Genomic DNA, 71,821 nt, shown 5'->3' on the forward strand with positions numbered 1-71,821 from the left:
TTGCATAGTCAGATGCCATACCTATTCCTAAATGTGTTGATTTTTAATAAAATTCTAGTAATTTAGTCCACTTTTGCAGGGAAGTTTTCATTCTGATAAGAAGCCTTGTGTGTAAAAAGAACAGTTAGCCTCCAGCCTCAGAGGGGAGCTGCCATAATTGGACAAAAGAGTTAGTTGCTCTTAGCAAGCCTTATTTTAGCATTAAATTCAATGACCAGATCCTCAGCTTGCATAAATCCTTGTAGCTCTATTCAAGTAAATGGAACTATGACAATTTATACTGTGCTGAGACTCTGGCCCTATATATTTTAAAATATTTATGCATTTTTAATAAATGAAAGTCCTGATTTTAATTATACTTTGAAAAAGTGTATTTCATATTTTATATTTTGAACATGGGCTGTAAAGTTTGATGTTAAAGGCAATTTTGAATGGGTTTTCTTGAAGAAATATACACACACAATCAAGATGGCAACGAGAACAAGTTATGCAAATACATTCTGCTTTAAAATACAAAAGATTAGTAGTTTTCAGAGATTCTCACAATATTGTTGCACATTAAAATGTAACAGTGTAGATTATGGTGTTACTTTGTCTGTGCTGTTAGACATATCTAGAAATAGATGCAAAACTTAAGAATGTTATATATGCAAAATGGAAGCACTAGCTTCATGTTGCGTGTGAAATTATTGTAATGATTTTTATATGTAAAATATGACTGTTTTAGACACCCATCTTTATAGAGCAGTTCCCACTTGTATGCCTTACAGTGCTTGGAACTTTGGTTTAGTCATTTTCATTGTAAATGTGTGTGTTGTAGCATTATACTAGCCTGATGAAAAATACTTAAAAAAAATAAACTGCAACTGTTGCATGTTGTTGATTCACATTAGTGCATTAAAGGGAGGCTTGCTCACATAGCTTTGTAACATAATGCTTAGGAAATTCAAGAGGCATATCACTTGGAATGAGAGATTTTTTCCCCCATATTCTCCTACATCAGCTAGCCATTATCTAAATTTTTGCAGAAAACAGACATGACCACTATTATGAAATCCTATTTTAGTCACCCTAGAACTTTTGCATGACTACTCTGTAATTTGAGACACAACACAATGAGTGTGATGGGAAGAAGAAAGAAATTAAAATAACCATGTAATATAGGTTAAGTATTTATGGTGGCAAATGGTTCTAACAGTGAAATCCTGTTGATCTCAATGGGAATGAGGGCATTGATTTTACTGGGGCCAGGATTTCACCTATCTTTAATTTAATAATAATAATAATAATAAAAAAAATCCCTAAACGCTGGTATCATTGGTTGTCTGACTTTTTTTTCCAACCAGGATTTGGAGTGGAAATTTGAAGGGGCGGGTTGGCAATTTCACAGATTAATTCATAAGTAATTCATTTCTACACTCAGAGGCTGCATGGAGATGGCATGGGAGAAGTGGACAAAAAGAGGAATGATTGGGCATTAGTGGTGGAGTACACAACATGGTAAAAAACAACAGACAATTGGGAAAGGCTTTGAAGGTGAGATGAAGAAATTTGAACTAGCTGGCTCAAAACCAGAGGCAGGCAATGCAGGTTTTTAAAATAATCAAGGAGAGGAATTATGTGGTCAGAGCCACCAGCAAGAAAAAGAATGCTAGAAGCCATATTTTCAGTGGATGGGGCGAGAAGGTAGAAAGCAATGCTGGTTCGTGAGGCTGGAGATGAGGGTGCACTAGTCCAGATGGGCGATGAGGAGGGCCTGAACTAGGTTCAGTGGTGTCGAGAGACATGCACTCATGTCAGTTTGATAATGAGAAGGCAGGAGTTGGAGTCTGTGGGGGACAAAGCACAAGGAGTTGAAAAAATAACCCCCAATTACAAGGCTACATGACGAGGAAGAATGGTGCCTGCAGTGATTAGAGGCTTGGTCTTCAGTCAAGAGTTAACTTGGGCTCTAATTTGGCTGTTGCCTTTAACATTGCTGCTCTCCACAAAACCCTCTCAGCCAAGCATGATGTTGATTTACATCAGAGCAAGCTGGCTAGGCCTGGGATATAGGCTAAAGCCTTTGTGCTATTTACACATTGGTTAGTAACCTGCCAGTTTTGCAGGGAATATGCAGGCCACACCACTCAAGTGCTTATAGCCCTGTACTGCCTTCCCACAATTCACTGGGAAGGAATCATAGTGACTTGGCTTACTGCAGCACTAAGAACTATGAGCTATATCCCCAGGAGTTCTGGCACATTCCATGGGTGAGGTAGTACTAATGTGGACCCAGTAACTTGGGTGTGGCCACTCACACGTGGCTAGCCTGGGTGCTGATGACCTAGGTTGCCATGAAGACATAACCAGAGATGGGGTACATACAACAAAAGATAAGCAATTCAATTTTAAACTAAACGTTGCTAAGTTGCCAGCAGAAGAAAAAATGTCAGATCAACTCTAATTTAGATCTTCTCCAAGCAGAGCTTCAGGTTTTTTTGTTTAAGATACAAAGGATGTACACTGGAGGAAAATCCAATGAGGCATTTGTTTATTCAGCACTTATGAGGATGGAGCCCAGATACGTTTTTTTCTTTCTAGTAGCTGGCAGTATTTGTCGCCTTCATTTACTCAACTTTCATCAGCTGCTGCATGCACTGTAGTTTCCGCAGACACATACAGAGGGCTATATGATGCATCTTAACTTCTCTAACAAAGGACAAAAGCTATAAATTGTCTTGATCTTTAAAGGCAGGTCAGATGTGTCATTTACAAGGGCGATAAAGAGAGCTATGAAAGCCAATAATTTTGACCATTGATTAACACCATAGTACTAGCCACTCCTCAGCTGAAACTAGTTTCTGAAGGAAGCACGGGGAGTTGATGGTGTCAAGACTTAAGAGGGACAGAGTAATTCAGTACAGAGGGCTGGGCATGTTGGCTCTGAGTATTTATCCCAGTATCAGGCTGGCTTCCACATTCACTGGTTGTGTGGGAGAAGCTTCCCAGTGCCATTATCTGAGCACCAGCCACAGGGATACAAAACAGCCTGTCCAGCACTGACTATATTACAACTAATAGCAATTAAGAAACATGATAAATGGTTCCAATTTCACTAAGAGGTCCTGCAGTCAGAATACATGGTATCCACATGGTAGGTAAAGGACTAGCTGATTGATTATTTTAAAAAGCTTTATTTATAGAGTTTCACATATTACAATGTACACTAGTCAGTCCGGTACATATACACAACTACCTTAAACTTTCTCCCCCAAGGTTTATAGTCAGACTTACTTTTGAGCCTCAAGGGACATATTCCTAGGTCTTTAAAAGGAAACAATAATGAAGACTGGTAAGAAACGGTTGCTTGCCCTGACTGTTTCTAACCTGTTTTTGGCCAAGGTCCAAAATGGTACAGCTATAGGAGCATCTGAAGAGCAAAAAACCATGTGATTAATTCCAAACCTGTTTATAAAATGGTTATGCAACTGACCCAGCTAGTAACTTACAATCTGCTTATATGTAATAAAGTCTGTTGCTCATAGTGCTGGTGAAATTTGATAGTTATCAACCTCACTTTAGAATAAAAGAATGTGAAACAGATTGGGAAGTATATGGCAGATGTTAAAATGGCCCCTTTCAAGAGTGTGTAATCCCAGTGGGAGATCTTGTCAGCCAGCTATTGTTGTATACGAGACATTCCCAAAGGAACGTATTTGACTTCGCTGCTTTATACTGCAGGTGGAAGAAATCTTTTCAATATATGAAGTGCTATGACCCCTACACAGAGAATTCAGCTCTGCATGTCAGCTGTCAGTTGATCCAAAGGAGAAGGATAGAGATTTACATTAAATACAAAAAATGTTACTGCTGAGATGGAAGTTAATATAAGGTAATTACCATTAAACAGCAGTAAATAGAGAAATTAAATCAGTTACTGCAGTACAGACATAACCAACTAAAGTAGAGGAATACTGATGACAAATTGGGTCCTCTGTTCCTAATTTGCAAATTACTGAACTGAATATTTTCTGAATATCACCGTTTTTCACTTGGTGTAACACATCTGTATATACTTTGGCACAAAGTGTGAGGCTATGCAGTGCAGGCTGTCAACAGGCATTAGTCTGTCTGTCTTCTCTAATACTGTATTAAGCATTTCCTAAAGTTTCATTAGGCCTAGAACATGCAATATTATAGAAAACAGACTTTCCATAGGCCCAACAGCAGCCTTCATGTTCCAGCACTCTCAATGGGACAGCTATTTCAGAGTGGAGTTGCAGTAAATCTACTTAATGTACATGCACTATAAGGGAAGGTAAGAGGGAAATTGTGAGCTACTTATTGTTTTGAAAGCCACACCCACATACTTTCATTAATCAGTGTGTAGAACATACTCTGAGGGCTACAAAAGAACGTAATATTTGGTGCAGGTGCAAAAAATAAAATAAAATAAAATAAAGAAGTTTCAGGTCAGCCTGAAACAAAAATGTTTTGAAATTATCGGCGAACTAATATAAAAAAAAGTAGAGTGTCAATCTAAAACATTTAAGTTTAGATTGAGGGTTTTTAAAAATAAAATTGAGGGAAATTCAAAAATATTTTTCTTAAACAAAAGTTGAATCATTTAACTTTCAAAAATGCTGAAGTTAACTGTTTCAACATCTCTGATGGGTGCCCCTTTCCAATTGACCAATCCAAATTCACCAGTTGTTTTAGCTGATCCAAATCTGCATTTTTCAGCAAAAAAAAATAGAGGCAAAACTTCTCCCAGCTGTACATTTTAATGTTCAAATGTTTTTTTGAGGATTAAAATGTACAAGTCATCTTTAAGGGTAATGCTTTAATTGGTACAAGGAATATAATCATCATATAGTCTCTCATTTGCCTAGTACCTCTCATCCTGTAAGATCTCTATCTGGTTTACAAACTGAAACTATGCTCAGGGATCACTTTGCCCACCACCATATTAGCAGCTGTTTAAAACAGCACACCACAGTATAGAGCACAGAGAATAAGTTTTCCTAAATAAAACTGCCAGGTAACTATATGAATTTAAAAAGCACCCATCAATGTAATTTAGGTAAAAAGAATATTACCCCATTTGAAATTTGGACAGCATATATGGGTTAATATTCCTACACTTGTAAGAAGTGCTAATGGATCTTTACTGACTACAAAGAGTCAGATTTAAGTTTTACCTCAAGCTCAAAAAAACCCAGCATTTTCAGGAACACAGCGGCTATATTAACACAATGCTGGAAGCATTCAATTCAGTACTGACTTAAAGGTTTCCTACCAGTAGGTGTCACTCTAACCTCTAAGTACTGACCTTGTCTAACCCTGTTTAGCTTGTCGGATTTGACAGGATTAAGTAGTGTAGCTGCAGACTCAAGATCATGAAAAAAGTTCCCTTTTCAGAAAGTCTAATGCATTTCCACCCTGCTTCTCTTCACCTTTTCAGAAGAGATGTGGGGAAGAGAGAGAACAATATCAAGATTCCTGAAGAAAGTTACAACTATGATAGAAATAAAACAGAATTGCAGTAACTAACTCTATCCCAAAATTCAGGATATAGCAAATGTATCTATTTCTCTAGAATCTGTATTTTCACTTCATGACTCAATTCAGTGGCAAGACAGACTAGAACATTAAAAAAAAAAAAAAAAAAAACTTAGGGTTGCATTTTTCACCTGTAGAACTTTCTTTGTAATTTGCAGTTCATGCATATTAAATATATATCCCCTCCCCTAAAAGGAAGCGCACCTGACAAACAGGTCTAGTGATCAAAGGACAAAGATCTAGAAATCACCAGATAAGGGTTCCATTCATGGCCCTTACCATGACTCACTGCACAGCCACTGAAAAGTCAGTTTCCTTGTATATTAAATCCAGGTAACTACCACCTCACAAGGGAAGTGAGAATTAAATTAAAGCTTGTAAAGTGCTTTGAGTTCCTCAGATGAAAGACAATAAACACCACCAAAATTATGTAAAAAGGTGGCCTGATTTTTTTTTTATGTTGTGCAACAACAAATTCCTTTGGTTTTGCTTAAAATGAAAGATGATGTCTGGCTGAAAGCTCTGTAGCTAGTCACAGTGATGGGTGCCTTGTCACTTCAGAATGAAGAGTCAATTTGTACTCTTAGTATAATAGATAGTATATTTACAGACTGCTGGTATAATATTTTTCCAAAGCATCCGTTCCTTAAACTGATTCTACTTATTCAACAGGATGCAGGCAACGTTTAATTTGATATTATTTGAAATAAAAATAAACTGGTGTTGATTTTTGGCATCAAGGAAGGGAAGTCTGATATTTCACTGACAATTATAAAAAGCGTTACCAATCTCCTCCCCACAAAGTTCATCATCCTCAAGAGTCTTCATAAAGTAACCCAAGCAAATGTTTCAAATTCAAAATACAAAAGGTATGAATTATGTTTTATAAAATGTACAAAGCTAGCCAAAGTTACATGTTTAGATATTTAATCTCTAAAGAATGGCAGGATAGCAGCAGGAACTTAAATATGGTAAGGACTATCAACAATAAATACAAGAAATATTAGTGCAAAGATTGCAATAGAAGGATTTCTTGAATAAAATGAGAATATAAAGAGTCATTCTAATTTGTACAAAACAGTCCCAGCACTGTATACAATCTGTTCTATAAATACAACCATTTATGATGAAATGCTTATTTGCAAATAGGTGTTAGAAAATGTGCTTTGTTGGGTTTGTTCACTCTTCTCTTGGCAGGTCTAGTTCGCAGGAAAGTCTATGAAGACAAAAATTTCTATAATTAGACAGTTTAACCTCCTAAAAAGCTATTTTGCAGCTCCTTCCCTCCCTCCAGTTACAGATACGTATTTCAGGAAGTAGATGTTCTCCCCAACCCATACTTTTTGAAAATACCAACTATTTCCTTCCTTTGTATAGAAACAGACAAACAAGGAATTTTGACTTGAAATTGATCTACATCAAGAAATGTTATGGGAAATACTAATAATGTTAACATGACAATTTGCAGTTAGTAAATATAGAGTAAGTGCTATGAAGGTAATGCAAAGTATGTGGAAGTTTGCCTTCATGCAGCAGTTTACCTATAGTGGAGCATGAAATTGGCTGTGCATTGTTATTGCCTGTTGAAGTTTCTCCTCTTTGGCTCGTCTACAGTGGCAAATCTAAAACACAAACAAAATGGACCAATTAGCTCTGAAAAGAATAACCTACTATGTTTCATTTTTGTATTCTATACACCTAATCCCTATTTCTTTCTTTTTTAGTTCAAAAGTTGCCTATTTCATGGAATCTTAAGAGAGACTGACCTGTGGACCACTTCCCTACCAGCAATTCCACCAAAATTCACTCATATTTGCAAGAACACTCCTGAAGCAGTTGCTTATGTAGAAAAGTAATTAGGGAAATATTTACAGTATCATTAGATGACTTTACTATGATTTATCTGCAGGAAACAAGAACAGAGACCTGCATGTGCAGTGATCAGGAACCATATTTTAAGACTATCAATTTTAATTATTCTCTATTATTTCATCCTTAAAGAGTTAAGGAAATTTAAAAGTTATGAGGTTGAGACTCTTAACATAGCACATTATTCTACATATCCTGTCTCTTCCTTACCGCTCTTAAAACTGCCCAACTGGTTTTCTTCCTTATTTCTGTGCAAGAATGGGAGGACAATACTATATGTGGGAGAAATCACAGAAATGTAGTACTAGAAGGGACCTAAATAGATCATCTAGTCCAGTCCGCTGCACTGAGTCAGGACTAAGTATTACCTGGCTCACTCAAAGATACATCTCATTGCTTTTGCTCAAAAAATGGGATGGAAGGTTACATTTCATCATGCATACGCATTTCTGTCCACCTTGTAACAATGACATTATGTCTCATTGACCAAAAACAAAACAAAACAAAAAAACAAACAGTGCACCCTCCCCCTTTACAGTTTAGCACACACACACACACACAAAATATATATATATGTGCTAAACTGTAAAGGGGGAGGGTGCACTGTTTTTTTTTTTTTTTTTTGGTCAATGAGACATAATATATATATATACACACACAGAGAGCAAAGTAAGTTAAAGGGTCACTGCTATCGGAGTGTGGCAAAACCACAGGAGATGCAAGGCTCTGTCACAAAGCACCTTCTAAGATTAGGGGAACTGGGCATAATAAAAAGGAGTATATAGAAGGCACATACAAGAATAAGCTAGAGTTCAAGTACGTGAGAGTCAATTTACAAAACTACAAACCATTTCTAATGTTACTGACAAGCTATATAAGACATGTTGCCATCTTGGAAGAATCAGCATAATTAGTTAAGACTTTTAAGAAGTGTGCAGCAGGTCACAGAATCCAGCATTCTGAATAACAGAATTGCTCCACTCTTAAAAGTGATAAATACTGGTTTCATACACCCCACTTGTACAATTAATTTCAGCTCGAGAGTATACTACATACAGTTCTCTTTTCCATGAAGCTACTAAGAAAGTCATCTATTTCCATTTTTCCTTCCAAGAAATCTTCTGCAATAGTGTCAGACTCCTCTTCGGCTTCATGAGCAGCTACTTTCAGTCTGGCCTGCAAAGCACTGGAACTGCAACTCTGAGGAAAAAAAGTTTCCTGCTAATGTTAAATGATCATTGAAAACCATGTTTATTTTACACAAGATAGATAAAGGAATGCATGAAAACAGCTTATGGGTGTGGGAGAGAACATTACTGTAGTATCTTAAAATTAAGACTGCTAAGCAACTTAGAAATTTGCCACCTACAGGAATCAGTGAATGTTTAAATTGATAAAAAAAATCTAGACGGGAACACAGAATGAAGACGACATTTGGCAGAGTAACTGATTTGGGCTGACTTACCCTTACACCTGTGCAGAGCTCCACTGATTTCAGTGATACTGTGTGTGTTTGTTAAAGCCCACCCTCACAGATCTGACTGCAGGGTCCCCAAGGCCTTTGAAATCACTGTTTCTAGAAGTCATTATTAAAAGATGCTCTAAAGCAAAATATAAAAAGTAATCAATAGGCTTCACACTTGAAGTTCACGCCAGAAACTTAAGGACTGGTCATGAACACGAGTAAGTGGAGCCAGGTGAAAGTATAAAATCTTTATAATCATGGCTTTCAGCTACCTTTGGAATACAACTGACTGAATAATTTAGTTTACTTTTTCTAGGAGGAATCCTGTTCAAAAAATAGTTTATTCTTCTAGTCCCAGCAACATGCTTGTAGCTGTAAATTGGTATCTATGTGAAACAAAATAACTGAATGCATCAAGACAAAGGGAAATTTAAGCTGAACATACTGGTATTTTTCCTGACTAAACACCAATTTGACAAAGAAGAAAAGTTTTATGCCAGCTCAAAACCAACTTTTCAGCTAACCAACTCCTGTCACCTTTTCTTTATCCAGCTAGGCTCAAAGCCAATTCCGCTGGCCACATCTCTATTTTTGTAACACACTTTAGCTGCACTTGAAAATAGTCAAGTCTTGTTAAACTGTGATACTGATATTATTAAGTGAGAATGACTTACTTATAGTTGGTACTTTTATACATATTATGTGGAGATCTAAGCTGGACTTTAGCCCTGGTGTTCTTTCCCCTGAGGTAAGTTTATAGTGCCTGGTCTAGAACTCTTAGCTAGGTTTTAACTGTGTTCTTGATTTTATCATCTAGTCTGTTACAACTCCTCTCATCACAATGAAGAGTTTGATTAAATCATCTTGCTAACTGGCTTAGTTAATGAATTTTTTTTTTTGGTCAATCTCTCTCCCCAATACCTGCCATTGACCAAATTTGTCAGGAACAATTCTAATGGCACCATCACTCAGCATCTGACAGATTTTTTGCTACTGTACCACTGAATGTGAAATAGAATCTTGGTTGTACTACCACCTTCTGTTTTGTTTTTAAGCTAACTTTACACCTAAGAACCGACTGCAATAGAAATATTACATAGCTCCACTTTACTCAAATCATGGGAGCCATGCACACTAACATAAAAGCAGAATCTGGCCAGAAGAATATTCTTTAAAATTTTTATTATACTTTTGTCCATAATTTGTAGAATGTTATTCAAAAGACAACATGAAAATAAAGTTATACCTCACTAAGCTCATGCTGCCTTTGCATCTTCTTCTCAAAGGTGGCTTTCATCTGAGTAAGCTGTTCATACTGGGGGGGAAAAATATTTCTTAAAAACAACAAACATTTCAGCTATTTCTTTTCCAGAAAATTTATTTTTATTCACTTACTTTATCCAGCACTGTTTGCCTTTTCGCCTCTAGACTGGGTTCCAACAGTAAATTTTTTTCTGTAAAATAAATAAGCTGTTTAATTTTAAGAGATACGGTTCTGAAAACACACCCATAGTTATAAATATGTTGAAGTCTTACTTGCTAACTCTTCAATGCTTTTCACTAAGTCATCTTTATCCATTATGATTTGCTTCAGCTGGGGCAGATTCACAAACTGTTCCAGCAAAATATCCTCCTGCTCGTTCATATCTGTTAGCTGTGGTATACTGGATTGAAAAAAGAAAAGGATATACAGCAAAAGGCCAATCAAAAATGAAACCTAGCAACTTATTGGGGATTTTTTTTCCTCCAGCAAAGAAGCCATGTTGTTTTATATTTTCTTGCACTGGACGCTACCATCTGCAGTGGACAGGCTTTGAAAGGTGGTGTATTAGTGCCTTTAGTTTCAATCTTTACTTCCTTACTGTGCTCCTGAATGTGTTATCTAGTTCTGATGCAACACAATTTGAGAAATTAGACTAGAAACATAATATTGTTGGCAAATTCTGGAGCCCTATGGAAAAGTTTAGGAGATGATTCATTGAGTCCACATTTCTCTTTAGTCATCTTGGAAGGCTCAGATTTGCTGGTAATGTTTCTTAAAAATAAGAAAAAAACAAATGAACCCTCTTTGCTATATATAAACATATGCTACTAGTGCTTACAAGCCTCATATATAAACTGCTTGTTGACAGCCTGCATAACTTTTGACACACCCTTAAGAAGGAATTCTCTGTTTCCAGAGACCCTCAGAATCTGTTGTTCATCCTGCCAAACCTGGAAATGTATAGGAAAGGTCAACTGATTTGCATTCTACAAGAAAGAGTTTTTGGTTTAGTCAACTATTACAACAGGGGTTAAGAGTAGGACATCAGAAGGTGAGCAAATCCATTATCTGAGACTAATTTAATTGAGGAGTCCATTTCTTTCAGACAGATATATCTGGCTTGGGAGGCTGTTTTAAAAGCCTGAAGGAAATTCTCCAGTGAAGGCTAACTGTTAATGCCTTGCCACAGCTTAAAATAACAAACAGTCAGTCAAGTGGAAGTGTCTGTGAGTATCTATGCAGTATGGATAAATGTTTATTGTAACAGCAAGTATTTACAATTTAAGTTATAAATATTCACAAAAGTGGAAGTCTTTTCTATGGGGGACTGCTGTATGCTGCCTTAATACAGTATATGCCTTCCTGCCTTTTTTTGTGACTCTCTTTTTCCAGATGTTACACTTATTGGGTGCCTGGTGATGCACAGGAAAACAGTTTGAAGGACACAGCAAGAGACTCTTCTATAGTTTGTCAGAGTAATGTAAGACAGCATTTACCTATAGTTCCCAATATATTTTCCTATTAAAAAATCCTGAGCAAGAAAAAAAACTGAGTTAATAAAAGATATGTAGCAACCTACAGAAATTAAGGAAGTCATGGTAAATATGAGTACTGTTTTCTTCTAATGAAACTTTTTGGTGGTTATCTAGCAACAAGAAAAAAAAAAATCTTTTCCAGTTGAAGTAGTAATTGTCATATGCATTACCACAAAGTAACTACTTCTCTCTCCAAGATCTTACCTTAATTCTGAGAGCTCTGGAAATGCATCAGGAACATCAGGCATCTTGTAAGTGAAGCCATTCTGGCCCACCTGAACAGAAGTTTAAAAGCATTATTTAAACTTTGAATAGTAATGTCTTTCTTTTGCTTCTAATCCCATCTAAAAAGCCCTTGCCATAGCGAGAATGGTTGCCTCAGCACACATCTGCCCTGAGAAGGATTTATATTCAATGTCTGGACTAGCTCTGAGGGATGTAGGTGTTAACTGCTTAAATGTTAAATCTCACTACACATACAAACCTGTAATAGTGCTTCTGTTGTTGGAACAGGTAATGGTAGGTCTGTGATCAAGCCATAGGATGGAGCAGCGGGTTTGTCTGTAGTGTAACCTGAGTCAGCAACTGGCACAGAAGCTATAGATCTATTTGTTTCTTGTGAGGGGTATGGAGGAAGAAACGGAAAACCCTGAGGAGTATAAGGAGGCATTCCAGCTGGTTTACTGTAAAGACTAAACAAAAAATTTACCATCAGCAACTAATTGTTTACTGTTCATTTATGATATTTTAATAATACATCTGAAATTACTAGCACACATGCAAGGTACTCAGTTGTTGAGCTTTTGAAGTAGTACACAAGTATTTATTATCTCAAAAGTTATAATAAAAGTGAGAATAATAAAAATGATAATTCTGCGAGAGATACTTTACCGTATGTTGCTATTTATACAATAATACTTAGAAAGCTTTTCACAATGAAGTAAGTTCAATTCTCTCTCTATCCTGGTAAAGAGTTGAAAAACAAAGTTATATACTCTCAGATTTGATGTAGAGCCAATTGCAAATGTGAACTCAAGTTTTATGCTTCTCAGAAGTTTGCGAAAACATCAATTTAAACCTGGTTTCCACTAAGAAGCCCTTAAAAAAAACTGAGTTGAAATGTCTATTAGGGTTTGTTCACCCTACAAAACTTAAGCGCATCAGCAACAGATAAAGCTTTTAAGCAGTTTCTGAAGTGATTAACTTTTTAAAATTCAAAATTGCATATGACATTGCTTGTCAGTGTTCAATAGTTTCTGAAGTATGGACAAGGCTATAGTGTCTAGGGCCTGCTGTGCATATTTTAATCTAATTATCTATTTGACAGATTCTCAAATGAATTAAAGTTTGGGAGTTTCAGATCCTGAAGTCATCAGCAGGGCATCCAGGAACAAACAACTGCTTACAGGAATCATTGCCTGAAATGCTTGTTTTGCTATTGATACACATTCATTAATCTTCAGAAACATAAAAGCACTAAAGTCAAATTAACATGCTAATACAGGAAAGCCAACTATATTTATCATTTTCAAATTGACCCTAAGTGGACAGATCCATGCCTATCAATTGGCTGAATTATACATTTCCAGTCTGAAATAAAACCATTTTTTGAACTTTTTGCCTCTCCTCCAATTAATTTACATACTAATTATTTCCAGCTTGTTCCTTGACATACAGTTACATTCATACATTTCCTAAGAAAATCTAAAGATGAATCTGGAAATTACTTGTCCAGGTTTTGCATACACTTGAAAATGGTCTGATATCTCAATTTTACCTTTATGTATACTTACTATGGAAATGATGTTGAGCTAGGAGCCAAAACTGGAGGATTCTTCCAAAACTCATCCAGTAAGCTCTGAATAATTTTTCCAAGGTCAGAGTGCATTGTGAACTGGTAGAGAACAAAATCTATATTATATTTAGCACTCCCCTAAAGTACCAAAGAAGCTCAACAAAAAAGAAGTGCATGATTTCTTTTGAATGCAATTGTGATGTTACTGACATAAACTGTGACCGTATAGATAATTTTTGCAACCAAGGTCATATAGTGGCACCAAATCTTGTACAAAGGAGGTTAAATAAGGTTTCTATGACATGGTTATGATTTGCTGATTATGATTCTGCTATCTGTACTCGTGTATCATTTTTGTATTTAAAGTTATAAGTATTGGCTCTAAACTGTCTGTATTTCAAACTTGTGCTATGCTTCTGGGTGACACCCAGACAATTTGGCATCAGCACTGCCTAGCCTGCTTGATGGCCCATTAAGGACCATCAGCTATACAACTGACCCATTGAGAGAAGGCAGATACACCTTGTAACTCAGCAAGGCATGCAGGGACATGTCTATGGACAGAACTCTAAGGTTTTTCCATGCCATGCGCTGGGTAGTTTGTTTTTGGAACAAAGGAAGCACAGGCCACGTGGCAAGAGACTATAAAAGGCAGCTGCAAATCCTCCCTCTTGTCTTCAATCCTGCTTCTTACCTCTGGAGGAACTTTCCTACACTGAAGCTCTGAACAGAGAACTGAATGACCCATCCCAGCTGTGGATGTACTCCAGAGACTTGATTTGAACCTGCAGTTTATTCCATCACTGCTACAAGCCTGAACCAAGAACTTTGCCATTACTGTATGTAATTGATTCAATTTAACCAATTTTAACTCATCTATATTTCTTTCTTTTATGAATAAACCTTTAGATTTTAGATTCTAAAGAATTGGCAATAGTGTGATTTGTGGGTAAGAGCTGACTTATATATTGATCTGGGGCTTGGTCCTTTGGGAGCAGGAGAACCTTTTTTCTTTTACTGAGGTATTGGTTTTCATAACCATTCGTCCTCATAACGAGTGGCACTGGTGGTGATAATGGGAAACTGGAGTGTCTAAGGGAATTGCTTGTATGACTTATGGTTAGCCAGTGGAGTGAGACCAAAGTCCTCTCTGTTTGCCTGGTTTGGTGTGCCTTAATAGTAAAGGAAACCCCACCTTGGGCTGTAACTGCCCTGTTCTAAGCAATTTGTCCTGAATTGATACTCTCAGTTGTGTCCCGCCAGAGGCTGAATCGTTACAGCAATATCATATGAATATGCCTAAACATGAGTTATAACTCATGTATAATTGCATCCACATTGTGTAACAGTACAGAAACAGATAGCTAATGTGGTAACTCAAAATGTGTGTAAACAAGCCCTTAGGGTTTTTAATAAGTCATTTCTTTACGAGTTGAAGTCTCCTGAGCTGTGAGTGGGTGCTGGAAATCTACGTATATGTTCCATTATCAGATATGGGTTATCTATATATGAAATTGTTTGATAGAAAGATGACTAAACAGACCTAATGCTCATCTGAAAGCTCAATAAGTTAACACAATCTGAAATAAAAAGCCATTCAAAGAGTCAAAAGTACAAAATTGGCTCTGTTATTTCAAAGTATCCAAAAATGACAGTGCAAAATTCTTTCTAGGAAATTCCCAAAATGAACTGTAGTAAAACAACTCCGATATATACCTGGTCTGGCAGAGAAAACAAATGAAAGACATGTTATTTGGGATAGCTAACATCTTTAAGACCTGCTTAGTGTTGCATGCATCAGTAAATTGCAAAGTAATCTAATTTTAGATTACAACAATTTCACAACAAAGCAGGAAGACATCTTTGCAAATCAGAATTAAGTCACAACACATGGTACTATCCATATTTAAGAAACCCTACAGTAACCGTCCAAGTCACTGAAGCTTACAGTAGTGCAACAGAAGTTGTTCTGAATGATTAGTAAGGAATATTGTGTGTTTCTTTGTTTTTACACAAAGCACATATAGATTAAGTTTTGTATTCCTAGTAATTTGTTGTCAGATGTACTAGAGAAGTCAGATTGCTACATATATAAAATCTGTTATATAACCGTTAGGGAAATTATACATACATTGCTTATTAATGGACATGCCACATACACTCCTTGTTTGTCCATTAAGTGATGTCTTATTGGCGGGAAAACACTGATCACCGGTTTTTCTTGAGGAAACTGAGGAGGAAGCAAGCTGTAAACACAAAAATACTTTATTATTATTGGCATTTTTAACTGTCTGTGATAAACTTGTCTTATTAGAAATCTGTTGCATTAAGAAAAAATATCAGATACTTCTACTTCCTAACAAGAAAAACTATGCAGACAGAGAGAGGTGCATAAGAGGGATTTTACTTCAGATATATGTTATTAAATTTGTGGAAAAAAAAGAGTCAGCAATGAGTCAGTAATACGAATGGTGACCTCTTTGAATACTTCTTTTCTGGGATCAGATCACTTTAAATAGCAGGAAAAAAACCTGCATGATGTCTCTTCAATAAAAGGAACAGAATGTTAATCAGAATGTTAAATGGTACTGAGGAGGGCAATTGGACTCAGAAAAGGAGAGAGCAGATTGTATTCTCAAGTGCTGCTAAATAGGCTTAAATACCTCCATGGTGTTTTGCGATATACAAACTTCGGGCTTGCTTACAACAGGAGACACACTGCAGCAAGCCAGGGTGTGAATCTACAGCTTGCATTGTGGACCCTCCAATGCACTAAAAGTTTGGAAATGCACTTATACATACTCCTGTTTCAAACAGCAGCATGTGAAAGTACACTATGGAACTTTTAGTGCACTGGAACAGGGTCTACACAGGACATTACCATGTGGCAAGCTAGTGTGCCACAGATGCACACCCTGGCTTGCCACTAATGTCCCATGTAGACAAGCCCTTGGAGAGAAAAGGGCGATGCCCTGGGAACCACAGGAGAGTTAGCCTACGTGACCAGTAACCAGAGCAAATGCTCTAGATTAAAGCAGTAAAAATGTGCAACTAGAACAGCCTAGGGTGCCAGAGACCATAGCATGCAAATTCAGAGGAAACACTGTAAAAAACTCAATTTACAGTAGAAAATATGAATGAAATAATGATCTTGTATGACTGATGTTGTAGTACAGAGAATAAAGAGAATTAAAGAAAAGTTTCTATTAGTTAGTAATTCAATTCAAACTTTAGAAACTGCTTGCCATTTTATGTGACTTAGCTTCTTGCTGAAAAAATGTAGGCTTGCTTTGGAACGGAGCCTGAAAATATGACATGTGCTTAACTTTGAGCATTTACTAGTACAGTAAAGATAAGCACATCTGTAAGCATTTGCAGGAATGGGGCCTTAAGTTTTATTATTGTTACTATTTACAAGGAAAGATTTTAAGTTCCTAAAGTTGTGTTTAAGTAGATCTTGCGCTACTCACACGTTAATATTAATTGTCAGGTTGTTTACGGTGAATGGCAACCTATATTCCACATCTTTCTGTATTTCGGCAATGCTATAAAGGAAAAAATTGTTAGAGTCCAATTAATAATAAGTACAACATTCACAAGCTTACAGACATTACTTTGATTTGTTTTTCTACTATACTTGTTAAAAATGAATGAAAACAAATTGTTGCAATTACTTAACATCTTCACAGAATGCTGACCTAGATAAATTTAAAAAGAGAAGGACGGTTGTGAATTTTTAAGACACATGACTGCCGGCTGTGTACATAAAGGCACTAGAAAAATCCAGGCTTTGTAAATTTAATGTCATCTCCATTTCCCCAAAACGTAATTAATCCTTCTAATTGCAAAGATAATCTTCATACTATGAACAGATTCCTGGTTGCCTTTGTTTCAGTGTGTAGCCAGGCAGACTGAAACAACAAGACTAATGGCTTGTCTACACCATGCAGCTTTTAATGACAAGGCTGTGTCGACACAACCTTGTCGCTAAAAGTCAGCATGTGCAAACGCTCTTTGTCAGTACTTTGTCAGCACTTTTGCCAACAAAATACTTCCAGTCCTGTGAGTGGCATTAGCTTTGTCGGCAGGAGAGCGCTGCGTCGGCAAAACTTTTGTCTTTTGCGGGGGGGCTTTTTAAAGTACCCATGAAAGACAAAAGTTTTGTCGACAACTTTGCAGTGTAGACATATCCTAAGAAGAGTGTGAACTTCTTGTCCTAGTTTATGATAAATTAAATACCCACTTCATCAATTCACTGAAACTTTTCCTATTAGCCTGTCAAAAGTGATGTGCTATGGCTTTGGCATAATAGATGAATTTTACATAGCATATTTTATCTGTAGTTGAAGTGTTATACATGAGCTACGTGAGCTAGCTATAGAAAGAGTCAGTCTTGCACAGTTGTGTTACAGTTTATTTTAAGAGTTATTAAAATTTAATCTAGTACGATAAACCCATAGCATGTCATTTTTGACAGACTAACAGGGGAAAGTGAAATACACACATATATAAAAGACACTTTCAAACTGGAAGTCATATTTAAAACAAAATGTCTTACTTGTGTTGCTAAAAGTATCTTGTTTGCTAATAAAAGAAGGTTATTCATCTTTTGTTATTGCACTACCACCACTATAATGTAAATTGATTAGTCACTCTGACCTGTTTCTAGTTAGTTTCACTTTCAGGTTCTCAGACACAGGAACTGTGTGCTTCAGTGTTCAGATTATAAATAACAAAGAAATGTTTACTGACAATACAGTCATTCCTGTAGAAACTGCACAGATATTAATAGAAAAGTCTGCAATTTGGGGGATAAACAATCACACTCTCCAAGATCTTCTTTAGGGGACAGAGCACTGATACTCACTGAAGGGCCACTATTTAATCAAGTGGAATCTCATCATGAAACAAGTAATTGTAAAAGATGTTCTGAAACTGTGTTTGACAGTTGACAATTGCAACATTCTCATTGTTGGCCTCCGAAACATACGCACAGCATGTCTTTAGTCCATATAAAGTGCAGCCAAAAACTCATCTTCACTGCCCATCAATTTAATTATGCAACTCCCCATAATGGGTCTCTATCTACTATCACATGGAAATTAAGCTTCTCACCACTTCAAATCTCTGTAATTTTGCTCCTTCTGTGTCAGGCTTTGCACTGTTCTTTGTTCCCTCTCCACTCCCCATTTGCTGCCTTCAGCTGGATATTACTTTCCTTCCTCCCCATGGCCCCTCCAGCTGTATCGGGGGCACTGAGGGGCTGGGAGAAAGGCTGCGGGTTCCAAGCACAGCACCAAGGTCTGGGTCCAGGCTGCAAGCTGCTGCCCGGCCCCGCACAGCAGCAGGGTCAGGCTGTGGGCTCCCCGCCCGGCATTGCAGAGAGGCAGGGTTGGGCTATGGGGTCCCAGATGCCTCCCCCATGACTCCACGCAGTGGCAGGATCAGGCTCCGGGGTCCTGGCTGCTCCTCCCCACCCCTGACTCTGCACAGCGGCAGGGTCGGAGTCTGGGGTTCTGGCTGCCCCCTGGCCCTGTGCAACAGCAGGGTCTGAGATCCCTGCCCTGTGTTCTGCTCTTGGCCCCACTCTGTGGGGGGGTCCTGGGCAGAGAGCGCTGGGTATAGGGGTTTGGGAGAGGGGGACTAGGTGGGGGGTACCGTGGTTCTCAACCTGAAGCCCAGGTAACACTTTATGGGCTGCATATGCAGCCCACAGTAATAAACAGGTTGAAAACCACTGTTATAGCCAATTGTATCTGGAGGTTTGGGCTGTCAATTGCATTCTAAATCCCACAACTGTGTAAAATTAATAGATTTTAAGCTTAAAAGGATCCCTTAGACCATCGGGGTTGACCTCCTCTGTAATACAGACCATGGAATTTCATGGTTACCCCTGTGTTGAGGCCAAATAACTTGTGTTTGACTAAATTTTATCTTCTAGAAAGGCATATAGTCTTGATCTGAACCCATCCACCACTTTCCCTTGGGAATTTATTTCAAAAGTTGATCACTTTCACTGTGAATATGTCCTACTTTTACTTTGAGACACTGATTCTTGTTATACCTTTCACCACTAAGCAGAAGAGCCCTTTAGTTCCAGGTACCTGTGAAGGTACTAATACATCAGGACCATGATGCCTCACAATCTTCTCTTTGATAAGAGAACAAACTGAGTGTTAAATTTTGCACTGCAAGACTTTGTCTACAGTAGGAGGGTTTTGCAAAACCCACCAGTGTGGAGGCATTCATATCTGTACAAAAATGTCCACACTAATGCAGCTTAGGTTTAAGAGAATAAATTATACTTTTATAAACAGATGTGCTAGTCCAACTACCTCCACATTACGGGTTTCGTAAGTGTCACAACTTTAGTCACTTTTGTTATGTTTTTGCATCAATATGACAAGAGGAAACAGATACCACTACCTCATCTAAATTAGCAACAACATTCAATTAGTTACTTTTTATTCATGAACAGCCAAAATAAAGGAGGGCACAGCTAGTCCCCTGCATCGTTGACGGAACCGCTTAAGGATTAATTGGAGGGAGGGTCCATCCTTTACCGATGTGCAAAGGCAGGAAGGGAATAAGGATGCACGTTTGCCACAGAACCTAGCACTACCCCTGGCGCTGATGCAGGAGAAGGAACCCCACGCTTGCCTCTGGTGGACTTCGCAGAGCTCACAGTCACAGAACGGCTCTCTGCACCGCCGGACTCGCCAGCCCGCGGGGCGGCGCCGAGTAACACTGAGGCGGTGGCTGCTCTCGGGCTTCCCGGAGACAGAAGCAGACGCAGCCCGTAGTGGAATCAGCACAGGGGGGAGGGGGGAGAGACAGGTACCGCCGGAGAGGAAAGGGGGGGGGGGAAGGGGGGGCGGGGGGGGGAAGGAAGGGGGGGGCCCCGGAGTGATTCCCCCCCCCCCCGTTAGTGACTCCCGCCCACCCCGCCGGTCACTCACGCGGAATGGGCGCTGCGCAGAGACTCAATCTGCCGCTGCTTCTGCTGCTGGAGGCTGGTGAGGGCGGGGAGCGGGGCCGCGGGGGACGAGGAGGAGCCGCCGCCCTTGGACAGGGGGAACAGCCAGTTCATCCTCCCCGCGGCGCCCGGGCCACCCAGCTCCCGCCGCCCCGAGGGGGAGAACGCAGCGCTGCCCGGCCGCTGGCGGGGCCGGTTTTGGTGCCCTCAGCCCCGGGCTCTGCTTGGAAACAGGAAATAAGGAGCGCGAGCCACCGTCCTCTCAGACATCAACACACGTCCGCGTCATCACCGCTCGGCGGACGCATCTATTGGGACGCGGCGGCGGCGCCGGCCGTGCCCCGGAAGGCGGAGCGCGATTGGAGCCGAGAGCGCGCTCCCGGGGTCAGGGGTCAGAATGGAAAGGTCAGGGCGCGGCGCGCTGAGATGATGTAATGGCTTTGTGCGGTGGGGGCGGCAGGTTCTGCGCTTCTCGGTGCGACTCGCTATTCTGGGGCCGCCTCCGCCGCCGCCGGGTCCCAGCCAGACCCACCCCCGGCCCGGCTCTGCCCCGCCCGTGTGAGCCCGGCGTAGGTGAGAGCGGGAGGGGCGTGGCTTCCGGGCGTGGTGGGGTGTGGGGACTTGGGCGGGAGGCCGCCTTTCCGGGGGTCTCTACGCTGCGGAGTCGGGGTGAGGGCGCGGCCCGGGGGCTTCCCCAGCTCCGCGTGGGGCGCGCGCTACTCTCCGTTTTCAGTTCCTATTTGCGGGGGTGGGGCGGCCTGGATCCCGCGGCACCGGGCGCTGCAGCCCCCGACCCCCGCCGTGCGCCCGGGCTCCGTGTGGGCTGAAGGTAGCTGCGCTGGGGGAGGGCGGGTCACGGACACTGGGGTTGCGGGGCGCCGCGGTGCCTGTTACGCTCCCAGCGCGGACCGTCCGGAGTTGGAGTCTGTGTCTCCTTAGAACGGTGCGAATATTACTATTTTATTAACTCCATCAGGGTTTCGTGAAAGCATGCGGTGCTGGCGGCTGTCTGACGCTTCCCTCCGTCACTGCATTTCACGCTGTTAGTTGGCAAGCGGTGCGAAAGGCACTCCCGCACAAGCTCCCTGAGGAAAGAGAGAGCATTGAGGGGGTCCTTGCTGGAGGCATTTCATTGCAGCGCAGAGTATTCTTATCTGAGATGCCAGCAGCCTGCCTGGCTTTGTGCAAATTGGCCACACCAAACAAATTAACAAAACTAAAAAGTTCTGTCTGTTTTTAAGTAGGATATCATCTTTTAGAATCTTAGAGCTGTAGGGCTGAAGGTCTCTCTCGAGATCTAGTCCAGCCCCCAGCGCTGATGCAGCACCAAGTAAACTTAGACCATCTCTGACAGGCATTTGTCCAAACTGTTCTTAAAAACCTCAAATGATGAGGCTTCTGCAACTCCCCTTGGAAGCCTGGTCCACAGTTCAACTGCCATTATAATTAGAAAGTATTTCCTAATATCTAACCTACAGCTTTCTTGCTGCAGATTAAGCCCATTACTTTTTGTTCTATCATCAGTAGACATTGTCCTGTTTATAACAGCCCTTAACATATTTAAAAACTGTTATCAGGTACCCCCTCAGTCTTCTTTTCTCAAGATTAAATGGGTCCAGGTTTTTTTTAACCTTTCCTCATGTGTCAGGTTTTCTAACTCTTTTTGTTGCTATCCTCTGACTCTCTTCTACATGTCCACATCTTTCCTAAAGTGTGGGTCTCAGAATTGTACACAGGACTCCAGCTGAGCCCTCACCAGCACCAAGTAGAGTGGGACATTAGCTCCCATTTCTTACATACAATGCACCTATTAATATACCCCAGCTTTTCTTGCAACTGCATCACATTGTTGACTCATATTCAGTTTGTGATCCACTACTCTCCCAGATTCTCTTTGCAGTACTTCTGACTAGCCAGTTATTCCCTATTTTGTTTTTGTGCATTTGATTTTTCCTTCATAAGTGAAGTACTTATCTTTACTGAATTTCATCTTGAGTTCAGACCAATTCTCTAATTTGTCAAGGTCGTTTTGAATTTTAATCCTGTCCTCCAAAGTGCTTGCAACCCCTCCTAATATGGTATCATCTGCAAATTTTATAAGCCTACTCTCCACTTCTTTATCCAAATCACTAATGTAACTATTGAATAGTACCATGTTCATAAGCTTTCAGTGACTAAGTTTTACTTTCATTTGAGTTTCAGGAAAACTGTTGGATCTTGCTCTGAAGGTTAAGGAAGCATTCTTTTTCAAATCATTGGGAATCAAAATTTGTATTTGTTCTTGTCTTTTAGGTAAACATCTAAAATCTATTTTATGAAACTGACCCTCAATCAAGTATAACTCTTTGATGCCTGGTATCTAAATCCCCCCCACTATGCCAGCAGCTACAGTAGATCATAGTCAAAGAATTTGTGAAGTTTGGGCTTGTAACCTGGATGAAGAAATGAAGAAAATTCGTCAAGTTATACGGAAGTATAATTATGTTGCCATGGTATGTCTGTGACAGAGCCCTATTTAGTGTACTATGTGGTCTAGTCATGTTTTTCTCAGTGGGTGAGGTAATATCTTATAGACACACACAGCTGAGTAAGTTCGAAAGCGTGTCTCTCTCACCAATAGAAGTTGGTCCAATAAAAGATATTACCTCACCTAACTCGTCTCTCTAATATTCTGGGACCAACATGCTTACAACAACACTGTATACAAGTTTTCTCAGTAACAAGAAATTAGCCTTTTTAAAGGGCTTGATCTGGAATCCATTGAAGACAATGGAAAGTCTGAATTATCGCTGCAGGTAGTCTGTCATGGTGATAGTAATGTTCATCCTTTTAAAAAAAAAAAAAAAATACTGCCATATATCATATTTTCAGTGAGAGTTATAAAGTTAAGTATTTGGAAACATGCTCTTGAAATATTTATATTTGGAGTAGGTTTGCTGCAGATAAGTTTTCTCTTTTGTTGAAGCTGTAAACTTATTTTTTACAGGACACAGAGTTTCCAGGTGTAGTTGCAAGGCCTATTGGAGAATTCAGAAGCAATGCGGACTATCAGTACCAACTGCTGCGCTGTAATGTAGACTTGCTAAAGATAATTCAGCTAGGACTGACATTTATGAATGAGCAAGGAGAATACCCTCCGGGAACTTCAACGTGGCAATTTAATTTTAAATTTAATTTAACGTAAGTGGTGATAAAATATTATTGTTGGGTTTTTAGTTGTTTTTTTTTTTTTTTACACCCAAGCATGTTATAATTATTACTTGCACAGTATTTATTTAAAATCTCAAAGGATTGATGTTAATACATTTTTAGTAAGTATGGTCCTTTCTACTTGGAGTATAAGACACTTTAGATACAAGAAAAGACCATTCAGGCAAATGGACTTCTGCTTTCTTGGCTTATTAGTCCCACATTCTTGTATTTTGCTTTATCATCTGTGTAACTTAAGGGTCAGCCTTGTGAGCTGGGAGTTGAGGGCACTCAGCACCTTGAAGATTTATCCTATAATTTTTTCATATGCATTTTTAGCCTTTAACTAAAGTAATTCTGCCTAAATTCTTTGCTTCTAGATTGTCTAATTTCTGATGGAGCTAATAATGTGAAATATACTGTAAAAGGAATCTTTCTTAGTATGTAGCATGATATAATCGCAAAACCATTAAAAAAAAAAAAGGTGTTAGGGCACAAAACTTCATTTTTGTTGCCAACAGTAGTTGTGCAGAGTGCAGAACAAGATATCAAACTTTCTGCCCCCAAGCTTGGTTAGTCAAAAGAAAACAAGGAAGCTTTTTACTGTTCAGAAGGAAATTTCTGGGTTTTATTAATAAAATTAAATCCTGAATATTATATTAACTTCCTGCTCATTAAAATTAGATATTTTTTTTTGACACGCACTTGTGTAAGTAATGGATTTAAAAAAAACCCACAAAAAATCCTAACTGAACTGAAAACATAGGACACCAAAGGCTTCTATCTACACAACAAGTATGGCATAGGCAATGACAGCTAATGTTCATAAGGTCTGACTTGGAGCGGCCAATTCTTATATAATGTCATTTATTCATAATGTATCAAAGCAATTTACAGAGTGAAATAATAATTAGAGAAATAACAGAAGAGGAATGAGAAATTAAGAGAAAAGTGGGGGAGATTCCGAACTTGACAACAGCAGTTGCTAGAATGTTGACTGTTACACGAGCAAGTCTTTGGAGGACAAGCTAGTGAAAGAACAAAGCTATACTCATGTTTATTTAGAGATCAAAATGTGGTTGGTTACCTGAATAGGGAACCCAGTTGGCTTCATTAGGCCCCAGAAGTTAATAACTAAAAGAATGTTGGTTGGTTGGTTTTAGCTACAGTTAAGGATTTGCCTCTTTCCCGGTCTCCTGTGCTGGTAGTCTTTGTTTGGTGGACTTGTTCAGCAGTGGAATATTAAATATATAAAGATCTGTATGGGTCTCATTTACCACAATGATGGGTGTTGTATAGGACCTACCTAAATGTAGAAAGTTTTTAGGGGTACCCTCTGAAGTATATAGTATTGGCAATAGTATTCCCTTTTCTTATCATGCATCATTATTGTGTATATGTGCGGCAAATTAGAAGTTGTTTAGGTTTTTTAAATCTCATTATTACACTGATCAATAGGAGGAGAGGAAAAGGTCGAGATTTATAACTTCAGACCTGGGAGAAGGGGGGAGAAGGAATTTTCTCTCAGTAATCTTCCCTCCCTAGCCCTTTCAGTTTCTCAAAATCAATATGCTCAGCTTGTCTTTCTTGCTTGTTTTGAATGTCTAGTAATAGGGTCCCTGAAATTTTGCAAGGGAAAATAATTTCCTAAATATTTAAGAAATTATCTCAACTTGTTATTTCCTTGATGATTAAGGTATTGGAGTGAATAATATATCTTGGTTGAAATCCATTCTTATGTCATTAGTAGGACCCAACCACATTCACAGTCCATTTTGGTCATTTCATGGTTATAGGATTTTAAAAATCTTAAATTTCATGGTTTCAACTATTTAAATCTGAAATTTCACGGTGTTGTAATTGTAGGGGTCCTGACCCATAAAGGAGTTGTGGGGGTGGGGGAGGTCGGAAAGTTATGGGGAGGGAGTTGCAGAACTGCTACCCTTACTTCTGTGCTGTGCAGACAGTGGTGCTGCCTTTAGAGCTGGGTAGCTGGAGAGCAGTGGATGCTGGTCGGGAGCCCAGCTCTGAAGGTAGAGCTACTGCCAGCAGCAGCAGCAAGGATGGCATGCTATTCCCACCCTTACTTCTGTGCTGCTGCCTGCAGAGCTGGGTCCTCGGTCAGCAACCACCACTCTCCAGCCGCCCAGCTCTGAAGGCAGCAGCGCTGAAGTAAGAGTGGCATGGTATGGTTTGGCCACCTTTACTCCTGCGCTGCTGCTGGAGGGGCAACTACCTTCAGAGCTGGATGTCCGGCTAACAGCTGCTGCTCTCCAGCCACCCAGATCTGAAGGCAGTGCAGAAGTAAGGGTGGCAACACTGACCCCCACCCTAAAATAACCTTGTGACAATCTCCTCCCCCGCAACTCCCTTTTTGGTCAGGACCTCCAATTTAAGAAATGCTGGTCTCCCCTGTGAAATTTGTATAGTATAAGGTAAAGCACACAAAAGATCAGATTTTACAGTCCAGGATGCATTTTTCCTGACCGTGAATTTGGTAGGGCCCTAGACATTAGGGAAAGTCGTTTGGTTATGTGAAGGAAGAGTTTGTAATCTTGTCTGAACAACCAGTCTTCTCCCAAATATCTATGATTAATATAAGAAAATAGTCCTATGTTGATCCCTAGAGAGCTTGGTTCAATTTCCTTGCTGTTTCCTTTAAATGTTCCTGAATTTTATCTTACAATGGGATTGAGGATAATGTTAAAACTGCTTAGTCAATACTGTGTAAAAGAGTTTTTTGTTTTATAATCACCAATTTTAGTGCACGGTTTTCAGATATGTACATATTTAACTGTGAACAGTTATATCATGGTGTCTGCATTGTTAAATTTGTTTTAACACTGCCTATTGGAACATTTTGCCCATTGTTTCAAGTATACACAGCATTCTGTGCTGGATTTTACTTATAAACTTGATATTGAGGCTGTATCATTGTGTGGATCTGAATGTTGTATTACTTATGTCTCTCATCGTAGGGAGGACATGTATGCCCAGGACTCCATAGAACTACTAACAACATCTGGTATCCAGTTTAAAAAGCATGAGGAAGAAGGAATTGAGACTCAGTATTTTGCAGAACTACTTATGACATCGGGAGTAGTGCTGTGTGAAGGAGTCAAATGGCTTTCCTTTCATAGGTAAATACTGCACATAAAATAATATTTGAGTTGGCCAGTTCTCAATGCTATTTTGATGCCAGACTTAAAAATGATTGACCTGTGCTTTTAAGCTGTACATCTAATGCTGAATTAGTTTAGGGTATAGTGAGGTAATTTAAAAAGCTTTGTTAATGTTATTCTTAGGGTCTGGACTCCCAAATTCATAGTAGTTCATTTAGAAACTAATGACGTGTGTCTTGTAACAGGATGCAAAACCATTGGTTTTCAGGAGCAGCCTTATAGAGAGGAAGCACTGTATCTTTCTATTTGTTTTGCTTTGACAGTTTCCCAGGTCAAGGGAGAAAGCAGATACATACCTCTCCTGTACGCTAGTCAAGTAATTGGAAAACTGAAAATAGTTGCTTAACATTATTTGAGGGGGAAGGACGCCTCAGGACAGCCCTGAAGACTTTTAATAATGCTGGTAGGGAAAACATGAACATGTCTTATTAAATACACAAAATACAAAACTTTCAGATGACTTTGAAAAATGTATCTTGTTCTTATGTGGGTCACTCTCAACTACTTAAACACTTTCTTTTTAAAGTAGTAGCCTTTATGTTCTTGGCTGAGAGCATGTGGCCTCTCTAAAAGAACTAAATCCTTCTGAATTATTATTTTGGACATATGTTATTTAGGATGACAGTCATTAACTCAGTTGCAGCAATCAGCCTTTTTTGGGAGGTTTTTACCTTAGTTAAAAAAATGAAAAGACAGGATTGTGTGCCCAGGAAATGTGATGTTTTAAGAGTGCTCTTCTCATTTTAGCACACTTAGCTTTATGAAAGTTTACATGAAACACTTCTTTCTGCACACATGCTTTGGGCTGTCTTGCGGAAGAAAGTACATACTACTTGGTTTGCTTAGCTTATTGAAGAGTAATTATTTCTCAATGAGATGGAAGCTGGCGCTGTGTGTGTGTGTGTGTGTGTGTGTGTATGTATGTATGTATGTATGTATGTATGTGTATCTAAAAATGAAGAGATCTGCGACTGAGTTTTGTTTGGGTTGGTTCCTTTAGTTAGGAAGTGACCGTAATCAGGTTTCAAATTCCATTCTTCTGTGATGAGATGGACGTGAATATATAGCAGGGTGGATTTGATTTACTTCACTAGTCAGGAAGATTCGATTTAATCATGGATTTCTACATAAAAGTGCATTCTTGTTGGTTATAACCTTAATACATATTTTTCACAACTCAGAGATAGATGTAGGTTTCATTTTTAGATGGTACACACTATACATTTTTAGAGTAATTTATTTTGAAAACTTTTCAGATTAGTTTTACAGCTGTATCAGAAAGTGAATGATTGTTTGGTTATTTCATTTACCAAAGGTAATTGAAGCAGATAGTTCCCCTCCCAATGACTTAATAAATATCTCTAATTCAACAGGTTAATCCAGGGGTAGGCAACCTATGGCACGTGTGCCGAAGGTGGCACGTGAGCTGATTTTCAGTGGCACTCTCACTGCCTGGGTCCTGGCCACCAATCTGGGGGGCTCTGCATTTTAATTTTAAATGAAGCTTCTTAAACATTTTAAAACCTTTATTTACTTTACATACAACAATAGTTTAGGTATATATTATAGACTTGTAGAAAGAGACCTTCTAAAAATGTTAATGTATTACTGGCTCGCGAAACCTTAAATTAGAGTGAATAAATGAAGACTCGCACACCACTTCTGAAAGGTTGCCTACCCCTGGGTTAATCATTAATATTTGGAGGATTTTCTTGCCATGCTGTATTAGGAGGAGAACATCACCAGACAGACATTTAAATTGTTTTATTTAACTAAATCAACAATGTTATGTATTCTGGATTTTTTTCTTCAACAGCAAACTTATAATATTTTAACAAAACAAGCATATGAATTTTTGAATTTAGTTAAACATTCAAGTTTTTTAAAATCAGGTTTGTTTGTGTTTTAACTATTTTAGTTAAAAATAATTTTAAGGAAATCTTAAAAAACAACAACCAAAAAACCCCAAAAATTAAATCGACTATGTCAGCCAGGTCAACATGAGAAACTTAAAATATTGGCTTCTGCAGCTAACTCAGTCGTCTTCACCTTCATTTTCCTGTTTGTTCATAATCTGGAAAAGAAAAACAAACTTTCCTGCTTTTTTCAGGTCCCAAACGATTTCTCATTTTGGAATGAATTAGTCCAAAGGAAGAAAATATTCTTTCTACAATGGCAGAAGAAGCTACTGCTGTTAAAAGTGAGATTATCACTTCAATAGTCTCTGAATCCAAGTGGTTAAGTGACTTCCACCAGTTCACTGGTGTGACTTTTTTTCTTTAAAACATCATCAGCAAACATGTATTTCTTGAACGGTTCACCCTTATCTCTGAAGTTTATTATAGTTGTCATTATGGAGTGATGATTGCTGGACGTCCGTGTCATAGCCAACTCCTCTTCTTCAGTTAAGGTTTAATCCTGGTACCAGTATTGAGAATATTTGCAAGAAAATGAGCTGGAGATAGTGCTTGTCCAATTCGTTTTTTAATGCCTGTAATTTAACTCTGTCATTGCATTTTTTTTTTTTTAAGATCTCAGTTCCTTCCAAATTTCAACAGCGTCAGGAATAAAACAGCTATTTCTCTGCATTTCATTCAAAGCTACAGAAATAGGCTTTGGGGTACTCAGCATGTGTTCAACATTTCTCTGAAGCCCAATGTTGAGAACTTTGGCTGTGACAGTGCCATCTATTTTTTCACGATTTTGTTCACAAACTTCTCAGATTAGGCCAGTTCTTGCTATAGTGCTCAAAACAGTCCAGTACTGAGTTCCATTGCGCTGCTTGTGGGAGAGTTAGCTTGGTTCCTCCCACTTTTTTCAGAGCAGCTGCTGCAAAGTGGTTATTACGGAAGTATTTGCCTGTGACATCTGCTCTGTTGGGTGGACTAGTATCCTGGTCTTAGTGACTGAACCATGTTAATGAAATGTGTGTTCGCAATCATGCGGAAAGTAGAGTTTGTTGCATAAACAAACTGGGCAATTTTTTCATCAGTTACCTTTTTGTAATCTGCTGGTTCTTATCACAAACTTATCTATGGTTGTTTCTGGATGATGGAGTGTGTTTTTTTGCTACAGGTGATAGATATACTGTGACTATGTGATATACGTGATGTGACTGAAACACTATCATTGGCAGATAATTCTGAAACTATAGAAAATTATGGTGATCTTGAAGGTGGTTAGTCTTCAGAATCCTGTCTGTTGAGGAGGGATTCTCCTAAACAAAATAAGTCAATGCAGTTATTTAATTATTACCACCATACTGCTCATTTATTATTACTCATTGCATTCACTGACACTCAGTACTACTTTAAAGTTGAAATTGTAAAAGGAAGATCTGCCTATTTATTTTTTATTACAACTTCATCTAAAATGATAGTACCATAGAGTAACAACTATATTTTTTGCTCAAACATGAGAATTCAAGAATAGTCTAGATGGCAGACAGGCAGTCCTTAAGAAAGAAGTATGAATTAAAGACGTTTACCAACCTCAAGATCCTGCATGTTCAGACATGTTCCTTTCATCATCTTCAACATAGCTTCCTCCTGAGAAGGAACACTTCTCATAATGTTGTTTCATTCCGGCAACCAGGCCTTGCATTTCTTTGTTGTGCTGTTTGCATTTTGCACGCATGCCTGTCTTAACCACAGGTAGAGGAACTTGATTAAAATATTCCCAAACTGGGTCTCTTTTACGGCCTGCTGCCATTATAGGTTTTCTCTTCTAGTGAGAGAATGGTATGGTAGATCTCAAATCAATGAAGACTATACTCAGAAAGACCTCAAGACTTCTGGAATATGCTGCTCAAACAGTTTCACCTTTGTTTCTACTGCCTGTCCCTCCCTTCTCACATTTATCTCCAGACTTCTCCTTTTCCAGATCTATTCCGCCCCCAACAATCTTCTATTCATTGAATTTTTTGAAACTTTGCACTTTTAGAGAGAGGTAAGGGGTTGACTCTGTGTACACAAATTTGCAGAGGGACAATAAGGTTGAGGTCTGTTGTTTCTCACTTCTATATATTTATTTATTTAAAAACATTTTTGCTGTTATCCCTGGAGACACAAATCAACAGTTTGAGAACTGCAAAACTAAGCATCTCTGATGGTATCTTCTAGACTGAGTCCCATTGGGTAGATAGAAAAAGTAACCTAAATAATCTATACAGAAGCCCCTGGAACCCCATAAGATTGGGTCCCTAATCCATGAACTATTGGAACTCATTTACAAAACTTTTCTTAAACATTACATGAATATATTGTCTCATACTATAGAATTAGAATTTATAATCCCTACTCCATGATGAGATATCATTGAGTTAGGTTTTTTCCCTCAAAAAGCATTTTAGCAAAAAAATCCAATTTAAAAAAAACTTTTTTTTTTTTTTTTTTTTTTTTTTTTTTCCAGTGGCGAGAGTGGGGATAAGAAGACCTTTTTCAGGTTAAGATGCCTGATGGAGTGTGTATCTGTGGTAGGAACTGGTTCACTGCTCAATGTAAATTACTCCTGGGGGAATTCTGCACCAAAAAATTAAAAATTCTGCTCATGATATTTTAAAATTCTGCCTTTTTTGAGTATTTTATTTGTCAAAATAACACACTATAATCATGCCAGTTTCAATTATTTTGGGAATTTATTTCAAAATATCTTTCAGCAAGTATGTCTGTAACAATAGAGATTTAAAAAAACCAGATTTTGGTACTTTTTTTTTTTTTTTAAACAAATAGATTCCTTACTATGCATATTAATACAGAACTTTGAGTAATTTATTTAATTTACAATACAGAACTGTATTTCTTGCACCCATCAGAAGTACTGCAAAGACTTGGGAGTGTCAGGGGTAATGGAGGATCCGAGGGAGAGGGAAGGAGCCTGGAGGCTTGCTGGGTGTGGGTAGGAGATGTATAGAACAGATTTTTTTGGTGGGAGGGTCAGGATTGTTACTGAGTTGGAGAGCCTACCCTATGCAGACCCTGGCAGATCCCAAACCTCTCCCATTGAGTCAGGCACATCTGCCCCTGTCCCCACATCCCCCCATCCTGATGGGTCCTGCAGCCTCCTCCCCATGTGACCATGCTCCCCCACTCCTATTCAGCCTCTGGCTCAATGCTGTCACCCCACTAGCTCCTGAGCCCATGCCCCAGTTTGTCCCCCCCCCCCCACTAGCCATTCTGAGCCTCAGTCTGTAAGACCTCTCCCCCTCCCGCCCCCCCGTAGCAGCACCATATGCCCTATTCTGTCCTAACCTGGCTCTGTGGGCAGGGTGATGTGATGAATTTCTACTCCTGGGGGAATTCTGTTCCACTGCGCGTGCACAGACTTTTTCCCCCCAAAAGAAAATACATTCTGCCCCAGAAGTGCTGCAGTTCTGCCTTTTGCCCACCAGAGGGCACCATGGCGCTAGAACAGCCAATAGCATTAATGCAGCAGGCTGGTGCCACAATGGCCTCTGGTGGGCAAAAGGTAGAACTGCATCACTTCTGGGGCAGAATGTATTTTCTGTGGAGGGGGGGAATTCTGTGGGCGTGCAGTGGCGCAGAATTCCCCCAGGAGTATGCAAGTGCAACCCAGAATGTAGCATTCAAGTTGGAAAGCAGCATTCTTTTAAATGCTGGTATTCTGTTGGAATGCCAAGGTCCCATAGGGGATGTACTTGAGATATAGAGCAGTATTAAGGAGCATTTTAAACCAGGTGCCTGATATGATAGACTGAAATGCTGGTTAATGTGTGAAGCCTTAGATCCCTGCGCTAAGCAAAATGTCCATCTAACAAAAAATCCCCAATAAAATAGTTGAGTTCCAAATAGCTGAAAGTTGCAAGTGGCGAAAGTTCTGAAACGTGCATCCAGTGTGATAGATACAGTATGATTATAGAATTGTGGGGGTGTCCATTCAGTAGACTGTGGTTTGATAACTATATTTGGCTTGTATTTCACTTGTCTGCTGTTTGACAGTAGTCTATGTAAAACTTGAATGTAGCAATGAGCATGTTTGAACAGATTGAAAGTGTGGATGACAAATTAGAAAGTAAAGGATATTCTTGAGAGTCAGCTCAGAATTTCTTGTGCATGTTCAGATTGGCGTTGCAGATTAGAAATTTTCCATAATGATCAGGTAAAATATTCATACCACCTAAATACATGCGGCTCTTGTTTCATAGGTGTCAAGGTATCTTTTAGAGAAATATCAGAAGGGTAGCTGTGTTAGTCTGAATCTGTAAAAAGCAACAGAGAGTCCTGTGGCACCTTTAAGACTAACAGAAGTATTGGGAGCATAAGCTTTCGTGGGTAAGAACCTCACTTCTTCAGATGCAAGACAGATAGATACAGTATGATTGTATCTGAAGAAGTGAGGTTCTTACCCACGAAAGCTTATGCTCCCAATACTTCTGTTAGTCTTAAAGGTGCCACAGGACCCTCTGTTGCTTTTTAGAGAAGTAGTGCTAGCCCCATTTTATAGATGGGCAAACTGAAGTTCAGACCTGGGTAGAAAGGCCTTAAGACTCCTCCTGATCCAGCAGATGGCGCTTTCTCGTCTTTTTATGCAACATGTGCACAAGTAGTAATGAAAATAAATGTTTTCTTCAATTTGGGAAAATATTTTTAAAATTGAGAGGATAATAAATGTTTTGTATATCAGTGTTTATAGATAATCATGCAGTTTGAAAAAAAATTATTTGCTAGCCACAGAACCATTTTTCTTTAAATTGCCTCCTCAGCTAAGACTGTGCTTCAGAGTTAGGTTGACATAAGCTGCCTTATGTTCACCTAACTAGGTCCGTGTCTACACTACAGCCTTGCTCCTGCCAATGTAAGTGCCTACCTACACCAACATCATAACTCCACGTCCGCGAGAGGCATAGGGCCTATTTCAGTGTAGTTAGGGTGACGCAGTGTCTGTGTAGACACTACATTCCTTACCTGGGCTGTTACTGTCTTGTTAATTTTATGGCTCCACTGAGCCGTGAAATTGACAAGAAAACTGGCTCCCCAGCTGGGCTGCTGTGTGGTCTCCGCTTCAAGCCAGGCTGCCACCCAGGCTCCCTTCTTGGGCTGCTGCCCGGGCTCTTCGCTCCCCAGTGGGAACCTGGCTGCTCCCTAAGGTCCCAGCTCTTCGCTGGGAGCACAGCAGCTGACTGGATGTGGATGCCAGTGCAGATCTCCCTGTTGGAGGCAATAAGCCCTGGGTGGCTGCCCCCCCGCTTCAGGCTGGGAACGGGGAAGCGAGAAGCCCGGGAGGCAGCTGGGCTCCTGTTGGGGAACTGCATAGAACTGAGAGCCCGGGCTCTCAGCCACCCACACTGCCCCTCTTTAATTGGTGGAAGCGCTCTGTGTGAGGGGTATGTACCACTGACAGAAGGAGGGTAGTGTGGACATCAGCCATTGCAGTAATTATTGCAGTGGCTGTAAAGGGACCTAACTTAGGTTGACTTAAGATTGTAGTGTAGACATGACCTGAGACTTAGTAGCCTCAGTTTCAGCCCACCCACATGGAATATCTACTCTGGATATCACTCTGTGCACCTACAGATCATTAAGATTTAGAATGAACAGCTTGAAGAAGTCCTATTTATAGCAGCAACAATAAGCAAATTTCGAATGTCTTTTCTTTATTCAATTATATGAATGCATTTTCCAGCATAGAACGGAACAGGAAATATAAACACTAAACCTCTAAAAATATCTAAACAAAGTCTCCTTGTTAGTAGGAGTTTAAATCTTGCATTTGTGTAATGGACTCGTATAGTCAATTAAGCACCAAAGCTAAATTTTGCTCTTGTAGCCAACAGTGAATTTGAAGATTTGCTGCTGTTTAAATGCCCTCAACTTGTCGTCCTAAATGTTGGCTCCTAAGCAATGGAACAAAGGCTTCCTAAAAATGTGACAGAAAAATCTTAGCTGAGAATAAACAGCTCTTTTACAGTCCTATTTTGTTTACCATGCACAGTGGTAACACACAATTAATGGTTAGTACAGGTTTTAAAAAGATAGGAAGAATCTTTATTCATCCTTAAATACTGATGCTTTGTTCTTAATTGAGAACAAAAGAAAACTCTCTTCAGTATTTATTAGTTCATGGATTTTCAAATAATTGAGAGAATAAAAAAAACTAACAAAGAATGGAGCCAAAAGAATACTAGTACAAATGTGTATACAAAGGAGGCAAAGCCATTATGACACTAAATCTGTTGATAATACTGAGTTTGAAGTTAAAAGAATAAGAAGTGTATTTTGTCCCCAGAGAGAGGGGATGAAGAGCATGTAGGTCACATACAATTTTAATATTTGTTTCTTTATTTTGAATACTTACAGATATCAACAAAACTGCTGTGCTTATACTTATCAGTCTTTTGGCATTAATATAGAAGATTTATTATAGATGAGAGATCTACAGGAATAGTGAGGAAAGCTCTTAAATACTGAGAAGGAGCTATTTCAGGAGACTATAAAGAATTTTGAACAATACTTTTAAAGAATCCGTTAATTCTTCATTGGAAACTTAATCTTTGGATATGTGTTAAATTACAGCTACAACTAACCAGGAGACCAGTCTCCTGATTTGTTTACAACATGATTTGCAACTAATAGTGTGACTAGGACCTGTCTGTCTTAATTGTCCTGTAACTGGCATAAATCCTTGAATGGGTGTTGCAACAGGATTGAGAACAGCTGTGTTTCAGAGAACCCGCAACTCAATGTTTGTAGTGAACACTGACCCTAAAGTAGATCTCACCACCATCTTTGGTCTGGTCTACAGCAAAACTGAAGTGGCATAGCTATATTGGTTAGAAGTATGGGGAAAATCACATCAGCTAACTGACGTCATTATACTGGCAGAAACCATAGTGGAGGCACAGGTATACTGGCAAAACTTTTTTCTGGTAAAGCTTATTTCATTTAGGGAATTGGTATAAGTTATACAGGCAGAAGAGCTGTTTTGCTGGTATAAGCTGTCTCCCCATTAGGAGGGTTGCCAATATAGTTATTTTTGGAAAACCTTGTCTAGTGTAGACAAGGCCTTAGAGTCAGGAAATTTTTAGTCACCTAAGTGTAAGCAAGTATACTCAAGACTTGATCTTGTGTGGTGCTGAGTGCTGCCCACTGTCACAGTTCAGAGCAACTGCACTTGTATTTCCCCTTTGTGGTCCAGCAATGGCACTCTTTAAAGGCTCTGGCTCCCAGACATTGCATCCCTTGGCCCGAGTCCCGTGTTTGTCTCCCTCCCTGATCTTTTTCAGGCTGCACGTTTCCCTACCTACACTATGTTATTTCCAGCAAGCCAAACTGTCTAACTATGCCAGTGCCTGCTCTTTGCTTACTCTTTGAAGGCTATGAACAACATAATTGCTAGCAGTTATGAGTTACCACACAAGCAAGCTTACTAAGCAAGCACATTTATTCTTAAGGTGAAGGCATTACAGAGAAGATATGTTAAAACAATAAAAGTTGCTACACATGTGCTTACCGGGTCACCCATCAGTCTTTTATTCCAAAATATGTAGTTTCTGGATACCAGAGCTTGTAAATAGGTATTCACTTGATTTCTCCCTCTGTCCCTCCCTCCCCCCGGTTCCTATCTTTCAGCGGAGGGAAGTATTCTCTTTAAGGGTAGATCTAAAGCCGTGGGGGGTGTGTGTGTGTTCACTCCAAGTTTACTGGGACCATTTCTTTGTGTCTTTTGAGATGTTGAGCACCTACAATTCTCATTGACTTCATTAGGAGTTGTGGATGCTTAGTACCTCTCAAGATGATGCTGAGAGTCAATATCTTAATCTTACCTTTGCATCTTGTTTCCTTGGTATTCACTATTTTGCAAATTGATTTTTCAAAGATACCTCTGAGAGTTCAACAGAGCAAAGCTGGGACTTGCTTCTCTGTCACAGTGGACAGCCAGTGTTTTCTGTTGACCACAGGCATTCTCTGGTGTTGCGGTGGTGATGTGTGTTAAATGTATCTAGTCCTCCAAAACAAATTAGTCATTTTTAAGGGACACTGCTGACTTCAAAAATTATTTGTATACATATTTTATACTTAACTGTAGTTCCAAGTAACCCCTAACATAGCAAAAATTTCTGTGTGCGTGCATTTGGCATCATTTCATGCATAATTAATTTTACTGTTACCTCTGTATAGTCAGTACTTTTTGGAACTTTTACAAAACTATATTTCAAAGCTCATTTTTAATAAGCTTGAAGGAAAACTATTCAGGAAGCTCTCTAGATTACTATCCGCTTCAGTGACATCCTGACATAGCACTAACAAAGCTATTGTGCAGCCAGAGGCTCATACAGCCACCAATATGGGATGCTTTCCCATGGCTATCAGTTAGTATATACTTCAGCTTCCCCACAGAGAGCCAATAACCTTGCTAAACCAGAAGAGGAACTGCAAAGTCAAAGATGGGTAGTGGAGTGTTTCTTCTGATAAATAAAGGGGCCTAAATAAAATCCTGAAACCCAACCCCCTGTTGTAGTCAGTAGGAGCTGTAAGCGCTCAGCATGACAATTACAACACAGCAGTTCTAGTCAAACCATAGAACAGATTGAATGCTAATTTTTAGGATAGTTAAGTTGCCAGGGCATTGGCATGGTGACTCCCTCAACAGTTATATAGGTTGATGTGCAGCTACCCTTAAATCTTAACTTCAGTGCATGCCTGTTGTACTGGGTAAGGAAAAAAGTTCTGTTAAATTCTCTCCAGCAAGTCTTGTGTAAACAAGTGAGCTCCCCAAGAATTCTCTGATGTTCCAAACCTTGCAATTCCTAGTGGCCACTGAATTTTGTTAAGATCAATTAAACTGTCAAGTAGGCAGCTACTTTCTAGTCCAGAAATAGAACTTTCCATTCTTAAAATGGGATAAAGCCTTTCCAGCCTCTCTAGCTTTTGATATTTCTCAAACTGTCTATTGGTAGTTTGAGAAAAGGACTTAATGCACAGTTCATTGGTTATTTAAACTCTCCCCCCTCTCCCCCAGATAATGGCAAAGGAAAGAAAAGTATGGGGTTTTCTGATCTTTTCAGATCTTTTCAGAAACTTTTGGTTCTCAGTCAATTGCCTACAGCTAGCTGTGCTTGAAAATATATGGTTGTGTGCATACGTTGCCATATAACTTCAGGGATTGTGGCTAGATGTTGACATCGTAACTTTGAATAATTTTGTTAGCTAGGATTAAAAATATAGAAGGAATGAAAGCCCTCATTTCAGGAGGTAAACCACTAATTGCCAGGTATTTGAAAGAAACTTCCCTAATGGGCAAGTAATTACATAATTGCTCATTAAGGGCTTTTTTGCGCCTTCCTCTACTGTGTCCAGCACAGGCTACTGTCTGATATGGATTGCCAAGCTAAGCTAACCATAGGCTTGATCTGGAATGGTAATTATGTTCTATAAGTGGTGGAGCTTAGTAACCTCCACAAGTGTAGTATAAAGGCATTGTATATGATGGCTTAAAACTTGTACTGTGGCTTGTGAAATGCAGCCTATGATGGTTGTCATGGCCACGTTTGGGAATGTGTATAAATACTTCAGATTTATTGAATGTCGGAGAGATATTCCACAGGTGGTGAGCTGACCAAAACTAGCCTGTGTTTCTTGTCAAGAAGTTGATGTCTGATTTAAATGTCCATATACTGGGAGGGGGTAATCCACACTAGTGAGTATTCCACTGTTAATCCACTGTTGTGATTTGCCACCCACCTCTCCTTCCCCCATGAGGGCCCTGGAATAAACTGCATCAATAAAACCACAGGAATACCTAAAAGAAACCATTTGTCTGCTACCACTTCCATCATTTATTTTGGGGAAGTTCTATGGCCTGCGTTATACAAGAGGTCAGACTAGATGATCAATTCATAATGGTCCTTTCTGGTCCATTGTTGCAAGCCTGGTACTCTGGTCCCACTCAGCACAAAATCAGTACTTCTTTGCTTACTCTTCTTGTAATGGGTGGGTGTGTGGGGAAGAAAAGAAGGGAGTGGGTGGGTCCCTGTGGAAAAACAAAAGCTCAAATACTAAACTGTATAATAACTGTCCATCTGTAGTGGAAGCAGAGTTCTGGTACAGCCTCTGTTACGGGGGATCAGACTTAACTGTAGCATTATTTCAGTGAATTCCTGATTGCTACCTACAATCTCCACAGGGGCCCAATTTTCCTTAATCCCTGAGCATTTTCAGGCTTCAGTTCTTGATGTCATTTCCCAGGTTTTTAGTATTTTCTTTTTAAATACTTTATTTTGTTAGTATGAGCAAAAGAAGCTGCTTTTATGATCTCAAGTCCAGCTGTTAAGCAATCAAGCTGACTATTCTGTATTTTTATGCTATTGGTCTCAGTTAAAACTCCTGCCTTTACAAGCCAGGGAGCAAAGGAGTCAATCTTCTGCTGTAAATTTTGGATTGCAGCCTCAAAAGGACAACTGCGAAACAACAAGAAATCTATGGTAGAAACCCCCTTGGGAGAACCATAGTCAGCTGTATCTTTGCTTGTCTTCCATTAGTGGAGTTTAAGAAATGACCTGTTTTTCCCTGGTGTTGCTGTTAAGGATTTTCTGGTCTTTTTCTCCCTTTAGGCAGTCTAACAGCCAGATCATAAAGATGATCAATAATATACAAATAGGGTGATACAAAATCCTATAGAAGAGCATAACTCCACTTGAACCAGGGGAAAATAGCATTCAAGATAGAAATGCAAATTAAAACCCCAGTCCGGCATCCAAAATCCAAGCTCCAGGCAGGTATGGGCATCCAGTGTCCAGGAACACAATGCAGAATTAGAGCCTCATTCAGTAGTATCAGCCGAACAAACAGTCCTGCCTCAGCAAATTTGCATCTTGTTTGCTTTGTGTTGGGTTTTTTTGGGTTAGTCGCCAAAAGCCCCAGTCAAGATAGTACAGCACAGAAAGGCCCCGAACGTCCAAGATGTACTACCTGTCTTGAAGAACTTACAATCTAACTCTCCCCGCATGCAGTAGCCCTTGAACCCAATCAATATATGTATTATTTTTATTTATATAAATTAGTTTAGAAAATTCCCCTGTCAACTATCTATAAAATAGGTGTATTAACAGTATTCTCTCAATATGTTGAACTTGCAGCTAATGGGTAAATGAACTATCTAACAGCTGTATCAAGGGTTTCCAATAACAAGATGTAGAGGCAGACACTAAACTCGTATTGTTGCAGAACCCAGAGAAAGGGGAACTATGTGCAGCCTTACCAAGAGAGGGTGAAGTTCTTCTGGGTGCAAATAATCCATGATTCTACATAGTACTTGCACACTTTAGGTTCTGGCAGCAGTAGAAATCATTTACTTTCATCCTCTACTGTCTCATCATCAGGAACTTTCAATGCATATGAGAAGAGCCAGCTTGATATCTGTCCATTATACATTCTGAGAATATGTCGGCAAAGTAGTGTCGTCTTCATAATGCTGTGCTGACAGTGTTTCTGCAGGAAAGTCTTCGTGTTTATTCAATCATTTGGCCTCCTTGCAGAGACTGCCAACACGGATTCCGGTTTTGATAGTTTTTATGATGGTGGAAATGTGTCCTCTGCAAACAGCAGTGAGAACACCTGTGTTTCTCTGCTGTTAATATTTGAAGAGTCGCATGATCCTCAAAATTTTTTGGTTAAATTTATGTATAAAACACCTTCCTATCTTCTTGTTTTTAATTTAAATTTAACTAATTGGAGACTTGACATTGGAGCTGAGAAGGACTTTTTTGATTATCTGCCTGACTTTGTTTTGTATATGTGATTAATTTGCAGTGGTTATGACTTTGGCTATCTAATCAAAATCCTGACTAACTCTAATTTACCTGAAGAGGAGCTGGACTTCTTTGAGATACTCCGGTTGTTTTTCCCCGTCATTTATGATGTGAAGTATCTCATGAAGAGCTGCAAAAATCTCAAGGTAAATGATTTGATATCTAGTTCAGAACAGAATTTTCTAAGATGGCATTTTTTCCTACTGAAAGAACATATGACATCTGTTTACTGCCCTGTCCGGCAAATCTACCTTGATGGTATTATTTGTTAACCATTAGTCTAATCAATTTTGTGTATTTGATATATAAAAAGTTACTGATGAAATGTAAGAGAGAGGTAGGGGCACACAGTTTTGTTCTTGTGGCTCTTAGCCATTTAAAAATTAAAAACCAATCCCATTTATTGGCAGCTTCATAAATCTGTGCTGCCAAATGATAGACCCATATTCGGAGGAAGTTACATCTTGCTGTTAACTTCTCAGGCTGTTAGAATTGATGGGCTTAGCCTCTGTGAGCAGGGTATTAAATGATACACTCTTGCATCATTCCTCACTGCTCAATCCACTGAGGGGCTGCAGTTGTGAAAAGTGACTTTGGTGTGAAGGGATGGAATGGCTAGACCTGCAGGTTGCCCTGTAGGCAAAGGTGAGCAATGACAGATATGCTCACAGCCAACTCATGACCCCTAGAAAAATAGGGTTAGAAACTAACCTCTCAACTCAAGCCAGTTGGGCTATTAATTGGCTTGTTCTATTAGGCATAAAATTTGGAGAAGATTTGATTGGCCTGGAGAATGAATGTGAACTGGAAACAAATGTATGAAGGGAAGGACACCAAAAAGATATGCTGCTGGGATTTACAGCCACACTTGCCAAAGAAGGCCACGTATCTGGACTGGTTTTGAAATGAAAGGGGCACAACTCATCAGAGGCAATAGGTGGCTCGTTGTTTTGATGGAAGGCGACACAGAACACTCTGGGTTTTCTAAATGAGAGCACGTGGAAACTGGACATGGACTGACTGTAATGCAACCACCTCCTGAGTACAGGGATGGTATGCCACTCTTTATCTCAGAATGCTGAGCAAGTGATTTAGACGATGCTGATGAGCTTGAATTTTGTGAGGCTATGCATGTAAAGGATATGTACTTTTTAACGAGGATCTTACTGCTGACTATGAAGTAAAGAACATAATTTCCACCATCTCCTATGCTAATCAGTCTGCACTGGAAGTGGTGAGAAGTGGGTGGAATGGTCTTTTCCGACTATCAGGAAAAGCATACTAGCCCAGTATCTGGTTAGGAGTTTTGCAGCCCATCAGCAACCCTCACCAACTGAGTAAAGAATGTATATTGGGGAACATCTAATTGACACTGGGTTTCCATTGGGACCAAGATAAGTAATAAAGTAGTTGGAAAAACTGCAGAAGTCAACAAAATTGTGCACCCTTATGGACTGAAACAAAACCTTTGCTGCTTATATGCAGTTGTTTTGCCCCAAGTACTAAATGTGTAATTCACCCTTATGGACTTGTGGGGGGAATTAACAAATTTAACAGCTTCTGTCATTAGAGCTTTGTAGTAATGGCAACTAAACTGCAGACCAATTATGAAAGGAAGGGGAGAGATAGGAACTACCCTGTTCCTCCAAACACCATTGCTGAAACAGTCCCATTGCTATCCACAGCAGTGAAATGCTGCCAATTGTGTAGACCTGTCCCAAGCTGAGAACAGCTGGTGTCTCTTCGGAAGTCAAATCATTAATTACTTGCATGCACTGTTGCCTAAATGAATTTCTTTGCTTTTTTTTGTTTAAATCTCTATTAAATTGCAGTGAATTGAATTGCTGTACTGATGTCCTTTATTGATTGGTGCAAACTACTCTTGTTGGTCACTTCATTTTATTAGAGACACTTGATTTTCCTTAGACACATTTTGGTGCTGATGGTCGGCCCTGGGGACTGAAACCCTCTCTATAGAATTGTGTGGATGGTGGTTGCAGAATATTGTAGAATTACCTCCTGACTCCAGCAGAAATACTATAGAAAGAGTGTAATTAGTTGCTGTTGCTCATATACAGCACTACTCCTCTCCATCGTCTGTTTGGTGGGGACCATGGTGCAGCTGTAGCCTGGTGACCAATAGCAATACAGTTTCTTCCCAAAGAGGAAGAATGGTCCAGTGGTGGAACAATAGCTGGGGACTTGAGAGACCCAAATTCAGTTCTCTACTCTTCCATAAACTGCCTGTGTGACCGGAGGCAAGATACTTAGTCCCTCTGAGCTGCAGTTTCCCATCTGTGAAATTCTCCATCTGGGAATAGTATTACCTCCCTGCCTGATGAGATGTTGAGGATAAATACATTAATGATTGTGAGAGGTTCAGATTCTGCAGTAATGGAGGACCAGTAAATTTCCTTAGCTAGATAGGTAGATCCTGACTGAATTTAGTGGTGGGGTGGGGCTTGGGAAGCTGCACAGAGTAGTTAACAATCTATACCAATATCCTGAGATTTGTGGAGTTGGGCTTGGGTTCCCCATTGATCTTGGGCCATCATCCGTGGTGATGTGGTTACAGAACCAACCTGCTAACCTGTCTATCTCAAAGGAATGATGCATCTGAAATATTTAGAAATATTTTTTCTTTTCCTTCTTGTGGCTATTTATATCTAATGGGAGGGAGGGCTTGATTTTACCTATAGTTTATAAAGCATTTTTGGTTCTCAAGGTTATATTAAAAACCTTTTGATCAGCACTGCCTTAATCTGGAGGTTTTTTTTAAAAAAAAAAAAGTGACTTAGAGAAGAGAGGCTCTGTATCCCATAATTAGTCTCCGGAGAGATCCAGTGTTTCCCTTGTATTTCCAACAGTTGTAAACTATTTTGTGTGACAAACTTTTAGGCACCCTTTTTGGAAAATTTTGGCCAGTATCCACACTGAAGGGGATGCTTTCATCCTGTCCTGAATATTTTTCTAGATCAGTGTTACACAGACTGCAGGGGCTGGAATGTAATATTTCCACATTTTTCCTTTCTTTGCAAGTGGTAGATTTAAGACACAGGACATCCAAGCTAAGTTAGAATTGATAGGTATGCTGTCTCACACCTAGCAGTACCCAGTGATGAGAGAAGTGATCTTCAGCTACTGTCTAGTCAGGAGGGCATGTGGCTTAAAAGGGATGAGTGGGTTTTAAGAGGGCCCAGTTTTTAATTAGGCATGTTTCTAATAGCAATCCACATTAATGCTATGGGGAACGCTGCAAATGTCTATTCAGCAGTTCAGGTGTGCCCCTTCTTCCTTCCTACCCTTGTCCCCGTGGTGCTTATTTAAAAGGGGAAGTTAGGTCATAGTGTGAGTTGAAATGTATGCAAAATTCAGATTATAGCACAAACCAACAAAAATGGCAAAAGTCAAACTGACATTGTCACACTATAAAATATTTAAATTACCCCACACATTTTCTTATGTCACATTAACACTTTGTATAATTAAAATGGAAATAATTTTTAAAATGTAGTTTTCATTACCTTACACTGTCTGCTCATTTTTCACGTGTTGGATGATTTGAAATAAACTAGTTAGTTTCAATGTCAGGTTCTTGTGCCCTAGCACAATTCTGTAGTGTTTGGCTTGCAGTGCCACTTGGGAATGGCTTTATAAAGTTTCCATTTGAATTAAAAAAACAAAAAACCCATTCATGGAAACATCCTGGTTGGCCGTAAGATCATAACTCTTTTGAACAATCTGCAATTTGGGCCAAATTTGACTTGGTTAAAGTTTAATCTTTAACTTGCAATATTTCACCCCAGCCTCTTCTCCACCTCCATCTCCCAAAATGATACGTGGTCAATGGAATTCAAATACTATAGGTTCCCTTTTTAATATTAAAAAGAACTTGCTTTGTGCTAGCTTCATTCCTGTCATTGACTACTTCTGTGTTTTGGTATCCCTTTTTTCAGATGTAAAAAATGTAGTGCAGGCTAAAAGCATTTTGATGCTCTACCTAGTTTCAACCTGTTGCTGGCAGAGTAGTGATCCTAAGCAGTCTGCCTGGCACACAGTTTCGCTATGCAGTGTAGTGTTTCAAAAATTATTGTAAGGTAACTGATTTTCTCCTAGTTGTACAACCCTTTACGGACTGGTACATCCACAACATAATCTTGCACGTACCGTAACTATATTGTCCCACGGGGATCAGTTTAGCGAAGTTTAAAGCTAAATTGATCTACAGAGAAGCTGCTTCTGCTTGTAGCACCATTATCGCTTTCTTGACACTAAAATGATCTGAATTCATCAATACCTGTTTTGGGGATAGTTGTAGGAGATCCTGCTTATCCTATGGACAAATTGGAGTAGGGATAGTCTGATTTGTTCAGTTGTGTTTGTTTTTGTTTTTTAAATTTGTCCATGAAAAAGTCTTTCAGGCATTTTCATTCTGTGCACCATTTCTCAAGATAGGACTCGCCATTGGCAGCTCTCTTCGCAATCTGTCACCTGCTGCGCAACTGTAGTGTTATGAAGTTATATGAAAAAGTAGTGCTAGGGCAGGGTAAAGGAGTGAAGATGAAAATAAACTTGCTTGGATTAAATGGATACAGCTGCTTGGTTAGTTCCCCTCCCCTATTGTAAATTTGTGATATTTGGTTCCTCTCCCTGGAGGTAGGACTTACATTTATTAGTTCCAAACATTCCACCATTACCCACAACCCCTAAAGACTCTGATATCTCCTAGTGCTTTACTTTGGTTCTGTGTGTATGCACTACCTTGTCTATTTTGAGATCTTCTGCAAATTTGAATCAGTTGAATTTACACCAAAAATACACCCAATAAAAGGACATGAAGGCGCTGGGAGGGAGGTGAGGGGTGTGCTTAGTTGGTCAAAAAGCTTCTGGAATTCACAAGTTCCCCACTGGGCTGCAATTAACAGGAAGAAAAATTTCTTGAAGACTGAAGGATACTTTACCGTTGTAATATAAGCTGTGTAGAGTAGACCACCAATGATCCATGCCCTACAATTAGACTTTCTCTGTAGAGCAGTTCCCAGTTTTGAGCCCTGTGTTTATTTGCTACACTCAGTGTTCAAAAGCTCTCCTTTTTGTATCTGGGCTGTATTTTACGCGCACACACACCCTAACCCCTACCTCTCTCTCAAGGAGCTTTAAGCACAGATGTGGCTTAAAATGTTTTCTTTAAAAAAATACACTGTCAGTTAGCACAGTGCCTGTTAAAAGAAAGCTAATTGTGTGCTTATGGTAGCTAATAGCTTCTTAAATGTGGTCACACTGCAGTTTACATTACTTTTAACACAGATGTTTCATTTACTCTTTTATGGCAGTTAATAAAACCAATTAAAACGATGCTAATGATGGGTTGGATGTTAGCTTTTTCACTTTGTTCTTTTTTCCCCTCTTGAATTTTACAACTTCACCTGGGTTCAGGGTTCTCCACTAATTCCTAAGGTAGAGCATTATCCTGGATTCCCTCTACTACTTTAGATGCTTTGAAGTTTTGTGGGGGAAGCGCAGAACCCTGAGCTTAGGTGTTGGCAGGTAAATGAAAGAAAAAACTGTGTTTTTTAAATGAAAGCTAATTACTTTCAAGAGAAGTCGGAGTGCACATGTTTGTAGTGATTTGGATCTTAAATTGCTTTATGTTTGAAGTACCATTCTTCGCGTTTAAATTCTAACCCTAATAGAAAAGTAGGGTGTTAAAGAAATGTCTTGATTTCTGAAACTGTCATTCAGCAGCAGCATCAATCCTTTCAGCTTGGTCAATGTAATACTTGAAGGAATTGCCTTGTTCAGTAGTAATTCCTTCAACTTTAATTGGCTGGTGTGCCTAGGCCTATTAGGTCTAAGACAGTCATTAATACTTGAAAGTGCTTGATTGCTTAAATAATACTTAAAGCCTGAATGAAAAGCTTGGCTTTTCCAAGTGTGTGCTGGTTGCGTATTTCTATTGTGACTACTTTAGTGCTAAACTAAATATGTACAAATGGTGGTCGAATAGACTTTGTTATGCAGAATTTTAGTGCTACTGTTGAATTATTTGACTTTGTAATTATTATCCCCGCTTTGACTGTGTAATGCTCCTTCCTTTTTCAGGGTGGATTGCAAGAAGTCGCAGAGCAGTTGGAGCTGGAAAGGATAGGACCACAGCATCAGGCAGGATCTGATTCTTTACTCACGGGAATGGCCTTTTTCAAAATGAGAGAAGTAGGTGTCCATATTGCTTTCTGTTGTAGTTTATTTGGATGAAAGTAATCTGCCTTAGTAGTCAATATTGTGCTATTCACACTTATGAGATATGCTAGAACTATTGACCCACCAAAACCAGTGGCAGTACAACAAATTTTCAGAGAAGGTAAGAGAAATGCATGAGAGGGCATCACTTCTGTGACAAAGGGCAGAGTCTAAGACAGGCATTCCCACGCAAAGTACAATCTACAAACCAAATCCTTTCCTTTCCTTGTTTTGCTTTCTGTGCAGGCTTAGTGAGGGGATGTCTCTACATGGTGTGCGCTCGCGCGCGCTCTCTCTCTCTCCTTTTGTCTCCTTGCTGGTGCTGTTCCTTCCTGTGGTCTGTGGGCCTTCATCTTCCACGGCAGGGAGCCCCAGCTACCTGACCCTATCATCAGCTACCTGACCCTATCGTCCACTGCCTGGGTCTTCTGAGTGATTGAAGCAGATGGCTCAGGCCTCTCTGCCAGCACTTCTGTTCACCACTACCTCCTCCAGCTGACACAACGTCATACATTCTTCTTTGCATAGTGTCCCTATGGGTGCTTCACATCAGGATGTGCAGTCACCTGTGCACTCCTGATCAGAGATTTTCATCAGCGTTTTTTGCACATCCATGCCTGCATGTGAGAGATTCTTGTGTCTGGTATGAGGGTATATGGGAGGACCAGACCTGTCACCCTCCAGGTCCTTCTCAACTGCCTGTTCCTTGAGACAGAGAGTCGTGTCTGTTAGCTAGCGACACAGCTTATTAAGTGAGAAAGTTAGTCTTTCTCTCTTCTTTCTGGTATTGTTTTTTATTTAGAAGTTTGTGCTCTGCCTCCCCCCCCCCTTCTTTGTTTGCCCAATCTGGGCCTTGTTTTTCCATGGTCTTGACCCATAGTTTCAAGTATGGGTTATGCCCGAGACCCTGGGCTTCAAACCCTGCCAGACTTGGCGTAGATATTTTCCCCCTCAGTGACAGACATTCAGGCTGCCTCCACTGCCTGGGAGAGATTTATGTCCCTGCCAAATGAAAGGGCTGCTCTGGATTTAAAATCAGATCTAAGAAATTGAGGGAGTACAGACTAAAACTCCTGTTGATGGAGAGCTCACTGAGACCCACAAGATCCAAGTCACACCATTCTCCTTGGATCTAGTTGCTCAGAGAGCCCAAGGGACCATCTGTGCTGCAGTAATAAGCAAAAATCCTGCAGGCCCTTAGAGAACTATGTAGACACTCAAAGAAAAGATTCCATTCTCCAGAATGGGATAAGATAAGCGGAGAGTCACCCCTTCAGTCTTGGGAGACCTTGTGGTATGGGTACTGCTGAGGCGCTCATCCTCTCCGGTACTGAGACCTCAGATCTGATTAAGAAGACCATGCCACGTACTGAGAAGCTGTCAGGTAAACAACCTAGAGCAACACTGGCTTGGGCACTGGGCTCAGTGTCTTTGAAACACAAGGACTCCAGAACCAAACTGAAATTGTCATTGGTGTCCTCTTCTGTAGCCAGTAGATAAGGGTTCACTTATCACACTTCCGTAATGTCTCCAGTACTTCCAGACATACTGACTCCTATCCAGAGCCCTTGGTACTATCCAGGCTCCTTTTCCATGAGGAGCTTCAGCTCCTGGAAGAGCCTGAATCACCATTGCTGTGAGATACAAAGACACGCTCTTGTCTAGTACCAACTCACCTCCAGAGCCTACTTACCCTCTGATCCTACCATCTTCAGCAGTGACTCGTTCTTCAGTACTGACATGGTCACCAGCCCCACACAAACTCATTGAGGATACCAAGAAACTCACTGAGGATACCTAGCCAATACTGACACATCCTTCAGTAGCATCTCAATAGCTAAGCAAGTATCAGCCTCTGATACCAATGTGGTTACAGGACCCTCTCTGGCCGCTGTACTGACTCAACCACCGGTATCAGCACCACTTGCTTCTCTGAGGGATGACACCTTATTGGATTCTGAGGTATCTGTACAGTTTTCCTCTGCCTTCTCATTCCAGCTTCGTCCTTTGAGGTACACCCTGAGGAGGAAACTCCTAGCAGTCGATGCATCTGGCAAGGATAACCTTGGGGCTCTGCCCCCTTCCTGTATGCCCCACCACAGTGGGCTTACTGGAACCTATTGGCACCTTATGGTGAACAGTTCTTCAGGGTCCCATCTTGTAAAAGGGCATACCAGGAACAATGGCCTCCTCCCTTGGCTCCTGCTCCACAGGAGGATGTTACAAAGGAGCAAGAGCCAGCTGAGGAAGAAGAAACACCACCTTCCCACAAATCCTCCTCCTCCTCACTAAATGGGGTGGTCATACCTCCCATGCTGATGAATTCAAGGGCTTTCAAGACCTTGGGAAACAAATAGCAGAGACCTTATAAATTGGAGAAGATACAGGAACCCTAATGCTCTCTGTTGGACATCCTTCATACATCTCCTCAAGGAAAAATTGCCTTGCCCTTCAGTGATGCTCTGCTGGCCCAGCCTGTATGTTGCAGCAAATTCCAGCTACTACACTGCCTGCGTGTAAACTGGCTGACAAAAAAATACTATATCCCACCCACAGGCTTGAAGTATATATTTTTTTTTTCTCCCACCCTACACCTGACTGTCTGATTATCAAGGTCATTAATGAATGATACAGGCAACATCAGTCCCTCTTAATGCTGTCTGACAATGAGCTGAACTGATTGGACCTTCTGGGCTGCAAGAGCTACTCCTTGGCCTCTTTGCAGTTCAGAGTAGCCAATTACCAAGCCATGATGACAAAATATGATTACAAACTATTCAAAGTTTTATCTTTTATTGAACACCTGCCATAGGATCAGAGGGAACAACTTCAAGTCCTCATAAGAGAAGGCCAGACAATTGCCAAGCTGTCTCTCCAGGCCCCTCTCGATGTCACCAATACAGCTGCATGTTTGATGGCTACAGCAGTAGTCATGTGCTAAGCTTCTTGGCTGCGCTCCTTCAAATGGCAGCTAGTCATCAACTTAGGGTAAAGGCACAAATATTTCTAGTCTTGTTAAGATGTGAGGAGTGTCCACATTAGCTTTTACTAATGTGTGACATACCTCGAGTTACTGGCAATCCATTAACTCAGTGTACTAGTTTACTGAAGATGAACCCTGTAAGTCTCTTGCACATCTCTAGGACTGCTCTGTGGCTGGGGGTGGGAAATTGGTTGCTGCTAATATAATGCATTGATTTTTCACACAAGGGCGTGTGTTAAAACATTGGCACAAGAAACTTCTCTTTTACCAGTGTATCTGTATTCTGGACTCAGACTACGAACTTGTGGTTCTCCTTTAATATGCAAAAAGTGTTCAGACAGTGGCAGCCCTCATCTTTAACATTTTAATCCAAGTGACCTTGCATGCTGGAATGTGTAGCTTCTGCAGTCCACGCTGCCATATGAAGGAGGAGGCAGCTGCATGCCTCTGGCAAATATTGCCTAGGTAGCAAGTGGAAAACAAATGCAACAGTTTCATTCTAATCCTTACTGCACATCACACAGTCTCCATGTGGTTAGGCTCAGATTAGTGCGATTAGCAGGGCACAGGCTAGAGCTGCAGGGCTGGGCTGATCTTTTTCTGGTAAAATCCAAGTATGAGGCACACTGGTGCTGTTCAAGTTTCCCCACAATACTCCTGTTTCTTTGAGCTCAAGCTTTACGTGGGATCTAAAATAACAAAGAGGGAAGGAGGGGAAAAGTGAATAACATCCATATCTTGCTCAGTTCAAAGGGTGTGATACTGTATTTAAATGTGATTTAAGAGAGAAAAGGTCCAAACCCATGAAAACTCCCCTAATAATAAAATGCATTCTTCAGTTACTACCATTGTAACTTGTTACATTTCCACTAACTACTAGAGCTTAGCTGGGAGAAATAAGAAACTTAGTTTTCTAATTAAAATGAGGCGTGATCTCATTGTTTTTATAAAACAAGCAAAGATTTTTAATTCTTTTGTTCAGGTCTTCATAGAAGCTTTGAAAATTTTTCTCCTCTATTAACTCTTGCACTATTTTATTTGGGAAATGGTGAGTTTTATGTTTGTGTTTTGAATGAATCCTATCAACAAGACTTTTTTCTTTACTAATGTTTTTGTCCTAAAACACATGTAATCTTTCACCAGTATTATTTTAGCTCGGGAAAAGATTGTATATTGATTGTTGATGTAGAACCAGCAGGGGGAGCACAACTTTCTGGTCTGTCTTTTAAGTACCACAAAAGAGGTCATTGATCTCTCTCCTTTTCTCCCCCAGCCTAAAAGATACTTGGCTTCTTGATGCTACAGCACTGGGGAGGTTTTTTTTAGAAAAGCTAGTGGTGGGCTTTTTAAAGACTTTAAATAAAAAACAAAACCCAAAAAGTAAAAGTGCCCGTAGGCAATTCCTGGAATTCACTATCCTGCATGCAGGGAATGCTGCTCTAGGCAAATCCAAGTTTTTTGGGGAAAGAGAGGATGGATGACTTTAAATAAACGTTTTGACTCTCCTGCCTGCACTCATCCTGTCTCCCTTAAATTGTTGTGTGTGCTCTCTTTTCTTCATATTTACTCTATGCCCTTTCTCTACTACTTCATCTTTTGGCTCTCCTGTAATTTTGTAAAGTGCTGCATCCATGCATTATTTATTCAGTTTTCATTTTAGCTTTGCCAGTTTCTCACTACAGGGAGAGGATTTGTTTAAATGTATACATGTATTTGCATCTTCCCACATTCCCAAAACTTCATGGATTCTGCAGCCAATCTCTAGTTCAAGCAATAGGAAATTAATGGCCTTGAATGTAGACCGGGATTTAAACTAGATAATGGTGGATAAAATCTTTAGGAAAAACTGTTTTAGTTAGATTTGCCCGTTTAAACATTCAGTATATTTTGAAAACCACACTGAGTAGTGTGTAGTGCTTAATTAGGAAGGGTGAAGGAGAAGGCCCATAGAAATCACTTACAAAGAGATACTGTTCTGTTGCATTTGTAAGACACAAGGCTCTAATTCTTGAGTTAAAATAGACTCCTGAGACTTCTAGAGTTGTCACCATTTACTGCTAATCAAAATAAGGTAAGATGCTGTAGAAGGGCTCGGCCGAGGCTCGTCCCTCTGCGGGGCTGTGGGGTGTCCCACCGCCTCGCAGTACGTCGCTCTGGGCCAAAGTCCCAGGTCAGGGCGGGCCAGTAAACAAACAGTCAGGAGCTCGGGCCCTTAGGCAGGGGCTGAGCCAATAGTTCAATATGATCCCTGGCCCTAGGTCAGGGCGGGGCAGGAAACACACAGTCAGGAGCTCAGGCTTCTGAGCGTCTGGTGCGAGGGGGAGACTGCCACCCGTGAGTGGGGTGGCAGGGGGGACACAGGCCCACCTGCTCCACTGCGTCGCAGCCCGGGGCCCTAGTAGCAGCAGAAGACTCGCTGCTGTCAGTGGGGATCCTGACCGCAACACACTGACATTGGTTCTGGCCCTGCTGCGGCCAGGCCAGGGTCAGCTGCCCCCGGGCTACTTCCGGACTCCCCCTTGTAAGGTACCTGGGTTTGGCCAGCGTCCTTGGTGGTTTCCAGCACCATCGATTCCTCCGGGTAACTAGTGAAGGGTAGGCGCGGCTCCTCCTCGGGGTAGCGGGCCGAGGGGTAGGCGCGGCTCCTCCTTGGGGTAGCGGGCCGAGGGGTAGGCGTGGCTGGCCTGGCCAGTCCTCGGGTCGGCCATGGCCTCCCGGCGTTCCCCAACCCGGAGCTAGGCCACAGGCATCTGACCTCTCTGGCAGCTGGCTTTCCACTGAGCTTTGCAGCGGGGCTTTTCTACTTCGTGACCTCTGGGGCGCGGGTGCAGGACCCACTGGCTCCACCCACATTGGTGCTAGGGGAGGCTCGTCCCTCCGTGGGGCTGTGGGGTATCCCACCGCCTTGCTACAGATGCATTAAAGGGCTAATTTTCTTTCTCTCATGGCCAAGAACACTTCAGTGCCAAGAATCACTTAGTTATTTTGATTTAGTTTCACTTACATGTGGAGTATGAAAATTCAGACTTTTGTAAAAGCCTGACAGTATTTGACCTCAATAAGACTTATTCTTCAGTATTGATTTGTCTTTTTTTAACTCCTTTTTAGATGTTCTTTGAAGATCACATTGATGATGCCAAATATTGTGGTCACTTGTATGGCCTTGGTTCTGGTTCTTCCTATGTACAAAATGGCACAGGAAATGCATATGAAGAAGAAGCCAACAAACAGTCATGACATGAAATGGGAGGTCATCTTTTCTGAGCTCTGTGTGCTTGTATATAGGTTTTATCTCTGGTTGAATCCCTTGGACAATTAGGCTTCCCCCTACCCCCCTTCTCAGAACACTTTATTTTCTGCCTTTCTATGTACTAAATCTGATTGTTCCTATCACAGATCTGATCTTGATATGTTGAATTTTCTGAGTTAAATTTGGTCTTTGTACCTACTCCATCTCTAAAGAAGCATGTGTAGGATCAGTGTGGCAGAGAGAAGGGGAAAGCTAAATCATAATGAATATTCTGGTAAAAGTACCTAGTTGGTCTTAGTTTTGTTTTTTCTCCCTTCCCCCAAATTAACTAGCACTGATTTGTAACTAACTTCCCTGTTTCATGTCTGTCCCTTCCAGTATGCAGGTGTTTTAGCTATTCAAGATTGCGGACCATCAAATTTGCACTTTAGAGAGTGACTCTGTCTCAGATCCTCTGTTTTATCTGAAGTTTTGGGTGTTTTTGCCCTGAGCTAGAAAAATAATAGTCTGCCAACTTTAGCAACTTCACACTGTATTCCTTGGTTTTTGAGCCTGCAGAACATAACACATTCACTGCATAACAATGTTTGTTTGTTCAAGCAAAACAAACTACTGAAATTTTAGTAACTGCTGTTATCTTACTGGTGTTCAGTCTTCCAAGCACTTCCTGAGCACATCCGCTTCTAATTGGCCTGCTGCTTTAAAGCCACTCTGTGATGGAAGAAAATGTTTGAAAACCAGCTTTACACCCTTCAGGACAAATTGTGTGAGACTTACTTTTGTATTTTTGCCATTGAGCTGAAAATCTGAGGATATTGGAACTGCAGTGGTTCTATTATGGCACACTTCCCTGGATTCAGTTCCTAGCTTTTATTCCAGTAATGTATTATCTAAATATTTTTTATTTTTTAAAGTCATATTTATTATGTACTTGATTTGATGATTTTTGCAAGTGAGTTTAGTTAAGGATAAAACCCAAAGACCTGAAGTAAACTTTATATTGAATTGAATGATTAAATTAGAAGGAAGATAACTTGTGCTTTTGTAGTTGCTACAAAGACAGATGGTACAGATATATTTGTTGTAAAACAACAAAATATAAATTACTTATAGCTAATAAAGTTACCTGAGGAGTGTAATGCTAGTTTTATTTTTTGAGTATATCTTAGCAATATATTTTATATATATTGTTTTAAAGGACTGTACTGTACTTTAACCATGCATAGCAGAGAAGTTGTGCAGGAAGACTTTTTTGGGATTGAATAGCTAAATACTAGCCTGAAATGATGGAATGCACGCCTCAGTGTGTATGTGTGTGTGTGTTATCTACACTGAAATCAATATTAGCAAATCTCCAAATGTTCGCCAAATTGATCTGTTTACCTTGTACTTTAACATATTCTTTTTTCATTAAGTTACAATAATATAACTGGGTGGTCCTTTTTAAAACAAGAACAAATGATTTGCATAACAGAGGGTATTATTTGTTTTTAAAGCTTTTGTAAATAAAGGCTTCAGAAATGTTTTCTTACATATCTACAGACTGGTAGTTTTGTTCTGAAACCTTTTACTGGAATGTATATTGTACCCCATTCAGTCCCTGTATACTTCCTATTCCACTATGCATACTAATTCATCTTTCTGGTGTCTGAAAGAGCTATTAGCAACTTCCCAAGTGATGCCAGCACCAGCTTATTTCTGCCAATTGAGAGCATAGCAGGAGTCTGTTTCTATGTCCAAATTATTTCACTGCTATTAGCCTAATTTACGAGTGTATGGGTACAACTACCCAATTAATAGTTTTTCTCTTCAGGTATCTAGAGACTGTCACTCTAAGAGTTGTGCTGAATCACTCTTTATTTTGACCTCTGGGTCAGATGGGCATCAATAAGGATCTGTTAGCATTTAACAATTAAACATAGGTGCGTATCTTTAGGCCCAATCCTGCTTTCATTTGAATATCCAGATCACCTGATGACTTCAGTGGGAGTTGAGAGTATACTAGGAATGCAGGATTGGGCCCTTTGAAGGTCTGATGCACTTGTGTCAGACAAGCTGTTAAGATTTAAAACACTATGATGGGATTATATGTGGTTATGCCTTGAGGAAAACTGTTTTTTTGTGGATTTTTTTGTATTTGATTAATTGTTGTTTTGAAGAATCTTCTCAGCTGTGGATAAAAGGGACTTTTAGAAAAGTTTTTGAAATATTCCTTGGTTATTTGCAGTGATAGACATTTCTGCTCTTTCCCTCTCCTTCATAAAGGAAGGGTCTTATGAATGTCTTGCTCCAAAACACACCAATCAATGTGAAATCGGGATTCAGTTTTATCACTGAGAGAAAACTCTTAAACGGCTTTGATCCGCCCATGTACTTAAGAGCTGTCATCACACACAGTCCCAGCTATAGAGCATGTATTCAGATTTCTTTTGCAAAGTTAACACAAAGGAGATTTGGTTTCTAACAAGGAGCTATTTAACCTGGGGAGGAATGTCAGTTTTTTGAAAACGGGCACCTCTCATTTTGTGAGCCAGCATATTGTAAATTGCAGATTTTCTTAAAAAAATAGGAAGAAGCAAATTACTCCTGTCCATTTAAAATTGGAATAACTTGTTTCAAAGGTGGACATGGTGATGTCTTTGTGGAGATAAATCCATGTACATATTTTAAATTGAACTATTCCAGAAATTTAGAGATGTGCCTGCTTATTATAAGTCCAAGAATTTTCATCTCAAGCCTCTGCTTACCTCGCAGCCTCCTCTAAATCTGTCACTAGATATGCTTATGTCAATAACAAACAAGGCTGTTATTTATTTGTTGTGCCTAATGTTCCTTTTCTTGTCACTTGCATTTTGGCATCTCTGGTCAGCTGTGTCCAACTCTCTGGGCACTGGTTTATGTGTTATAGCTAAGTAGGTGCTGGGTGGTGTGATGGCTAAAGAGATAAGATCCATCAGATATTCAAGAAATTCAGCAAATTATTGAGAACTTAGTAGTGTTCTTTGAGTGATTGTCCACACAGATTCCACTCCTTATTGCATATGCACCGCATGCGAGTGAGAGGATTCTTTTAGCAGCAGGTTCTGTTGGGGCCAAGCCTGTGCCCTAGGTGTTTGTGCACACCTCCGATCAATGGCAGAGCAGGCCCAACGGTTTCTCTTTACTGCCTGTGGCAGCAAGATGGAAGCCCTGCAGTTGTTCACTTTCTTTGCACATTGTGATTGTTTTAATTATTTTTTTACTACCGTTGTCAAAACAATAATTCAGTTAGCCTAAATGGCTCCCCTTACAGAAGTACTAGCATTATGGCAGAAGCCAAGTTAACTGGGACTTAAAGCCTGTCCCTCATGTGACACTGCAATGTTTACTGATGATGGGCACTTCTGCTCCCTGGTTTTTCTTGGAGAAGGACATGTCCCCAGAGTGATGTTCCATCAGCTTGCTCTTTCTCCAAGTGAACTCAGAGTGAGGGAAGCCCCTTTCAAGCTGTTTCTACGAGAGCAAATTGATGCAAGCCGTCTCAGATGCTGAGAAGAGAGCTGCAGCCAGGTCTCTACTGTCCAGTTAGACTCTCTGTAAGTGTGTTGGTGAGCAGTGATTCCACCTCGAGCTCCTGGGCCACATCTACTCAGAGGCCCCACTCATCTGCCACTACATCGGCACTGATATCCGACAGGCAGAAAGGAGCACCGTTCCAAAGATAAGCCCAGACATAGGTTGCCATCCCTGGCACCTGGCAGAGTGAGACAGAAGGGTCAACAGGGCCATGACTCATCCTGGGTTCATTCATCCAAGGGCCTGAGAAGGTCCATTCCATTTCCCTGGTACAGACTCCCAGTGGACAGCGCTGCTCTCTAGCAACCCTTCAGCGTTTACCCCAGCACTGAGTGCCTTGGTACCCAAGCCTCTGTACCGTACACATTGGTACACACTACCTTGGCACCAACTATGTCTGCACCTAAACCATACACAGTGCCCAGTGATGTCTCCTCCAAAAAATTAAGGGAGGTGATAGCTAAGCCCCAGCCTTGGAGTCACTGGTATGCTGGGCTCCCAGTACCAACCTCCTCTGTGGAGACAGTTCACCTGACAGAACTGCTTCTCCCTTTTTGGAGGTACAGTACTTTTCCTCCTCCTCCTCCTCTGCTGAGCATAGCGGAGAATCATCTCCCACTTGTCTACCATCCCCTCCCTGGATAGCCAGCTGGGAGGCAGGAAGGGATTGTAGGAAGGAGTCTGTGAGCGGTAATAGTAGTCTAGGCTTCACAGGGATCATCCTATCTGTACTGTCCTCAGTTTCTTCCACCTCAAAATTCCTATCCGTATTAGTTTGGTCTTACTGGTGTGCAGCTGTACTCCAGGAAGCCTGCTTCATCCCCTGTCTGTAGGGCAGAATTGCCCTTCCCAAAAAGACAAATCAAGCCACCTTAATCAAGCCAGTTACTTAAGGCAGGAGGAGAGTTGAAGAATATCATCAGCTACCAGAGGAAGTGCAGCTGATCTCTGCTGTAATCTCATCCTCCTCTGATGAGAGAGCCATTAATGGACCAATGTAGGTGGACACACTATTAGCCAGGATGGGTAAGGAATGGTGTCCCTAGCCTCTGTTTGTCAGAGGGTAGAGATGGATGGCAGGAGAGAGATCATTTGATCATTGCTTGTTAGGTTCACTCCCGCAGGGGCACCTGGCATTGGCCACTGTCAGCAGACAGGATGCTGGGCTGGATGGACCCTTGGTCTGACCCATTATGGCCATTCTTATGTTAATTCCAGGACCTGATGAAGTGTATGACAGAAACTTTGGATATACCCCTGGAAGTAGTCAAAGAGTTTGTGCTGGTGTTCTCGAACATTTAACATTCTTTTACAATAGGGAAACAAATCTAGTCTGCTCATAAAGATCTACTGGAGCCTGCAAGAACTTCTGACGTACACCTGTATCCATCCCAGACAAATCAAAGTTGCTGACAAGATGTACCAGGGCCCTCCTAAAAGTTCTGAGTATTTCTATTCACATCCAACACCAGGTTCTCTCATAGTGGCAACAGTTCAGGAGAAATCAAAACAGCAGAGTCCTCGTAAATCCATACTTAGAGAAGAGAACCCAAACAGATTGTCCTTGTTCAGTCACCAGGTGTATTTGTCAGCTAGTCTTCAGATGAGGCTAACAATGTGGCCCTTCTCTCAAAATATAACTGTCTATAAAATGAAACAGCTTGTCCTAATTTTAAAACTGTGTAAGGAACACCAGGATGACCTGAAGCCTATTGTAGTGGAGGGACAACTGACTGCCCATAGATCATTACAGGCTGTGCTAGATGTTTGACACTATGGCACATGCAATGACCATTGCAATAGCCATGAGGGGTTATCATAGCTTCAATCCTTGGCCATTTCCAGGGAGGTATAGGCAACATTGAGGACCTCCCATTGTTGAACAGTTTGTTACCCTCAAATGGAACAAATGAGGCCTTCCACTCCTCAAAGAAATCACAGGTAACTGGGCTCTTTGGGCCTCTGTCCTGACCTCTAGAAATTAGCAGTCATGCCAACAGCCGCCCTGCCAACAGCGCCCTGTTGTAGGAACATCTCCCTACCAATAGAGTCCTGCCCTTTGGTTTTTCTACAGCATCAAGGGTATTCAAGAATGGAGCAATAGTGGCAGCTCATCTACGGAGAATCCAGGTCTGTCCTTACCTCAGTAACTGGCTGATTTGTGGAAGATCATCTCAACAGGTGACCGACTCTAGTCAAGTAATTCTAAAGATCTCTGCTTTACTAGGTCTCAAAACCAACAGCCAGAAATCCATATTGATTCCACCTCCGAGTGTAGAGTTCATAGGAGCACTGTTAGACTGAAAGTCAATGAGAACTCACTTTCCATGAGAGGACTTGGTTAGTTTGGAATCTATCAATCAACTAAAAGCTCATCCAAAGATACCAATGAAAACATAACTTAGACTTCTAGGACACACAATATGCCAGACTTCACCTATGCTGCATGAAGGGGTGGCTGAAATTTGTGTATCTATCGAGCATTCACCACATGAACATGATGGTCACAGTCCCATAAGAAGGCATCTCCTCATTAAACTTGTGGAAAGATCCTCTTCAGGCATGCAATGAAGTACCCTTCTCAACAGCTTTGTCTGCCAAATTTCTGATGACACCTGCCTCCACTCAGGGATGGGGGTATCTTTAAATTCAGGGCCTGTGGTTCCCTCATTAAGCTTGCCTCCACAAACATTCTAGAGCTCAGACTTATCCTGGCATGCAAAGTATTCTTGACTCCTCTTCAGGGATCCACAGTAAAAATGTGGACAGTCACTGTCACAGTGACAGACTGTCAACAGGCAAGTATGGATGATCTTGCTCCCACTTCTGTCAGGAAGTCACGTGTCTATGGAATTGGTTCATTCCAAACCAAATCACACTGGTGGGTCTGCACCTTGCTGGCCTTCAGGACACCTCGGCAGATCAACTGAGAAAGCAATTCTCTGACAACCATGAGTCTCTCAAAGACTCAGTCCTACAGAACATCTTTCACAAGTGGGCATTCCCTTGTGAAACCAGAAAGAGACCTGGTTACCACAGATCAGAACAAGTGTCAGATATTCTGCCCAGAGGGGTTCCAGTCCAGTCCTGGTATTAGGATTTTATTAACATTTCAGCAACCTCCTCCCCCATCTGCTCTGTCCAAAACAATCTCTCAGAATAATCCAGACCCATCTGACAGCCTGGATGCTAGTTGGATGATGTATAGCTGAGGTTCAGAACAGTTTGCTCCAAGGCAGGAAACCTTCAACCAGACTGACTCTTATAAAGCTAAATAGAAAAGAGTTTCTATTTGGGCGTCTCGACGCAAGCTTTGTCCCTTGACATTACCAATTTTCAGTAATACTGGACTGTTTGCTAGTCCTGATCTAGATTTTCCATCAGCTCCATAAGGATCTATCTAGCAGCAATAGCTGCACCCTCCTATCTAGAGCAATGGTTCTCAACCAGTGGTATGCATGCCCTGGGGGTACAAAGAGGTCTTCCAGGGGGTACATCAACTCATCTAGATATTTGCCTAGTTTTACAGCCGGCTACGTGAAAAGCACTAGTGAAGTCAGTACAAACTAAAATTTCATACGGACAATGACGTATTTATATTTCTGTATATACTATACACTGAAATGTAAGTACAATATGTATATTCCAATTGATTTATTTTATAAATATATGGTAAAAATGAGAAAGTAAGCAATTTTTCAGTAATAGTGTGGTTGTGACACTTTCGTATTTTTATGTCTGATTTTGTAAGCAAGTAGATTTTAAGTGAGGTGAAACTTGGGGGTACGCAAGACAAAGACTCCTGAAAGGGGTACAGTAGTCCTGAAAGGTTGAGAGCTACTGATCTAGAGCATTACTGTATTTTCCCTACCCTTCATATTAAGATTCCTGAAAGGTCTCATCTGTGGTTTTCCCCTCCAGCTGAGGAGCCGCCATCTCTCTCTTGGGATCTTCATATTAGCAGGGTTGATGAGTCCTTCCTTTTGAGCCCTAAGCAACTTGTTCCCCTTGCCACCTTTCTGGTGGCCATTACATCAACTGGAAGGGTAAGGGAGATTCAGGTGCTCAGGTCAAGTCCTCCTTATACAGTGTTCATAAAAACAGATTTAATCTGTGACCTCACTCCACGTTTCTGCCCAAGGTTGTCTAAATTCCATCTAAAATAATCCATTTACCTCTGGGTTTTGGTTCCTAAACCTCTTCACACACTTGATGCCGTAAGGTAGTTTTACGGAGACAGAATAGTAAACAGGAATCCATGAGGACAGCATATTTCTAAGATCCATGGTTACTGTAGGGCAGTGGTCTCCAACCTTTTTACGCCCAAGATCACTTTTTGAATTTAAGGGAAGGATCTACCCCACCCCTCCCCCAAAGCCCCATCCCACTCACTCCATTTCCCCCCCACCCCCCGCCCGGTCACTTGCTTTCCTCCACCCTCTGTCACTTTCACCGGGCTGAGGTTGGGGTTCAAGAGGGGGGGTGGGCTCTGGGCTGGAGCCGAGGGATTTGCAGTGTGGGAGGGGGCTATGGACTGAACCTGGGGCTGGGGTGCAGGAGGGAGTAGGGGTGCTGGCTCTGGGAGAGGGATCAGAGCTGGGGTTGAGGTGCAGGAGGGAGTTTGGGATGCTGGCTCTGGGAGGGGGCTCAGTGCTGGGGTTTGGGGTTTGGCCTCCCGCCAGGCAGCACTTACTGCTAAGGCAGGCTTCCTGCCTATCCTGGCCCCATGCCGCTCCTGGAAGGGGGCAACAGGCCCTCTGGCCCCTGGGGTGGGGGCAGGTGGCACGTGGCTCCGTGTGCTGCTCCTCTCTGCAAGAACCGCCTCCTCAGCTCCCATTGTCCAGAGCTCCCCCGTTCCTGGTTAATGGGAGCTGCAGCGGCGATGCTCGCAGGCAGGAGCAGCGCATGGAGGGGGACGCCCGCCGCTTCCGGGAGCAGCATGAGGGCAGGGTAGGCAGGGAGCCTGTCTTAGCGGCAGCCCCGCTGTGCTGCCAGAGATCGCGATCGACTGGTTTGTGACCACTGCTGTAGGGTAAGTAACCATTGTTCGTTCTTACTTAAATTCAGCCAACATTTTATTTAATCTCATTTAGCCTCCACTACACTAGATAAGCAGTTGCAGTGAAACCAAATAATGTATTAAAAGATAATGCAATAATGACGCAAGCCAATGTAATAGCAGGTACGCTTCAATTGTTCACCCAGTGTATTATTCCACAGCAATCTTCATCACCTTTTCAACATTTAACTAATAGTGTGCCCATTAAGCATACTTACGCTGATGTTACTAGCGTTCATATAATGTGGGTCACTTTGAAAGCTGCCTTTGCTGCAATGAGTGCATTTGTGAAGAAAAGTTATATGGGCGAGTTAGACCCAGTCATACAAAATCAAATGGCAGAATAATTTTATGCTCGCCTGGTACACTATATTAAATATAGTCTCTAACTGTACGTTCCTTGTGCATTTGACATCTAAAGAAGTGAAATCCTATTGATTGAAAATTCAATGTTCTGTTTTGTAATACTGTGCAGAGCTATAGTGTTTTAATATATAACCCTGAGTGTGCTGCCAATTGTTCGGGTAGGTATGGTAGAGAGGACTATTTTAAATGTAAGTTAGCATTGTCTTGGCTAGGCTTTCTCTTTCCATTCAGAAGGAAACCACTATCCTCCTGTGTGTTTGACATGGTTCATAGAAAAGGAGAATGGAGCAAATTGGTAGGGTATATGGAGGTGCAACCACAAAAGTTCAGAAAGTAAATGGGTTTTCCTCATGCTGTATCTTAATGTGCAGTTTAAAAAGAAAAAGCAAGGTTACCAAAAATACTGACTCTGATCCAGACATCTTTCCTACCTACTCAATAATAGCAAATGAAACACAATTTCCAGCAGAATGTGTGCAACAATGACCTAGTCGTTGTGACGAGATTTAGAATCCTTTCATAAAAGTCTGCCAACAGATGTGTTTCAGGTGTGTTTTAGGACAAGAGGACTTTTTGTTTGCTTGCTGGTTTCAGTGAATGGATTGTAAAAGGATTACTCTGAGTGGCATTGTTTATATTGAAGTCTGTTATGCTTGTCTTTTGCATGTGGTGGAGTGAAAAATCACAAACTGCTTCAGTGCATGTTCCCCCTTCCTACAGTGAAGTTCCGCTCCAGGGTGCCCAGGCTTGACAGTACTAATCCTTTTCGTAAACTCATAGGACTGAAAGGGACTTCGAGAGGTCATCTAGTCCAGTCCCTTGCACTCATGGCTGGACTAAGTATTATCTAGACTATCCCTGACAGCTGTTTGGAGATTTTTTTAAGAGCAGATTAGAAGATTCCACAACCTCCCTAGGCAATTTATTGCAGTGCTTAACCACCCTGACAGGAAGTTTTTCCTAACATCCAACCTAAACCTCCCTTGCTGCATTTTAAGCTCATTGCTTCTTGTCCTATCCTCAGAGGTTAAGGAGAACAATTTTTCTCCCTCCTTCTTGTAACAACCTTTTATGTCCCATCTGTCTTCTCTACTCCAGACTAAACAAACCCAGTTTTTTCAATCTTCCCTCAAAGGTCATATTTTCTAGACCTTTAATCATTTTTGTTGCTCTTCTCTGGATTTACTCCAATTTGTCCATATCTTTCCTGAAATGTGGCGCCCAGAACTGGACATACTACTCCAGTTGAGGCCTAATCAGCGCTGAGTAGAGCAGAAGAATTACTTCTCGTGTCTGTCTTACAATACTCCGAATATATCCCAGAATGTTTGCTATTTTTGCAACAGTGTTACACTGTTGACTCATATTTGGCTTGGGATCCACTATGACACCCAGATCCCTTTCTGCAGTACTCCTTCCTAAGCAGTCATTTCCCATTTTGTATGTGTGCAACTGATTGTTCCTTCCTAAGTGGAGTACTTTGCATTTGTCCTTATTGAATTTCATCTTATTTACTTCAGACCTTTACACCAGTTTGTCCAGATCATTTTGAATTATAATCCTATCCACTTGCAACCCCTCCCAGATTGGTATCATCTCCAAATTTTGTAAGTGTACTCTGTGCCATTATCTAAATCATTGATGAAGATATTGAACAGAACCAGACCCAGAACTGATCCCTGTGGGACTTCACTCATTATGCCCTTCCAGCACGACTGCGAACCACTGATAACTACTCTCTGGGAACGGTTTTCCAACCAGTTATGCACCTACCTTTTAGTATCTAGGTTGCATTTCCCTAGTTTGTTTATGAGAAGGTCATGCGAGACAGTATCAAAAGCTTTACTAAAATAAAGATATACCACGTCTACCGCTTCCGCCCTATCCACAAGGCTTGTTACCCTGTCAAAGAAAGCTATCAGGTTGGTTTGGCCCGATTTGTTCTTGACAAATCCATGCTGTTACTTATCTTATCTTCTAGATGTTTGCAAATTGTTTGCTTAATTATTTGCTCCATTATCTTTCCGAGTACAGAAGTTAAACTGACTGGTTTGTAATTCCCCGAATTGGCCTTATTTCCCTTTTTATAGATGGGCACTATATTTGCCCTTTTCCAGTCTTTTGGAATCTCTCCTGTCTTCCATGACTTTTCAAAGATAATCGCTAATGGCTCAGATATCTCCTCTCTCATCTCCTTAAGTATTCTAGGATGCATTTCATCAGGCCCTGGTGACTTGAAGACATCTAACTTGTCCTAAGTAATTTTTAATTGGTTCTTTCCCTATTTGAGCCTCTGATCCTACCTCATTTTCACTGACATTCACTATGTGAAAACAAACATAAAAGTCTGGGTAAGGATAAAAGGGGTAAGGAGGAATAGTCTACACTTACTGTAGTTGTGCTTAGGGGAATAAAAAATTGCTGGTTCTGCTAGCGGTGACTTCCTGCTGAATGTGAAGATCTGGTTTTGCTGACAGCTGCTAGTTGCCTCGAAAGGGGGAGTGCTGAAGAGGCCTTGCTGTCTTATCACTCATTTGCTGAGATAGGGTTGGGTTGGGTTTTTTTTTTTTTTTGCCAGGTTGGTCTTTTCTTATCATAGTGAAATTCTGGCTTCAGTGATCTATTGGGAGGAGGAGAGGAAGGGAAAAATCCTCTGCAGTAGAACATCAGAGTTAAACACCTCGGGAATGGAGATTGTTCGTAACTCGGAAATCTTTATAAGTCTGAACAAAACATTATGGTGGTTCTTTCAAAAATTTATAACTGAACATTGGCTTAATACAGCTTTCAAACTTTACTATTGTAGCCAGAGGGTGTGGTTTCCCTCCCTGACAGACTGGGAGAGAGCTGCGACCGCTCTCTGGTGGGCAGAGCCAGGACACCCATGACCACCTGCTAGAAGCAGAGGGGTGGGAAAGGAACTGGAAATATAAAAGACCGGCACTCCAGCTCAGTTGAGGGAAAGCTGCCAGAGGAGCAGGACATCTCCCCACCACTGCTGGAGCTCAGACCCAATGGAGGCTGCTACAGTGCCAGAGACCCGCAGCTGTTGGAGCTGCCACTAGCCATTCACCCCTGCAAGACAAATGACAACCCAGGAACCAAGGTACCCCCTGAATGGGAGTGTAGAAGGGAGCCCAGGGAAGCCAATTGGCTGCGTTATTGACAGCAAGCCAGCCAGCATGTTACCGGATTCCACACTGACCCAGTGGCAGATCACTCTGCCACTGCTAGGGCCCACTGTTGTGGACCTGCATCCCCCTACTCCTGCCACCCTGCCCCCCCCAAGAGGCCTGCCTTGGTCTGTCATCCACTCGAGCTAGGATGCCAGACAGTTTTGCTATCTGTCCCACCAGGAGAGCTGATCTCCCTAGACTGCTGTGCTGCTCTGCCTGACTGCAAGCCAGAGCCATTGACTGTTGGCTGCCCCACCCTGGCTTAGGGCCAGGGCTCACAGACTCAATTGCTGCTGGCCTGGACTGCAGGCTTGGACCTACTAACTGTTGGCTAATTCCCCCCTGAACTGAGTTGCTCCAGAGGCATTGTAGAGAGGGGGCGTGGTCTCCTTTCCTGACTGATGGAGAGAGCTGCAACTGCCTTACAACTATGCAGAAGAAAATGCTGCTTTCCCTTTATTTTTTAGTAGTTTATATTTAACACTGTACTGTATCTGCTTTTTTTGGCTCTCTGCTGCTGCCTGATTGTGTACTTCTGGTTCCAAATGAAGTGTGTGGGCGACTGGTCAGTTCGAAACTCTGGTGCTCATAACCCTGAGGTTCTACTGTACATAAATGTTATGTTGCTAGCTTGATTTGAGATGGGGAAGGCAATCAGATATGAATATTTGGCTGCATTACACAAACATACTTTATATTCTTTCTTCCCTTTTGTGTAATGACACAGGATTGCCGTTCCATTGCTGCCTGCCTGCCCCTTTTGCTGTCTTTGACCATCCCAACTGAAAATAGTATTAGCTGAAGTACAACAGTTTTCTGCAACAGTACAACTTTTAGACTAGTTTTTGGAAATACTCTGTTGAATTAAGAGCCATAGTTTCTGGGCCTTGCACAGTGTAATGCAAGCACTTGAGTGTCTACTAAAAATAAGACCAACTATAAGCTAAATCAGTGGTGAAGGCCCTGTGGCTCAACATTCAAAGGTGGCTGATTGAGTCATAGTGGTCAGGCCCCAGCTCTTTCCTCAGTGTCCCTGAGTAAAGAAAGCTGACACTCTTTTTTGTTTGCTTGCTTGTGGTTACTCTAACAAAAATATTTATCTACCTGGCAAGATCAATCTAAAAATAAAATTTGTATAAACACAGTGTATGAATGTCAGAGCTTGTCAAAGGTGTTAAAGGGCTCTAGCATTATCAGTCTATCTACAGATCTGGTCCAGCACAGCCAGTGGCAATGAAAGTTCCTCTATATTCCTTCATAGAGGAATCTTTTGTATGGGATAAAGTATAGTGCAGTCCCTTTATCATCTTTCATCACAGAGCTACCGTCCTTTGGGGACTGATGCCTAAGCTTGCTTCAACAACAGCGAGAACTGATTGTGTGTTCCTGTATTTCAGATTGATACAGCTTCCTGTTACAGATATTCTACTTTCATAAAGAGGGCCTTCTGTGTATAGTGAGAACTAGTCTGTTTTCAGAAGAATTCTTCACAAAATGAAGAGGGGCAGGAGCAGTGGCTAGTGGCATTCTGCAGCTAGGCCAAGAATGTTTGGCAAAAAGAGTGAGTAGCCACAAGAAACTGACATAGGCCTTAAAGGACCAGGCACAGCTTTTTCAGTATTGGCCGTCTACAATAAGGCAGGTGATTGTAGTCAAAATACTAGGACTTGTTTGTCGGATTCCAAGATGACCAAGTAATCAGATGGTAAGAATTTACCTAGACAGAATAAAGGAGGGGCTTTTCAGAATTGGAGCCAAAGAGGAGGTGGGCTCTAGAGAATGGTGAATTTGAAGGAAGATTTCTCATTCACGGTTCCAGGCTGAAGAAAATAATTGCGGACAATGAGAGAACTGATAAAGGGCTGCAAAGGGAGGCTGTAGGCAAGTATATTGTGCCAATACAGATGCCTTTTGATCAAATACAGAGCAGCAGATGCATCAGTCATGCCAAAGTGTGCTGCTTTTTGTTTGGTTTCTTTTACAGCATCAGTGATGACAACAGTTAGCAGAGAAGAGACGTGATCTTCTTCAGTTCTGCGCACTATTCAGTCTGTCAAAGGTCAGATTCAGCCACACTTATGTTAGTGCAGTGTTGTGTGGGGACAAGGGATCTAACTGCTGCTGTGTGCAATTATGCACAGGAACTCTCCCAGCTCTAGAGTCAGCTGCAACATGCTATGGAGCAATGTTGCTGATGGATGCTGTTCCTGTTGCTTTAGGTTAAATCCTATTACGTGCCCTGTGGTCTTAGTGCTAACTTGACCCAAACATCCATCCACAAAAGTGGTACTGGTGGGGGAGATACAGTGAAATTCAATCCACCTCACAGTAGCTATGTTGGACCTGTTATTGGCACAGTGCTGTAAAATACTAAGTCAGCTTTGTGGAAGGAAACATGGACTGGGAGAATAGGGTTTAGTAATGCAGCAGGCTAACATAATGCATGTGCAATTTCTCCTACTGTATGTAATTTGTTGTACATGAGGGGTACAGTAGATTTCCTAGCCTTTGTGGGTGGATAGTGTGATCTGTTCAATATATTTGCTTTTGTACCTGTCTTATTCTGAAGAAATTCTTACACTAAGAAAAGTACAGCCTCCATCGTCAGCAGCAAATTCATGATCACACAATTTCATCTTTTAGTAGCTCTGTGTATGCACTGTCAGTCATCCATCATGCACATAGCCAACATGTTTGATGTGGAGGGGGAAGCGTGAGAGATGATTAATCCCAAGGCCCCTGAGTTGAGCTGCATTTGAAGTGGTACCTGGTAGCCAAATATTTACTCCACTGAGCTAACCAGATTCCACTTTACTTAAGTTGAGTGGCAGCTACTGGTCTCTATCTATGCTGCCCTTATCAAAGGAGAGCCTGGGTTAAGGTCTGCTACCTGTTACCAAGCACTTAGGCACAAAACCAAGCAGCTACGATGACAGCATGCTGTTTCACAATATGTAGCATGCAAGTGAAAGGCAGCCTCTAGCCAAAAACGGAATGTTGGACATGCCTTTCATTGAGACACTGGTATGAAATGCCAATTTCTTTAGGCTTGCTTTTTGGTTGGAAGGAGGCATTTCTCTTTTACTGGAAAGTCAGCTCTCTTCACCATGCTCAGAGCCAGAAAAGCCTTTAGACTAACTCCATAATCTTAAAAGCATGTTTATTTTTATTAGCTTGTCTTAATGGAGTTTGTACAGTCTTCCTGCACCATCAGTGTTGGGGGAGTTGTCATCCCAGAAAGGGAGTCTAGGTTAAGAAATGAGGCAGCAGATGAAAAAAAAAAAGCTCCCCTCTTGAAATGTCTGCTTATTGGTTTATCAGCACAAGAACTGCCTACTATACTAACAGGTATAGACTTGTAATGCAAAATTCAGGTCACTTACATGCAGCATTTTGAATCATGTTCCTCTTTTTAAACTTTGAATCCTGACACTCATCACTCCTCTTCCAGATGTAGGCAGAGAACCCCAAAAATCTTAATCAGTTGAACATGCAGAATGCAACAGCTGTGCAACCCCCAGCCATGGGTTCAATCCCTCAGTAGTGACTGGTCCAGGGGGAGGGTACTTACTCTAACTCTAGTAGGGGTAGGTGTTTGGGATCTGAGGGTATTGAGTTCAAATGCTACTGATGATCTAATGGCTATTTAGGGTTATACATTACAACTTATGAGTTTTCTTTTTAAACTAGCTTTAATGATAAAAACTTCCCTAAAAACAACTTTCAGAGTTTTATATACTGTCAATTATAGTTCAATGCACAACAGAATGCAGCTGTTCCCTATTTTTGTAATTTGTCACAGCAGTAAGTTTAAGTATTGCATTCCAGTGTTCTTTCATAGGCAACTATAGAGAAGACACTTTTATATTTGTTTTCCATTCTGTTTAAAATAACCCTTGACTCTATGCTGGCATAGCATTGGAATACATCACTGAACACTAACTATGGCTCTGGGAAGTTCATGTTTCTACAGTGGCAATGCTGTAAACTTATAAGGAGAGCACAGGAGTCAAAGTAGATAGAGGACTGGGGAGACATAAGTTGTTATATTAATTGAGCCCTTGATCTGACAGATGGCTTCTGCTTTATCTTTCTGCCTCCTACAGTCTGTTTAAATTGAAAAGCTCTTCAGGGAGAGACTTTCGCTGTACTATCTTCATCCCCTAACCCCTCCCCAAATCTTAGTCTGGGCAAATCCAATGGCTGAAGGTGTTTATGAGTGTGGCAGGTCTCTTACAATAGTTGTCAACACAGAGATGATTCAAATGGCACTTCACCCTGTGGCTGATGAGCGCAGGCTTGCTCTTCATGTCTGATCTAGTACCAAGCTTCCCTCATGGCCATGTAAACTGCTGTTATAAGATCAGGCAGGTTCAACACTTTGAATACTGATGTTTTCATACTTCACATTCTAAAAACAAATGCCTGATTTCTTGCATAAGCCAAATGAGTTTAATTTTTTTCCAGCAGCAAGTTAACATGATACAAAAATACATAATACTGTTTACACAATACAAACAAGCAACAAGCTCCTCCAGGGTTTGGGCGACATCACTAGTTATATACACTTCTCAGCAATGCATACTCAGTGACCATTGTTCCAGAACAACTAAGACAGAATATTCAAATTGGTTTGAAATAGAGCTCTTGGAAGCTGATTTTTCTGACAGCTCAGCTTGTAAGTTGTTTTGCTACCAGCGGTAAAGAGGGAGAAATGCCATAAGAGGGAGTTAAAGGCATACCTAATGTGCACCCTGGGGTTCTCCAACTTGCTTCTTGCTCTTAATGCAGTCTTGAAGGAAGGGGAGAGCATCAATCTGTAAAGTGAGAATTTCCTCCCCCACCCGTGAAATTGCCCTGTATATTATAAATGCTTCCTAGAGATAATCTAAAGCAGCAATCCATTTGGTACCTAGTTAGGTGTGTTGCATGCAAAACACCACATTGGGCTCATAGCTGAAGCAGTGAGATAGTGGGCCAAAGTCTGATCTCAGTTACAGCTATAGACTAGCTCTATAAAATCAGTGGCAACGTTCTTATGTAACAGAGCAGAGTTGGGGCCATTGTTTCTTCCTCTCAGCAATTCATTCTCCCCTTCTGTTATGCAGTTTATCATTTATTTCATACACAGTATTAGTGTAACCTAGAGCCTCAGTTACTACTTTTCAAAGGGGAGCTGCAATCACTTTCACTCCTATCATCTGCCAAAATTCTGTATTTTGCTGCCTAACACCATTTACAGTTTATGCAATGGGATGGCTTGCACCCAAATGGTTAGTTGTCCTACAAAAGCTTCATCGTAAATTAGTGGGACTGGTTTAATACCTTAACTGTGGGTTGAGATGGATAAAATAAAAAAAGGCTACAAAAATGTTTTTAACCCACACAGATATTAAAATTGACCAGTAGGAAGGGACAGCATGATATTGCAGTCTTGAACACATTATGGAGTAAAAGACAACAGTCATTCAAAATATTGTACAGCATTAAATAGGGCCATGCACTGAAACAGGCCCTAATAGAAATATATCATGTTCTTCATTCACCCTAGCTGTCAGCATTTGATTTTTGTCTGGACAAATTTAAAAAAAGACTTGAAATATCTACCGCTATCTTTATAGAAGAGACATAACTAGTTCTCATTGTTTAACACCTAATACTCAAGTGATGCACTAACATTAGTATTGACAGTATCGGACCACTTTAATTGTAGCTCATGATCTCCATAAAGACATGTCTGAATAAAAATTCTAAATGGGTGTTAACCACCACTTACCTGCACCTGGTCTACAATTACAAAATGAGTAAATGGATGGAACTCAACATTTAAGTTTTCAATTTTCTTTATAAAAATGCAAATTCCATCTCTCTCTGGAGGAAGAGATTTCTAAATTACAACAAAATATTTCAGTTACACAATTCGGGTTCAGAATCTGTGGACTTACGCACCAGCAGATGTCTAGTTATTAGTTAAGATAGCCTATCTCCTAGAACCGGAAGGGACCTTGAAAGGTCATTGAGTCCAGCCCCCTGCCTTCATTAGCAGGACCAAGTACTGATTTTGCCCCAGATCCCTAAGTGGCCCCCTCAAGGATTGAGCTCACAACGCTGGGTTTAGCAGGCCAATGCTCAAACCACTGAGCTATCCCTCCCCCCAAGTTATAGTTATTTTAGTCTAATTTTTAATGAATATATTTTGTTAAAATTACTGGACACTCAAGTCTATTTAATTCATACAAATTATCTACACACCTGTGGGGGAATTCATTCTGACTTAATTATAGATCCTGGACCAAATGTGGGGACACTCAGGCCCACCCAGAATCCCACTGAAGTTGGTGTCCCTCTGGGTGCAGGAGTATGTCTGTGCATCCCAAGATCGGGGCCATAATTAACAGGAAACAGGCAACAACAAGCAGTTGCTGGTACAATAAATATAAAGCATTGTGTTCTTACATTAAAAAAAATACAAGTCTTACACATTAGAGTGCAGTCAAGTGGCCAGCAAGTTTATGCTGATCAAAAGAATCAATCTAATCTGACAATTCCCAGTGTTAATCTTGCTCTTGAGTTGTTGTTTCCCCCCCAAAAAGAATCTCATATTTGCA

At 40.8% G+C, this 71,821-nt stretch overlaps 2 protein-coding genes across 7 annotated transcripts; one reads left to right on the forward strand and one right to left on the reverse strand.

Moving 5' to 3' along the window:
- Window positions 1–3,156: 3,156 nt before the first annotated feature.
- Window positions 3,157–20,754, reverse strand: VPS37A (VPS37A subunit of ESCRT-I). 3 transcript variants are annotated; one of them, XM_034772773.1, is made up of 12 exons: window positions 20,432–20,754; window positions 16,943–17,017; window positions 15,604–15,718; window positions 13,471–13,571; window positions 12,162–12,369; window positions 11,882–11,952; window positions 10,415–10,542; window positions 10,274–10,332; window positions 10,125–10,193; window positions 8,470–8,613; window positions 7,086–7,166; window positions 3,157–6,760 (listed from the first exon to the last, which is right to left on the reverse strand). In XM_034772773.1, exons 1-11 carry the CDS (start codon window positions 20,560–20,562, stop codon window positions 7,086–7,088), a joined length of 1,182 nt encoding a protein of 393 aa, XP_034628664.1. In that variant the 5' UTR covers window positions 20,563–20,754; the 3' UTR covers window positions 3,157–6,760. The 3 variants fall into 3 exon arrangements, with proteins under 3 accessions (XP_034628664.1, XP_034628666.1, XP_034628665.1); XM_034772775.1 differs by lacking the exon at window positions 20,432–20,754 and adding an exon at window positions 18,588–20,104; XM_034772774.1 differs by lacking the exon at window positions 16,943–17,017.
- A 15-nt stretch (window positions 20,755–20,769) lies between these two features.
- Window positions 20,770–54,592, forward strand: CNOT7 (CCR4-NOT transcription complex subunit 7). 4 transcript variants are annotated; one of them, XM_034772778.1, is made up of 7 exons: window positions 20,770–20,853; window positions 22,741–22,940; window positions 23,435–23,628; window positions 26,616–26,777; window positions 40,586–40,730; window positions 46,687–46,797; window positions 52,916–54,592. In XM_034772778.1, the coding sequence occupies exons 2-7, from the start codon at window positions 22,824–22,826 to the stop codon at window positions 53,042–53,044; spliced, it is 858 nt and encodes a 285-aa protein (XP_034628669.1). In that variant the 5' UTR covers window positions 20,770–20,853; window positions 22,741–22,823; the 3' UTR covers window positions 53,045–54,592. The 4 variants fall into 4 exon arrangements, with proteins under 4 accessions (XP_034628669.1, XP_034628667.1, XP_034628670.1 ...); XM_034772776.1 differs by lacking the exon at window positions 20,770–20,853 and adding an exon at window positions 20,860–21,021; XM_034772779.1 differs by lacking the exon at window positions 20,770–20,853 and adding an exon at window positions 21,099–21,117.
- The last annotated feature ends 17,229 nt before the right edge of the window (window positions 54,593–71,821 follow it).

The sequence above is a fragment of the Trachemys scripta genome, chromosome 5 (genome assembly GCF_013100865.1).
Source record: "Trachemys scripta elegans isolate TJP31775 chromosome 5, CAS_Tse_1.0, whole genome shotgun sequence".
NCBI lineage: Eukaryota > Metazoa > Chordata > Testudines > Emydidae > Trachemys > Trachemys scripta.

Excerpts from the sequence above, each read along its gene's own strand:
- VPS37A (XM_034772773.1), bottom strand. The coding sequence starts at position 20,562 with ATGAACTGGCTGTTCCCCCTGTCCAAGGGCGGCGGCTCCTCCTCGTCC. Across the intron at positions 11,953-12,161 it reads CAACAGAAGCACTATTACAG|GTGGGCCAGAATGGCTTCAC; the intron begins GTTTGTATGTGT and ends ACTTCTGTTCAG. Across the intron at positions 7,167-8,469 it reads GCTTCATGGAAAAGAGAACT|ATTTGCCACTGTAGACGAGC; the intron begins GTATGTAGTATA and ends TTTGTGTTTTAG.
- CNOT7 (XM_034772778.1), top strand. The coding sequence starts at position 22,824 with ATGCCAGCAGCTACAGTAGATCATAGTCAAAGAATTTGTGAAGTTTGG. Across the intron at positions 23,629-26,615 it reads AATTTTAAATTTAATTTAAC|GGAGGACATGTATGCCCAGG; the intron begins GTAAGTGGTGAT and ends CTCTCATCGTAG. Across the intron at positions 40,731-46,686 it reads AGAGCTGCAAAAATCTCAAG|GGTGGATTGCAAGAAGTCGC; the intron begins GTAAATGATTTG and ends TTCCTTTTTCAG.